At 35.2% G+C, this 55,607-nt stretch overlaps 3 protein-coding genes and 1 long non-coding RNA gene across 4 annotated transcripts; 3 read left to right on the top strand and 1 right to left on the bottom strand.

Annotated features, from left to right (window-relative positions):
* Positions 1 to 236: 236 nt before the first annotated feature.
* On the top strand, positions 237 to 11,730 carry LOC123541026 (glucosidase 2 subunit beta-like). The gene is made up of 8 exons (XM_045326370.2): positions 237 to 367; positions 3,125 to 3,502; positions 4,386 to 4,477; positions 5,116 to 5,255; positions 6,674 to 6,828; positions 7,780 to 7,915; positions 9,005 to 9,108; positions 11,002 to 11,730. The coding sequence occupies exons 2-8, from the start codon at positions 3,158 to 3,160 to the stop codon at positions 11,098 to 11,100; spliced, it is 1,071 nt and encodes a 356-aa protein (XP_045182305.2). The 5' UTR covers positions 237 to 367; positions 3,125 to 3,157; the 3' UTR covers positions 11,101 to 11,730.
* Positions 11,731 to 21,913: 10,183 nt separating this feature from the next.
* Positions 21,914 to 41,855, top strand: LOC123541589 (survival of motor neuron-related-splicing factor 30-like). Its single transcript, XM_045327162.2, has 7 exons — positions 21,914 to 22,072; positions 30,015 to 30,080; positions 31,861 to 32,030; positions 33,522 to 33,609; positions 35,025 to 35,110; positions 36,795 to 36,921; positions 40,417 to 41,855. The coding sequence occupies exons 1-7, from the start codon at positions 22,019 to 22,021 to the stop codon at positions 40,561 to 40,563; spliced, it is 738 nt and encodes a 245-aa protein (XP_045183097.1). The 5' UTR covers positions 21,914 to 22,018; the 3' UTR covers positions 40,564 to 41,855.
* Positions 24,604 to 26,564, top strand: LOC128549631 (uncharacterized). The gene is made up of 3 exons (XR_008367828.1): positions 24,604 to 24,933; positions 25,755 to 25,851; positions 26,386 to 26,564. It is a non-coding gene; the product is annotated as an uncharacterized LOC128549631 (long non-coding RNA).
* Positions 41,856 to 46,956: 5,101 nt separating the features above from the next.
* Positions 46,957 to 52,082, bottom strand: LOC123540315 (39S ribosomal protein L53, mitochondrial-like). Its single transcript, XM_045325232.2, has 3 exons — positions 51,914 to 52,082; positions 48,185 to 48,294; positions 46,957 to 47,473 (listed from the first exon to the last, which is right to left on the bottom strand). Exons 1-3 carry the CDS (start codon positions 52,045 to 52,047, stop codon positions 47,313 to 47,315), a joined length of 405 nt encoding a protein of 134 aa, XP_045181167.1. The 5' UTR covers positions 52,048 to 52,082; the 3' UTR covers positions 46,957 to 47,312.
* Positions 52,083 to 55,607: the final 3,525 nt, after the last annotated feature.

Genomic DNA, 55,607 nt, shown 5'->3' with positions numbered 1-55,607 from the left:
GTAAAAAGCAATTAACACATCTGTTGAACTATTTAAATACCGTATGACAAGTGCCTGTCTAGAAAAATAATCTGATGAATCTATGTGAGTATTTTTAAAAAGTAATCCTTCTGACTGCTGCCAAATAGCTATAAAAATAACTTCTTTGCTACTGCAGACCATTCTGAAATGTTTGCTGTATCAAGCTATAAAATGTGCCGGGTCCGTGATAGCATACCGGTAGGCACGGCTTTTAACTGATTTTACCGATCATGTGACCTACGTGTCTCCAAACAAAATGTCTGCGCCCATGACAATTGTTGCTGTCAACTTAGTTTCTGGCCGCAGGCATGCGGAAAATATCTGCAGATAGCAAGATACTATGCAGGTACGTTATATTTATATTTTTTAGTAAAAAGACATGTTTTGGCCTTGAAACATGTGGAAAAAAACTTAAAAAACTATCTTCGACCTATAAAATATCTGTGATGATTCTCTCTCTGGTGCAAAGTATTTACTCTGACACTTACACTAAAGGCCGGGGAAGAATTATAAAAAGGATTCAAGCAGAGTAATGGTCACTCTTTTTGTGTACAATGACCCAAACAAACAAACAAAGACCCAATAAACACTGTCAATAAACGCCACCAAAACCATGTTCTGCAAGCGAGTTGTTAATAGTTCAATAAACACCATGAAAAACATGTTCAAATTTCACATGCTAATGAGCTAATGGATCGCTAATTAACATAAATGTGTTGTTTAACAACATGCTAAAAGGAGCGCATAATAGATCGCTTAACGGATTGCATAATGGATCACGTGTAAATTTTAAGTATTAAAGCATTTTCACAATAATGTTTATAACATTATGCATGACATGACACAAAATTAGCAATCATTCAAAATTTTCATGATCACAGTGATTCAGGTCTAGACAAATCATTTGATAAATCATGCAGCTAACAAAAATTCAATCTTTATCAAATATGGATAGACAAAGAGAAACATACATTAGCTAGTTTTCACATATTGTATAGTAAGTATGCCATTTGATTTAGCATTTTGAAAACTAATAATAGTATTATATTATATCAAATAAAATCTTGGAATTTAAATCTATCATACATGCACTTAATTATTTTATTGAAATCTTTAAAAATCAGAATATGAAAACATGCATTTATTTATACTGAATTGTATGTATTAAGAAAACACCTTTATTTGTAAATCATAGAAAATGAATGAAATAACAACCACCCGTTCCTCTTCAATAATCCATCCTGTCCATCCTCTATTCTTACTACCTACAAAATGCTCTAATTTATGTCCCTTTATATTATTCCTAAGATGTGATTATACATAACATAACAATGGCAACTAGAAGATAACAATGACAACTAGAAGATATGCTGTGAATTGTAAATTGCAGGGATTAAATATGTTTCCAGATAAAAGAGGTAAAAGCCTTCTGAATGACTCAATAAAGTTAATAACTGGCTTCAAAATCACATTCCATTTAATGGAACATGTTCCGTGAGCGATCCATTACAAGCATTTCTTGATTGTTTCAATGTGTTGCTAATGGAACGCACTAACAAACAACAACAAAAAAGCCTGTTTTGACAATGTTTTTAAGGCATAGCTGTCAAGGCTCCACTAAGGCCACGAGTGTGATCGGGGTTCAAAGGGAAGGTTGTCCCTCGTGGGGGTCTGGAGGGCGATGATCCCTAAAAGCTGGAAACGCCCTCACATGGAAAATTTAGATTTTTAACACAAAATAGATATGGTTTTGAATAGTCTCCCTCCATGTTTACTTTTTATGACATTTATTCATGCGGTAGAAATAACACGTTGCACCGGTGAATGTAAAAGCTGTATTATACGGTATGAAAACACCGTGTCAACGTCGCCTCGCATGTTTGCTTTAGTAATTTTCTACGAAAAAAAACAGTTGATTGCTTTATTGCTTTAAAATGCATGTGACCTTGAAAAGTAGGTATGTGAGCGTGATCTAGGACCAAAATGCGTGTGACACACGCGCAATGCGTGTCTTGACAGGTATGTTAAGGTGTTTTGATAGTGTTTATTAGGAAAAATTTTTGTTTGGGGAGCAAGCAAAATAAGAAGTTTATATTAAAATTTCGAAATTGGAGCACAGATATTGTTGTCAATCTTCTTTTGACCAAAAGGTCATGGCAATGACTGACACCAATCAATGTCAATGAACACATGATGATTGACAATGAGCTAATCACGAAGCAGCACTCTCTATGTACAAATGTATCATTTGACATTAGGCAGGAAATTTTCACATGTTTATGAACATGTATTACTGAAGTCCATAGAAAACTATTGTCCCAAAAATTGTGGCTTTCAGGAATGGAAATTGAACAGCTATTTTCTCATTTATTGATTATACGGCAATGCACTCGTCATTTTTTATTTTGTAGAAAAATTTAAACATAGGAAACCAATTAATAAATTTTGCCTATTCCACCATCACTTGCACACCATTTTTGTCAATTCAATGGCATTTATCAAAATTTAAGGAAATTCCTTTCTGCTGTGTGTCAAGTAAGTTCTGTAAAGGGAGTTACATTGAGTAAAGAGCACAATGCAACATTTTTGCATTTACTTAATTGGTGATGTAAATGGGACTTGTGAGAGCAAGGAAAGAAAAGAACATGAGGTAATAACTACATTATACATGCAGAAAACATTATTTGGAAAAAAAGACATTTAACACATAAATCCAGTGTTTCGTTCTGGTACAAGAAAAAACAAAACTGAACACATGATGAATTAAATGCTTCTGTGTTTACATCATTTATACCATTAGACATTTTTTTATGCCCCCCATACATTTATCTAGGGGGCATGTAGCGTTGCTGCTGTCATTACGTCCATCCATCCATACTTGCCATATGTCTGTCCCTCCAACACTGTTATCCTGATTTGCTTCAAACTTGCACAGAGATGAACAAGCTTGATGTGCAGATGACCATAAAGGAAGGATTTTTTCTGCGAATATTTTTACTGCAGTTATGGCCCTTTGATAGTTTTTTGCTATAATTAAAGACATAATAGAGGATGGACACAATTTCTAGTTATGTTATGTAAATGGTTTGATTTCTGATTTCAGCAATGACGAAAGTTCTACAGTAAACAGTAAACAATGAACCTGCACCTTGTAAGAAGGAAGTACAGAATTCTATCACTGGTTGCAGTGACTGGAACTATATTCTTATGCTTCCAACTACTCTCATTCAAAGTACTCAATTTTACAAGTAGACATGATTCAAAGTATCAGTCTAAACAGAGTGCAAAGGTTTTAGATGAGTTTCCACCAGAGTCTAATGTTGTTTATGTAAAAGATAAACAAAAAGACAAAGTTGATAAACTGGAAGACAAGCATAGAAATAAGAATGAAATTCTAGAACTTGTAAGAGGCACTCACATATCACAAGTTGAGACCTATAAAGCTGATTCGAGTGGAAATTTTCAGTGTGTTCAGTCAAAGGTTAGTATTACTATCTGTTAAACAACATGTGTTAGATATTATAGAAAAATTAAATCTGTAATTCAATTTTTATCATCTTAGCCAGAAATTGTCTTCCTGACATTTTCAAATAATGAAATATTTCAGTGTCTAATGCCATATTAGAAATTGCCAAGACTGGTTTTGACTTTTATGCACTCATCAGAAATGACAGTGTACAATGCAAGCTATGTTACGTCAGTAAGGACGCCAACGTCAGTGTGACAAGAGTGCAAATAAGGAGTATATATTTTTGTAATATTTTACATATAATACCATAAGATAGCAATAATATCAAAATATTGTAATAAGGTATCCTGTTGCAAAGGCAAGAAATAGGAACTGTAATTGTTCCAAGCTATTGATGGTTGAAAAAGATGTATGCTCAGTGGGAAAATGTGCACAGATAAATATTTCTTTAATGTTATTTCAAATATTCATTTTATTTGCTTTATGTGTATTTCTGGATCATTAAATAGTTCCATAAGGCTTTTAATTTTATGTTAAAAACAGATGAAGCAGTTATCGGAAGAGATGTTATGCAAAATTACATGGTTAGAAAATCACAACTTGCATCATTGCACATGAACTAATATGGTTAGGGCCATAAAGGGAAGTAATCATAAAGAATGGATTCAATGATATTTTCTTCTGTGTTAATCAGTATTCAGACCTTTGGCAAATATTTGAGAAAACAATATATTGAAAATAGGGTATAACAAGAAATAGGCATATTTTAGTTTCACAACAAAAATGTGGCAGCCACATTATGCCAGTTAAAAAAAAAAAGTTTTTTTGTGTTTCCTGAAAAAGTTGTATTTCAAAGTTTTGTTGTATTCCAATGGCACTGACATATATTTTACAGAAGGTGATACCGTTCTCCTCAGTTAATGATGATTACTGTGACTGTGATGATGGTAGTGATGAACCTGGGACCTCAGCTTGCCCAGAATCAAGGTATACATGTAGTACTTACTTATTGTCTTCAGTGGACATTAGAACCACAGACATTTCCAAGAATTCCTAGAGCTTTAAATAAAAACAGTATATGTACAATGGTCACTAAAAAGGAAAAATACTTTTCCTCTTAAGCTGGTGCAAGAAGGTGTGAATGGTGCATTACCTTGCATTATGATTACCACTCATCAACAGACTCAGTCAAAAACCTGTAATTCTACTTGGTTATGTTCTGTGCTTACAAATCAGTCAAATGGTTATTTTATAGATTTGCCTGACAAGATAGTCAGATAATTTTCAAAAATTAACATTATTAAGAGTGGTTAACTGCAGCTTTATTTGTAAACATTAGCTGGATAAGTTAGTAAGATACTAATAAACTTTGATAATGTGGCAGTTGACCTCAATACAATCGACACCGTTTATTTTTCAATACAGGTAAATCCAATAATTTCTTTACAATAGATCTGTGATGGATTATCTTTGAACACCCCTGGACTTATTGGACTCAACTGCCACATTATCAAAGCTTATTAGTCTGATGGTTTACTGCTGCTAGATTTCTTCCTTAGGTCTTAACTATGTACCTAACAGTTGTAAATATGCCAACATTATATTGTTACATTTGTTTATTTTAGGTTTTACTGTACATTTCAAAACCCAGATATAGAACCACAGCATATACTAGGGTCAAGGGTCAATGATGGTGTATGTGACTGCTGTGATGGTAGTGATGAATGGGGAGGCATATCAGTATTCTCAGGGGTTCACCTGACAGGTAATCTATGGTTGATAAACATACAGTATCAGTTTTCTCAGGGGTTCACCTGACAGGTAATCTATGGGTGATAAACATACAGTATCAGTATTCTCAGGGGTTCACCTGACAGGTAATTCATGGTTGATAAACATACAGTATCAGTGTTCTCAGGGGTTCATCTGACAGGTAATCTATGGGTGATAAACATACAGTATCAGTGTTCTCAGGTATAACCTATTACAGATAGGTTTCTGGTGATAAACATATAATAGTATGAGTGATCTCAGGTACACCTATTACAGATAAGTTACTGATGATAAACATATAAATGTCAGTGCTCTCAGGTATAACCTATTACAAACAAGTTGCTGGTGATAAACATATAGTATGTATCAGTGTTCTCAGGTTACCTGTTGCAGATAGTTGCTGGTGATAAACATATAGTGTCAGTTTCTCAGGTTTTCTTTTACACATGAGTTGCTGGTGATAAACATATAGTGTCAGTTTCTCAGGTTTTCTTTTACACATGAGTTGCTGGTGATAAACATATAGTGTCAGTTTCTCAGGTTTTCTTTTACACATGAGTTGCTGGTGATAAACATATAGTGTCAGTTTCTCAGGTTTTCTTTTACACATGAGTTGCTGGTGATAAACATATAGTGTCAGTTTCTCAGGTTTTCTTTTACACATGAGTTGCTGGTGATAAACAAATAGTGTCAGTTTCTCAGGTTTTCTTTTACACATGAGTTGCTGGTGATAAAGGTATAATATTGTAGTTTTTAGGGACACAACAGATAAGTTGTTCTGTATAACATACAAAAATATCAATGACCTTAGGGGCAGTTTTACAGGATACATTTTTTGTAGTTGTTTGTGATAAACACAGAGTGTCAGTGTTATCAGAGGAGTACATCTTACATTAGTCCAGATAATAGGATGTTTTGGGACAGGGTGATAACTTTTGACTGTCACTGTCACGTTAGAGGGATGACAACAATAAAATTTCGGATCATAAAACAAGTTATCCCGATAAGCCAAATGAGTAAGGCTAACCTTACGTGTAGTTGGTTGTGATAAACACAGTCACAATGTTAACAGAGGGTAAGTCTGCAAAGATCATAAACATTGAATAACAGTGTTCCCAGAGTTAACTTAATGTTAACTTGCCCATATTGACCCCAGTTTGCCCCATTTAAGTATTACATACAAATTCTTTGAAGTCATACACATTTGAGAATCTCTCAGATATACTAGACATTCAACTCTAAAGTGTTCATTTATCAACAGATTTTCACTTGCATAAGATTTAATGTTATAGAGCAGTGTAATCAGCGTTTGCTAATTTTCAACTTTTCTCATGAGCAAGTAAGTACATGTATATCTATGTTTCTAACACTGTGCTTATCTTAGTACAATGAATCTGTCTTATTTCACAGACAAGAGGATGAAGAGCAGTTTACAGCATGCACCTTGTAAAGATGATTGTCAGGCTGTCCTGAAACTGAGCGAAGAAGATGACAAAATACGAGCACTTGGGAAGAAGCTGAAACTAGCATATATAGAAAAGGGTCGTAGAATCTCAAAGTCTGAGGTATGAATTTGCTCAGCTTTTGTTGACCCAGCAGATAGCTAAATTAATGTTTGTTTTAAATACATATATTGGGACTAGCAGAAATAACATCTGTAACTGTTATTTGATATTCTTTAAACTTTATTTGTCCTTTCTTCAGTTCAGGCCAAAAAGGTAGACACATGCCTTTTTTTCTGGCAAGATTTGCTGTTATATATATGGTTTTTAATATGTTACAACTGATGTGTGAAGTAAATTGGTCAGAGGCGGGCTCTTACAGGCTTTCTCTTAGCACTGTTGAAGTACTCAGAAAATTATATTTTTAAGATATCTGATAAAGGGTATGTTCTGTCACTTCTGTGAACTGTTCACCAAACATTATTTTTTCTTAAAGCAATAGGGTGTTTTCTAGCATGTCCCCTCCTCCCACACTCAAAGTTATATTATTCTTGCAGCAATATGTACGTGTCACAGTGTGTCTTCTAGAAACTTTCCACAAAAGTAACATTATTCTTGCAAATTATGTGCCACACAGTGTTTTTATCAACTGTTCACATAAATTACTCTTGTGGCAATGTGAGCTATGGACTGTCTACCAAATTTGTATTGTTCTTGCAGCAGTATGGACCACTAGGTGTTATCTATAAACCATGCTATGAAGATTGATCTCTTATAGCAACATTTGCCAAAAGATACACTCTATGAACTGCTCACAGAAGTTAAACCTTACATTCAGAAATATGAACTACCAGATGCACTCTAAAAAGTGTTCAGAAAGTTTTTTTCAGCAATTTAATATGGACTACAAGGTGTGATCTGTTAAATGTTCACAGAACTTATAGTTTTCTTTCAGCAATATGGACAAGAATATGTGTCCTACAAAATGTTCACAGAAGTTACATTTTCCTTCAGCAATATGGACCACAAGGTGTGTTCTATAAAATGCTCACAGACTTTATATTTTTTCTTCAGCAATATGGACCACAAGGTGTGTTCTATAAACTGTCAACAGAGTGCTATGAATATGACGCTCATGAATACAAGTACAAACTGTGTCCATTCAAATCTGTTAGTCAACAGGCATTCCCCTCAGCAGCAATAGATCTGGGTTAGTAAATTTTCATTACATTTTTGCTATGATTTGTGTTCCTGCCCATTTTGTTCTGGCTTTTTCTTTAAAGTTTTCATTGGCATTCATTGTAGACATCTTACAAATATACTTTGATTTCACCTGCAAAATTTATGAGAAACAGACATTTTTCACAATAGGGTAATTTTAAAAGACAGATAATTTTGCTTTTTGAGTGTAGCATTTTGTTTATAACTAACTGAAAACAAAGTCTGTCAGATGAGATAGAAATAACAACACTTTAAGTGCTATTTTTAACAATATATGTTGAAACCTGATTGTCTAACTTTTATGAAATTTGATTTTCCAGCTGTAAATTTTACAAGTATAGCCAGAGGGGTATCTTTATACATATTGCAGAAGTCTATTTAATTAATTTAAAAGAAATAATTGATTTTGCTTGTAATTTTATGTAATTTATGTGCAACTCTTAAATGAAAGAACCAGATTGCATTTTAGGGTGAGATAGACATGTCTTACACTTAATAGTGGCTTTGCTCCATGATTTAGACAGAAAATTAATCACACTGTCAGTTCTTCTATTTAACTTTGTTATTCTGGGTTTTCCACAAGCAATTTTTTCTTACCTTTAAAGATTCTAGCATTTTATCCTCCTTATGCTGTCCAAAGGGGAAAGCATATAGTCACTATTTTGTCTGTCCGTCTGTCCATCCATCACACTTCTTGTCTGAGCATAACTCCAAAAGTATTGAAGGTACTAACTTATAACTTATCACACTGATAGAGCTCATTGAGAGGAAGTGCAGTGATAAGGAACTCTAGGTGGTCCCATTTTTAATTACCTCCCTTTTTGTGAAAAGCTTGTCCGGAGCCTAAGTCCAAAACTATGAAAGAGACTGACTTGATACTTTACATATTGATAGAGGTCAGTGAGAGGAAGTGCATTGTCAAAGAACCATAACTCTAGCTGACCCCATTTTTGAATTAGTCAGTCAAACTATTTGAGACACTAAAGACATATTCAATTAAAGAGTTATATTAAATGTATCATGGAAAGAGGATACATAGAGAGTAGAATTGATAGTTGTCATGTTTATGGTATTACAGGAAAAACGCCCGTATGGAAAATAAGATTACCTGGTCATTTTGTGTTGAAGATGGACAAGGGGGACGCATCTAGGTGTCCTATGGGTAAACATAGAAATACTGTGGTAAGCTTTTCAAATATTTACAGAATAATATTAAAGGGTCGGTGTGTTGAGTGGTTCAGGACATTTTCCTCTCATGACTGTTGGTTCAAGTCCTCGCTTAGGGTGTAGAAGTCTTTCATGTGAGGAAGCCATCCATCTGGCTTACGGAAGGTCAGTGGTTCTACCCAGGTGCCCCACTGATACCTGCAATAATGCCTGGAGTGGCACCTAAGGTCCTGTTCCTCTTTTGGTCACCATATGACCTATGATTGTGTATGTGTGATGTTAAACCTAACAACAAACGAAAACACAAACAATATAACTATAATTCTCAAAAGAAAATACATAGACCAGTTTTAAATGTGGTATGAGAATAAACGACTTTTCATTGAGGTTTTGTCTCTCTATTTCTATGGGCAATGGGACTAAGTTTCATGTTATTTAATGGCTATTTTGTTAAAACAGTACCCGCCTGCTTAGCTCAGTAGGTAAGAGTGTTCCAGGTCTATGGATCGCGGGGTCGTGAGTTCAGTCCTCGGGCGGGGCATATGTTCGCTGTGACTATTTGATAAATGACATTGTGTCTGGAAACATTAGTCCTCCACCTCTGATTCATGTGAGGAAGTTGGCAGTTACTTGCAGAAAACAGGTTTGTACTGGTACAGAATCCAGGAACACTGGTTAGGTTAACTGCCCGCTGTTACATGACTGAAATAATGTTGAAAAACGGCGTTAAACCCAAAACAAAAAATTGTTTGTTTTTTAAAACATCAATTAGTTTAGCTTGATTTTTCTCCTGCTTTTTGCACTTATTTTGATATGCGATCCACGTTCATTTTACAAATATTGTTGGATATGAAATTGTGCAAGTTTGTATCTGTAAAACATCTAGTTAATTCTAAACTTTCCTAACACTTCCAAATATGGATAGGAAACAGATTTTCAAAATTACATTACCCTTGATGTGTGATATTGAGTCAGACTTGATGTGATATACTGCCTTGATTGGCATGTTTTTATCATTATAATGTTTTCCTGGACTTGTCCCCAAAAACTGCAGTTGTAATTTTTCATTCAAACAGAACTACTGAAGACAGAATTAATTGTTACATGTAAGCAATTTATCAAATTCATTAAGATATAATTTTCATAAATTTTTTGGTGGACCTAGTCCACAAAATTAAAGCCCAAAGATTAAGTAAAACGTCCATTAATTAAATATCCAAAATTTGAATTCATATACTCATGATATTATGATACAGGCTCACATGTCTTTTTGCCCTACGTAGAGTGCACATGCACCAAATTTTACTTCCATTACTAAGGAAAGGGTCAAGTGTAAATTCATCTATAACTGCTTTGGACCAAACCAAAGAATTTCCTTCCCACAAGTGACAACATCTAATGCTTTCATGGTACTTGCAGTATTACAACATTGTAGTTTTTATTTGAGCCGCGCCATGAGAAAACCAATATAGTGGCTTTGCGACCAGCATGGATCCAGACCAGCCTGCGCATCCGCGCAGTCTGGTCAGGATCCATACTGTTCACTTTCAAAGTCTATTGCAATTAAAGAAATGGTTAGCGAACAGCATGGATCCTGACTGTTTGCCTATTTTGTCAGTAGAGAAACATTTAGCCCTTACCACACTAAATTTCTATAATGAACTTGTAATTGTCAATCTTATAATTTGGACAGTACCATTAGCTGTTAAAAGGGGTGATTACCAGAAAGCTACTGACTGAAAAGCGAATAGTGCAGATCATGATCAGACTGCATGGATGTGCAGTCTGATCATGATCTTCACTGGTCCCAAAGGACCAGAACCAATCGTGTCATGGTAAGGGTTGGACCTGATAGCTGTTACATATATTTATAAATGTTTACCACATGCTGTCTTTGGTATCTTTCAGATTACATTTATATGCGGCCTCACGGACAAAATAGTCAAAGTTTCTGAGGAAGAAAAGTGTACATATTCTATGAAGTTTTCCACACCAGCAGCCTGTTGATGTATCTCAACTTTAGGATAACAAAATGTGTATTTGCTGTTGTGAGAATTTAGTGAATGTAAAAGAATGAGGTATCAGGGACATTTTGTTCAAATATTAAATTGCCAGCGATTTAAAGACAAATCAAAGGCAGATTACATTGGATTTTCTATAATCTGTGATATTGCTACGTTCTACTGATGTTTTGTGTATTGCTGACTCACTGTAAAACTGCTGTCACTGGAAATAAATAAAGAACCAGAAACAGTTATCTCATACTGAGGTGACAACTTAAATATCAGATGAAGTGTAGTTTTACATTATTTGAACAATCGGGAGCATTTGAGTGTGATAGTGAATAATATGAACCCAATAAATGTAATGTCAACCAAGAGCTGACCAAGGTTAACATTTTTGTCTAAAAGTTAACAGTATATCCACTGTTACCTCCAAGGACAAACTTCTTTCCTGTTTACCATTTTGTCCAAGGTTATTCAGCTATTTGAGCATTAACTGGTTTATTGCTTTGTTTCGAGTTGGTCAGTAGCTGTTCATAGCTCATGTTTAATGCATTATTTGTTTCTAACCGACTATAAACTGGTTTATATTTTATATATCTTGTATGGTGGATGTGTTTAAGATTCCTTTTTTTAACAAATTTATATGAGCTGTGCCATGAGAAAACCAACATAGTGGCTTTGCAACCAGCATTGATCCAGACCAGTCTGGTCATGATCCATGCTGTTCACTTTCAAAGCCTATTGCAATTAGAGAAACTGTTAGCGAACAGCTTGGATCCTGACCAGACTGAGCTGATGCGCAGGCTGGTCTGGATGGATCTATGCTGGTTGCAAAACCACTATGTTGATTTTCTCATGGAGCGGCTGATATGTCTTTGAATTTTTTCCCAGGACTTATTTTTGATATATTTTCTGTACCATTGGGATTATGGAGAACATTCAATTTTACTGTAATAGAATTCTGCTTAAACCAGTACAAGGGAGCATGATGGTTGTTGTACATTTCATTACCTCTCATGAACAGACTCGTTCAACCTGAGTCTGGTTTTATGTTGCTTGGTTTCTATACCAATATCATCTTGCGTGTCTATCACCTCATTCATGTTGCTTGGTCTTGATGAAGTAACTCACTGTGTCATTCAGCTGTGTTAAAATTCTTCTTTAAACTTGTTTGAATTATTTTACCAGATTTGTGACAGTTTGTTCCAGTATTTTTCATAAACATAATTATATTATTTTGTCTTTCCATTTTTAGCTTGACAATACATTAAGTGTATTGGGAGCTCTCCTGCTCAAAATTATGTTGATGTTGATGTTGGTATCCTCAACTGTATGCTTGATTGAAGTTTTGATACCTTTTCACTCTGTTTCTGTTATTGCTTGACAGATTTGCTTCAAACTTAAAACAAGTGTTCCTCATCATCACCGACATTGTATGACGCATTAATCACTCCACTGATAGCTCTAGTCACCTCAGATATGCTCTTTTTCTCTATTCAGCATTGAAATAGTAGAGCGAGGTGTTTCCTCGGACATGCCTTGGTTTTAGCTCAAATATACAAAGTATAGATTTAAGGAGAGCTATCCTACTTGACCCGGCATTGGTATCTGTATCTATACCTTTGTTAAAGCTTTGATGCTCTTACTCTATCACCGTTATTTCTTGATAGACTTTGCTTCAAACAGAAAAAAGTTATTCCTGATTATCACCTACATCAGTATGACACAAGGGCCATAACTGTAGCACCAATATTACATGAATTAAACCCTCTCTCAACTTAGAATTATGTCTTACACCACACAGTGGTGTGGGAGACATATTGATTTACTCCTGTCTGTGTGTGTGTCTGTCTGTCTGTCACAAAGCTTGTCCGCACTCTAAGTCGAACATTTCTCATCCGATCTTCACCAAACTTGAACAAAAAGTGTGTGCCAATAAGTCCTCAGCCAAGTTCGATAACTAGCCAAATCGGCCCAGGCACTTCGGAATTATGGCCCTTGAATTACCGAAAAACGCTCAGATTTTAGGCGCATTCATGAAGCCAAAAAGACCCCTATACTACTCATGAGTAGTATAGGGGTCCTTTTGGCTCCGGGAATGTGCATGCAATCTGAGTAGTATAGGAGTCCTTTTGGCTTGATGACTGTGCATGCACTCTAGTAGGGCAAGTTCGATAATGAGCCAAATCAATCCAGGCACTTCGGAGTTATGGCCCTTGAATTACCGAAAATCAGCCTTTTTTATTATTGTCAGTGCTCTAAGTCGAACATTTCTCATCCAATCATCACCAAACTTGAACAAAATGTGTTTGACCATAAGTCCTCGGCCAAGTTCGGTAACTAGCCAAATCGGCCCAGGCACTTTGGAATTATGGCCATTGAATTACCGAAAATCGGTCTTTTTACTCTTGTTCGCGCTCTAAGTCCAACATTTCTCATCCGATCTTCACCAAACTTGAACCAAATGTTTTTGACCATAACTCCTTGGCCAGGTTCATCAACTAGCCAAATCGCCTGAGGCACTCCAGAATTAAGGCCCTTGAATTACCCAAAATCGGCCTTTTTACTCTTCAAAGGTATATTTGTAGTGAGAAAACAGTATATAAAGTCTGACTTGCTATTTAGATGATTAGGCAGTTGTGGGAGACATGCGTTTTTCTCAAAAGCAACTCTAGTTTCAGATTAATTTTGATGCACTTTCACTATATCTCAGCTATTAATGAATGGACTTGTTTCAACCTTAAAATAAATGCATTATCAAACACGTCATATGACACAAGGACCATAACTCTTGCACCAATATTTCATGAATTATCCCACCTTTCTACTAAGAATTTTAGGTTTAAGTTTTGATGCTCTTTCACTCTATTCTTGTTATTACAAAATGGATTTGATTTATACTTCACCCACATCACATGACACCAAGTCTATAATTTTGACATCATTATTTCGTGAATTATGCGTCCATTTTACTTAGCATTTCTGGCTAATTTTGATGCATTTTCACTGTAAATCTGTTACTTCTGAATAAATTTTATTCAGACTTGAAATAGTTATTCCACAACATCACCCATATCATATGATACAAGGGCCTAACATTCAGCTAAAATGTATTATGAATTATGTCCCCTTTTTAGTTAGAATTTCAGGTTTAATTTGAGATGCACCTTCATTCCATAATGAGTTTGATGCAGGCATGAAGTAGTTGTTCTGCATCATCACCAACATCATATGACATAAGTTTCACAACTCTGGCAGGAATATTTCATCAATTATGACACTGTTTATCATAACCGAGTATAAATGTTAGTTAATTTTTGATACACTTTCACTCTATCTCTGTTATTACTCAGTTCCCTTACGGAAATATTATAGTTTGCCGTGAACACTTGCTGCGATCATGCCGCAAATATCCGGCAAACATGCCGTGAACACTTTTGATACAATTGGTATAACTGTTCGCGGGATGTTCGTCTGGTGTTCACTTTTCACCTGCAAATTAGTTTTGCCGCGAACAAGCTGCCGCGAACTTTCCGCGAACAAGTAGCTGTGAACTTCCCATGAACAAGTTGCTGCGAACATCCCGCGAACTAGTTGCTGCGAACATCCCGCAAACTAGCTGAAAACCATCTCTACAGAAATTTTATACAAAAAAGCATGTACAGAAAAAGTGCAAAAACAAATAAATTAGTAGGAATCAAGGATATAAATCAACTGAATAAACTTGAACACTGAGGTTGTAACAAATTCAAATCGTCAATGTCTGAACTTTTTCCTATCATATTTTGAGCATTTTAAACAAAGTTTTAATGATAAAATATGTTTGAATTTATTTCAATAACAGTGTCAGAGTGCATGTATTCATTTCATCCCAATGTTTTTCTTCACACTGCTTATAATTTATATGTATCACTACAAATCTGTCATAGTTTTACATATTAATTATCAGACTTATTAAGCTTAGAAATTGTCAAAATAAGCTAGTTTTATATTTCTTTTTAGATAATCTGATACAGCTCTGCAAAAGGTTAAGCATATCTATTTCATTTTCAAAATTCCTTATGTTTACTGAGATATATGAGTATAGAAATTAAACATAAATTTTCTGACTTACCACAAAAAAGTATATATTCCTATCAGCCTCTAAGAATCACTTATGAAAACTTTCTGTAATGCACACAGATTTCCTTCTTAAACATGTCCAGAATATCTGGTTGTAATTAACTTATCAGACTCATACTGTGACCTTACAGATAATGTTATAAATTAATTGATCTACAATTACCTGCTCTTATAAAAGTTCTTCAGTAACAGTTTACCAAAAGATTATAATCTTCTGAGTTCTTCTCGCGAACATGCCGCGATCATTGGTCTTCCTGCGAATATCCCGCAAACTAGTATCAAACCAATCGCAACATGATCGCGGTAGCAGCGAATATCCTGCGAATAGGTATGTTCGCGTCATGTTCACGGCCGTTCGCGGCATGTTCGCAGCTTTTTGACCATTTCGTAAGGGTTAACTAAAATTTGACTCAACTGATTGTTGTCCAACATCACCATCCACATAGGAGTCATTAAGTTCTTCAGCGAGTTTTCTAGATATGCCCATTTCCAGCATCGAAGTAGTGGAGCACACTGTCTCCTTTGACAGCTCTTGTTTTTGTTGTTTTTCAATTTTTAATCAAATTGTGTGAATATTTGATCACTTGCCATGATTTGAAGTTATGAATGTGGGTCCAAATTTTATGTTTGATTATTTGAGCCAAACCATGTGAAAACCAACATAGTGTGTTTGTGACCAGCATGGATCCAAACCAGCCTGCACATCTGTGCAGTCTGGTCAGGATCCATGCTGTTCACTTTCAAAGCCTATTGCAATTAGAGAAACTGTTAGCGAACAGCATGGATCCTAACCAGACTGCGCGGCTGGTCGCAAACGCACTATGTTGGTTTTCTCATGTGGCGCAGCTCATTTTTCAAGAAGCAAGATGTTTCTGTATAGTTTGTATAGTTTATGACTTTGACCATAAGTATGTATCAGCTTGTGTGTTTTGTGTTCAAGTTATCAAATAATAGAAACCTTTATGTTGTTTATCGTCTAAATTTATCTAGTTCGGATGTGCAGGAATATAATAAATATCACATATTTTGATAAGAATTATGCTAGACTTCTGTTATCCAAGTAGTGATGGAATGGACATCATGCGGCAGTTTGAGATCATAACTGACATAATAAATTAATAATGCTCTTTTACTGGTTCATGCGTCAACCGTTGTTTTTCTCATAAAAGCAGTTTTTGACCTTTTCCTTTTTTTAATTGGTATTCAAATCCAGCCACGTTAGAATGCTTCATGAATTATACATATAATAGTAACACAACAGAATTTTGTTTAGCAAAGTCTATTTAAACATGGTAATGGTCATTTGAAGAGATTTCCATAAATAGGTCAGTCATGTATAGGTAATCTTTGGAGGATGATTTTCATGTATCATTTTACTTTTGGTGTCCTCATTTAAGAAGATACAAGATATCATGTTATTTTTTGATGCAGAAATATGTTATTTAACAGCGAGTTTGTGTGGTTCCATTTCTTTGTTTTACTTTTCTGTGTATATTTAAAGTGTCCACAATAATTTATTTTGACAATAAAACCTTAATTTTAAAAGAGTTGCGTTATTGCAGTAAATAAGTACATTCTCTATCGTAGATGCCTGTTCCATGTTTGTGATATACATGATGTATTAATTCCGGAAAACATAAAATTTGTACAGGTACACTTCCACACAAGGTCAGTGATAGTTAAATTAGCATTTAATACGGACTTATGTTGCTGAGTGGTTAAGGTCGCTGACTTATAATCACTTGCCCCTCACTGCTGTAGGTTCGATCGCTGACCTTGGGTGTAAAATTCTTTCGTTAGAGGATCCGTAAAGTTGACTAACAAAAGGTTGGTGGTTCTTACCAGGTGCCTTCGTCTGTCCATGCCTGAAACAATACCCAGAAAGACACACCTTGTCTCCCTCCGCCATAAAAGACCTGAAATTCACCAAATGATCTATATAATTTGTTGAAGGAGGAACGAAAGGCTGGCTACACTAAGCAGGCTTTCAAGTAGTCCTACTTTTCCTAATTTTTAGGTCTGTTCCTTCTTTTTTCCTACTTTATTTTGAAAAAAAAACTCTTACTATTCCATACCTCATGTTTTTATTTCGATGTAAATGAGATGTGGAACCAAAATTTGTAGTCCTGTTTGGCGCCATATAACCTATACTGTGTTGGTGTGCCGTAAAACCCAAATAAATATTCCTACTTTTTTTATCTAAAGAGCCCCATGTGGTTCTGGGATGATGTGTGTATGAAAATAATTGGAACCACTGCCTTACTCTTGCATGATCATAAGAGGCGAATAATAGGGTCTTAACACTTGGTTTTACTGTAACTCTGTGATTCCGGCAGGTATGCAAATTTTGATACCATATCTCATGTTTTTATTTCGATGTAAATGAGATGTGAAACCAAAATTTGTAGTCCTGTTTGGCGCCATATAACCTATACTGTGTTTGTGCGCCGTAAAACCCAAATAAATAAAATGAATTATCTCATGAAAGAAGAAGAAATATGTTAACAAATGTTGTTGGTCTATTTGTATAATGAATTTTGTTACGTAATATAAGGAGACCTTTGAAATGTTCCTGGTGACCTCTTGTGCATGCAGAAACCTGCTGTCAGTTCGTGATACGAGTTAAATACTGACCTTGATACTGAAGCATAAGAGGTTGTTGGCAGCTGTGTACAGTGGGGACCTCAAAGCATCATGAAAATAGACAGACCTTATATATTGTGATTTAAGTTCATTTGAAGTGTCCTGCTAAGTAACTGTGAGTAAATGTACGAGATTTTGGGGTAAGTTTGTTCTCATAAGTTCCTACTATTTATCATCAGATTCCTACATTTCTTATACTTTGTTTATATCAGAGGCTTCTACTTTTCTCCTAGTTTTTTCTTCAAAGGTCACTTGAAAGCCTGCACTAATAATTAAGTTTCTGTACAACACCACCACCAGCTGACGTTTCTGTACAACAGGGTTGAAGTGTATGTACTTCCTTTGCAACAATAGGATAGAAGGACTAGACTAAACTATGCAAGTGTCTTAAAAGGGACTTGAAATATTTTACTCTCCGAGTATCATTCATATCGAAGTATTCCGAGTTTCCGCGCGAGCCACTGCCACAGTAACTAACGTCACCAAGATTTAAAAGGTTATATTTCATTTCCACTTCCGGTCTTATATGGGTAAAAATACATTTCATCACATTAAAATGTATTAAACTTTAAACGTTAATTTCATATAAGTATCGTCAAAACAATCTATATGAAACCGTTGACGATGATGGTGATGTATATTCTGTTTTAATTAATTACACAATCAGTTGAAAGTTTACAAATCTTCAAGCGCTCTTGAATTTTATGCCAATCAAAACATAGTCGCCGGATTTCCGTACATGCCAAAATCTAGCAAGAGTGACATTTTTGAAGTGTCGGAGCGACTTAAAACCAAGGAAAGGCAAACAAACCATAACAGCAACAACCTTAGAAAGAAGCAGTCCAAGAGAAACTAAGTTTTACCTGATGCTGCAGCTAGTTGTGATGTAGGCGGTGATATAGCTGATGTGAATTTCGACGACAGCGAGGGGCTTGACATTCTGACCGCTTTTTAAAGAAGACGAATTATTACTGATGTGTGTGCAGATGCACGAGAGCCAGTGAGTACGGTAAGTCTCAGATGTGTCGTGTGTGAAAGTAAACTCTGTACCCCTTAGACCACGGCTTACCAGACCCTAGTTCGGCCACAACTAGAACATGTATCTTAGAATATATCAAAGGAAGATCTTTCTGAGTTCAGACGCACATCCAGTGTCGTACAATCATATTTTACAGTACGTCACTGAATTAGCGTCTACTTTATCTTCGTTGTGTTCAATGTAGGCTCTCCTTGATGCATAAGATGCATACTTGTGAACTAATCAGCATTTCCACCCACCCTGCCCACATACCTTCCACTTTAAAAAGGTTACCACACCCTAATTAGGGAGAGTCTCCAAACATGCCCTTGTGTTAAGCTATAGGTTAATCCCAGCCTCCTTAACACTGGACTATGTGTAGCAAATTTACAGTCACCTCTGCTTTGTTTATTACAGACAGAAATTATCTACGGTCTTCAGTATCTCAGGGGTTGTTAGGGTGTTTATGATTAATGTGGGAACTATAAATGCTAAATGATCATTTTCTCGCAAGTTTTGTAAAAAGTAAGATGTTAAACATTAAACATATGAATGGACTTTTCATCAGTTTTGAAGAAAACTGAGCAAGATACGATTGAATTCTTCATTTTTTGTTAATTTAATGTAGTCTGTCACATTTAAGCAACATTTTATTATTTTTCTTTAAAAAGTGCATGCCACAATACTGCTGCATTTGTTTGTTTTGGGGTTTTAAGCCGTCTTTCAACAGTATTTCAGTTTTGTAACGGTCGTCAGTTAACCTAACCAGTGTTCCGGATTCAGCACAAACTTGTTCTCCGCAAGTAACTGCCAACTTCCCCACATAAATCAGAGGTGAAGGACGAATGATTTCACAGTGCCTTCTATCAAATCGGCACAGAGAACATAATCGAACTCGCGACCCCGAGATCCGTAGATCTGCGCTCTCCCTATTGAGCTAAGCGGGCGGGTGTAACTGATATATAATATCTGGTTGAATGTTTGGTCAAATCATTTATAACCTTGTTTTGTAAAACCTGGATTCTTTGTGTTGTGTATAGCACATCGTCTCGTTATGGGAAACATTTGTACTAAAATAAAAGAATCCATTGATGACAGAGTTACTACAGTGGGCCGGACAGGAAAAAAACATTATTGACGTTTGATCTCCAAATGTGACATTGTTCTTGGCGTTGTGCACGACACATTGTCTCATTATTGGAAACATTTGTGCCAAAAATATAAAAATCTCTTGATGGGTGACAGAGTAATGGGCTGGCCAGGAAGAAAAACCCTATTGACATTTGACCTCCAGGTGTAACCTTGAGTTCTGGTGAGTGGCCGAATGCCACTAGAAGATAAGACCATGCAGAAGATAGTGGCCTATCCAACCATAAACTTGGCACACAGGTGACAATAAAGACTGTGCAAAGTTCCCGGTAACTTGGGACTGTCTTTGTTAGAACTACTGACACTGCCAGTGACTCGCACGGAAACTCGTAACTGGTCGGGAAACCAATTTAAACATGAGTCATGTTTTAAACTGGGTGTGAAATGTCAACTTAATAGCTTGAACAGATTTAAGTTTTGTTCCAAACGAGCATAATAAGATGTTATAGCACAGGCGCTTGAAGCTGTATCAATAAATATATAATATCCCGTCCACTTAATATACCATGAAAAAGTACAGAGATCTAACCTGCATATATATTTTATTGACTGCTTCAAACACCTGTGGTTATAGGGACAAAGTTCAAAAGTGGGACTGAGTAAATAAGTGCAGGATATTAAGTTCAAAGATGGAGAAGACTTGTGGACTTTATCCATGTTTGGTGTCGGCCTATTTATTAAGAATTTACTTGTTGTTGTTTTTTTTTTTGTAGCAATAATTCCCATTCAATGTTACTGATTTTTTTTACTATCAACGCATGTACATAACTTGTTATTTGTAGTTGTGGTGTGCAATGATAGTACTCAGGTTAGCGATGTAGGGCCATTATATGGTCCTCTAGTTTAATGTATTTTTTTTCCACAATTTGGTTGACAGAGTGTGCTTGTGGTTAGCATGCCATGCTGTTAATTAAGTGCATGTGTGTCAGTGCCTGCATGTATTCCTGTGTCCTATTTTGTATAACTCTTGACATTTAGCAATTGGCAGAATGTTTGCCTCAGTGAGGCCGAGCGTCGGCTATTACCTATTAAATCACTTAATTTTATGTGTTTTGCTAAACACACATATTGTACGGATATGAACTTGTGGCTTCCAAGTTTTAAAGAGTAAATGGAGTTTTATTTTTCTTAGGAATTTCACTGGTTTAAATTTGCTAATGAAAGAATAGCAACGAGTATTCCGCAATGTTCGGAGCACACATTGGGCCGTATGCCATCCTTGAAATAACAGAAAAAGACAATATCCTTACCTAAAATCACCAAAACCGCTCCATTTGATCCGAAATCATACGTTACTGATCTGGTTTCTCCATGTACGACAATGCTCCAGAGTGAGCCCCGTACATTAACGGAAGAAGAAGAAGAAGAAGTAACGATTAGACGCGGTGATTACTTTGACACTACTGAGTGGATTTTTATAACTTGACACATTGACAGATTGCATTGAGAGGAGAGGTGTTATCCCCATTTTATCTTAAAATTACTTAATTCCTCACGTTAAATTTTAACTCGACTTTTCAAAGAATACGGTAGGCTATTAAACTCGCCCTGCATTCAGGTTTAAGTTTTGTAGCAAGCTTTTCAATTTTCCCAATATATATTCAGTCTAGCCCAGCCTAAATGTCTTCTCTGATAGGCTGACGACAGTCACATACTAGAGCACAGTCACCCATTGTTTTTATCCTTCTTTTAGCACACTGTTCTATATCTTTTAATCCTAACTGTTTTAACTTTGCACATAACCACTGTAAACTAACACACTGTTTTTCCAGACTAGCGCCTCCCAATCATAATCGTGAACGATTGCTCGATGTAGATGTAGATGTGCACTAGAATCGGCACGGTACGGTAAGATACGGAGATTAGACACGGCAAGTAAATATCACGGATAACAGAAAACACGAATTTCCGGACAGGGAAAAACAAGAAATAGTTTTAAAATCTTATTTGATTTTGTTTGTTTTTTGTGAAAATACACGATTTTAGAATGGCAGACGAACTGGAAGAAAACGTGTCCATGTATAAGCTTCAATTACAACAGGTATCCAAACCACTTCTTTGACTTTTACTATGTTTACTTCCTGCATTTCGCTACAAATTTAAATTAACTTTTTATTAAGGAAGGTCAATGTTGCTGTAAGGTGTCACATGGCAGCCGTGTCCCTTTGAAAATATTTTCAATTGTACCGGACAGTTGGAGAGACCTACGGAATAGGGCTTTTTCTGCTGAAAGTACAGATTTCGCAGTCTATTTTTAAATACATAATCGTTCTTGGCAGTGGCTAGTGTCTTAATCATCCAACAGTAACCACAGTACTGAATCGAACAGAGGTGACCGGTTTTCACCAGTACTGACCACCGATCTGGTCAATACTCATATGGAATGGGGTATTTTGCCAACGTTCGCCCATCGTGCCGGCTATTTTTCGTTAGAGTCACTGGACCTATGCTAGTCCAAAATATTAGACGTGTACATGCTCATTTTACCTTCAACATTCATTATTTTATTATTTTACATTTTATTTTCAATCTGCATTGTAACGTCTAAAAGGGTCCTAATCAGTAGAATGTAGCATTTTCTCACACGTGAAATATACGATATACGCAGGTTTAAACAGTCCAGACTACCGTTATTTATCATATTCTAGTAATATATCATTTAAATTAACTTTTAAAATCCCTCATATCCAATATATGTCAATTGTGTACAGTTTTCAATACACATTCCGCCATTTTTCAAGCATATTCAGTCGGTTATAATATATTTAGAATCGACTTAGACGAAAACAATTTTCCACGTGAACTATTTGCCAATTGATCTAGTGGGAAAATATTTCGTCTAAAATTGAGTGTCAAAATGAACTGTGTTTACACAACATTCGGAATAGACCGGCAATGTTGCACACCATAATACAGATTACACAGTGATACATACAGTGGAAAGAAACAACTTGATATTTATATATGAATAGTAACTTTTATTTTGTAATTATTCACATGTGCAGTTGAAAAAAGGATTATTTTCGGTGTAAGTAGTGTTCTTTCACTTCGGATTGGACTATGTTGTTCATAATTTGAAGATTAGAGGCGACATGAAGTGTGTTCGCTTCTCACTACATGTTATAAATGGCGATCCGATAAGACCTGACATATCCGATAGACGTCAAAATGTTAAAATATGTTATGTCAGGTCTTATTGATAGGACTAGACCTATGCTCGCCCAGGCACATGCTCGCCCATTTTTCAATTTGATGCCAGATTGTGTAATAAAGATGCAAACTTTTATCAGATGTGTTGTTTATTTTTTGTACCCTTTGTGTCCCACTTTCTGTCCTCACTTTTGAAGAGTTTCCGGTTCCGGTCAAGGTCGATAACAGACGAAAATAAAAAGGAAAGTGAAACCAAAAGTGAAAGTGGCCAAAAAGAAACATGACTTAAAGTAAATTTTTTTAAAAAACATTGGTTAAAAACTGTTGCAAAACTAAAGGTTAAACATAGTATTAACTTCAAAATTGTTTTCGAAATGCTGCTTCCAGGGCAAAAACAATTACAGACAATTTTACCATCATCTTTCACATCTAGTTTATTTAAATGTAATTAAAAATATGTTGTTTATGCAATTTTGTGATTCGTCTGCACCCTACCCATAACTTCTGGGCAAGAATGCTGCATCATTAGTTTTTACAGTAAATACGTTTTGATAACTTTCATTGTATAACAATCATGCTTTTTGCGAGAGTAATTATGTTGTTGAGAATACTGTTAGATTAGACTAAATGTTTATCTTGTCATTTAATACATAAATGGTTTTCTTTTAAAAATATACCACTGGGCGAGCATGGGTCCTGTCCACCTGGAAAAACGATGGAAACAGTATAGTTGTGTTATGCCCGTTTTCAAAGTTCCGGATGTAAGTGTTTACTAAAAATTTGGGTCATTTGAATGGGGCAATGCCTGGGTAGAACTGACGAGGCAAAGAAGTTGATATATAATATTACAATAAAAATATTGCAATTTTAATGCCTTTTCTGGGCGAGGACTGGTCCAGTCAGTCTATATGCTTGACGGTCGTGCCGATTATTTGCGTAATTCATTTGACGATCATGCATGGAAAGTCATGTCACTTACTTTTGTTATCCATACGACTAAACATACTGTATACAAATGTAAAATTAAGTTAAGCTTTCCTTAAGTTTTTTTCTATCTTATAATAATTATACTTCACATAAAGGCTATATTTTATATATAACAAAAATGAGGGTGCACTAGACCTGATGTCTGCTGCACCAGTGACGGTTCACTAAATTAAGGGTGCGACACCTTATGTACCAGTCACTTTATGTACCAGACACTTTATGTACCACTTTGACACTTAGTGTACCACCTATATATATTATTATTTTATTTTATTTCAGTCTCATCCATTTACATAAATTGTAAAACATATAAATATTTAAAAACATACAGTGTAAATGGCCACTCTCTAAGAGTTACAAGAGACTATAGATAACTACTCATATGAGATTATTACATATATATGTGACGCACCATGACATTTTGGGTCCAAATTCGGCGTTACGTCATTTGAGAAAACATCGATTAAAGTTACGTCACAAAAAAAAATGGTGGACGTTACCACGTGTTCGCGGCAATTTATGCATTTCTTGTTTCCAATAATACTCTACCTTGCCACAAGAAAAAAATGAAGTGACATTTATAAACATTTCCGTGTTTTGCAATTCCGTTTCTTTAAAACATTTAAATGATTGATAATTTATCGCCCTTTGAATCGACACGCCATTTGTAAACATCGAAGGTCGCGGAGAAAATGAAACTACCAAAAACGGTTATTTGATGATTTATTTCGATTGTATAAAGAATGACAGTTAGCGAATCTCTAGGTAAGTAAGTATTTAAGCGATATGTAGTGTTAAAATATTATTTGAGTTCATATCGACAGTTTTGTCCGATATCTTTCCCAAAAATAGCCCGGATTTGACACTAATGACAGATTCGAGGTAGATTTAGCGCAGTTCACATTTTATTTACAAGTGTCAATATATTGTAGACTATATTTTATTTACTGAATCTGCCATGAATTCAACTTTTTTTAAATCGGTTTTGACTCTTACTCAGTAGAATCTGTATGCAAGACAATTACAAGAAGTATTCAATAGAATCAGTATGCAAGACAATTACATGAACACCTTGTGACTCTGGTGCCAGACAAAATTACAACAGTCAGTCATAATGTTTAGTTACATATGAAAGTTAAAGCCCTGATCATTTTATAAATATAGCCATGCCATGAAAGTGACTGATTAAGAATAGTTGAAACACATCTATTGTCAGCTTCAACCACTAATTTCTTACATGTAATGTCAAATCAGTCCATACATAAAACTTCTACAAGGCATAAATATTGTTTTTACTTGGAAAGAGACAGTTTTTTCCAAAGCTTTTAATGTTAAATTTGCATACTGTTCACCTGGCCATTATTTCTGGATTCCTCAACATTTTGTACTGTTCTTGGCAAGTGACTAAAAACCACTTGGTAAAATAAATAAACTTTAGATACATATTGTTTTGAAAGCCTTGCCAGGAATTCAAACATATTACTCTTTTTATAGAAGTCTTTGTGCTAAATAAGTACTGAGCTAACTGCCCAGGGCATTTTTATCTCACATTTCAGCCTTTTTCAGTATTTTTTTTCATTTTACAGATCAACCACTGAGGATTGTTTGGCTTGATGCAATGACCTTAAACAGTGAAATGATTTTCCAGGAAGGTCTATGCACAACAAGCTGGATTTTATGGGGGTTTGTAAATTTCTTCATACATTTTTACACTTACTATACTGCTATTCTAAGAAAGATAAAGACATTAAAGTAGCATAAACATAAATGATCTATTTCATTCATAACATTTTAAGAGAAATGGTTTTGATTATAGACCCATTTTGTTATAGACCCATTCAACAAATATGTGTAATATTTTAAGTAGTGAATAAGTAATGACATACAATAATTGAATATATCATGTATGTATTTTTTCATATTTGCAAAATTATTTTTACAGTATGTGTGTATACATTAAGTTTGATTGCATGAATTGTATGTCTAGTCTGTAGGAATCTTATTTAGCTAGTTTATGTATTCTTGAAAAGCTACTTTTTCTGCATGAATACTGTAAGATTCTTGGATGAGTTTATACTTATCAAATCTGCTTTCAGTCAGCTTTTAACAAAAAGACTCTCTTAAGCTTAAAAAGATGCTTTACAGTCTTATATTCTGTAACCTTATACTAATCTTATTAAAATGAAGTTCTAATGTTGATGAATTTTTGTTTTGCAGAGATGAAAGAACTATGAATATGTAAATGGGAATGAAACAGAAGGAATTAATATGTTCTACTGATCATCCAGCTGAAGTCATGCCTGTGGAATAGAGTGCATGTCACAAATACTGATATGAGCAAATAACTCCATATACCACAAATAATGTCATGTTTCCTGCCCTCATGACCTGAAAAAGTTAAAAATTCTAGTTCAAATTACAAATGTGTTTCAAGAAAAAGTAAAACTTAGTCAACTGTGAGAAATATTGGGTAAAAGTAGTGTTTTGATGTCATGACAGCTGTGAAGTTGTTTGAGAAGCACTATCTTAATTGTTCTAACAATACAGAATTTAACATAAATAAAACTGCATGCATGAAATACTAAGACATGTCTGTTGAATGAATCCTAGTTGTTTCAAAACTACAGCATGTGTGACATTAAAGCACAACCTTTGGAGGAAATATTTTTACAATAAAAACTGCCTTGCCAGTGTGAGTGTAGGAAGGATTTTTCCAGAAATGGCAGAAAACTACCAATATAGCAGAAAATATTTGTTACTGGCTGAATATAATATATTTTATTTCAAGAATTAATCATGTTAATCCATAGTTATAACTGTGTTAAAAGATATTTTTACATGACATGACCTTTGCAGAAATAGCTATTTTTTTGCAAAACATTGTGAGTTGCCATGGTAACACAAATTTGACTTAAATTTAGATTTGTTTGATTATGTAGACAACATGTGTCTTCTTTATATTCTGCTTATCAGACTATGTTCTGCAAGAAAATATCTTTTATGTGTAACCATCAACAAAACATGTCATAACACAAATCTGTCATAAAATGGCAGAGCTGTAATGCAGGTACGCATATCAGGAAAATAGTTCTGAAAGACAAGTTATATTATATAAAATGATGTTTGTTTTTTTATAAATGATCATAATTGATCATTTGTGGTGTAAAACAAATGTATACTGCACAGATGCTAAATGAATGTTCTGATTCTTTCTGGAAAATTTACAAAAAAAATACTATTTTAAGAAAATAGTGTATTGTTGCCATGGTAACATTAATTTAACTTTTAAATTATTTTGGATATCATCATTTGTAAACAACATCTTTCTTGTTTATATGTTAATATATTTGTTAAGCTGTATTATGTAGGTGAATATATTTTCATATGTAATAATTGCATCAACAAAGCACTATGTTATTACACAAGTCTACCTTAAAATGGCAATAGTTGTAACTGAGAGAGGTGTATCTGAAAATTATGTATTTCTCAAACCATATTATATTAATTTTCATGGATTGATGTCTACTCTCTTACTTTTAAATAAGAAAATAGACAGCTTTTGATGTAAATATATGGAAAAACACTTCCAATATTCAATTTATTACAAAGAAATTGCCAAAAATGTTAGTATTTTTGTAAGAAAATACCACATTGTTGCCATGGTAATGTTAGTATTTTTGTAAGAAAATACCACATCGTTGCCATGGTAATGATTCACTGATCAGTAATCTATGTCTTTTGAAATTTTAGCAAACTCATAGTTGATAATAACAGTCTAATAATTATATTTTCTTGCCTGATATTCTTTCTTACTGTTTAATAGATAAGGTGTCTATAAGAATAAGATTAATGTCCTAGTTTGTGGGATGTTGTCTAATTTGATATCAAATAAATTCTGTATCTTGTTCAAAAGAATGTCATAAACAGTTGTTTGTAAACTGTTAGCACACTAGAAAAAGTTAATTGTGTATTTATTTCACATTCTATGTAATTTATTGCCAGATTCATCAAAAGACTGTTAAAAAAGAGGTTAAACAACAGTGTTGCTATAGAAACGATTTTTAGAACATAAATATTTTTATACTACATGAAAGAAAGAGACAAAAAGAAATACATTCCATTAATTGCATGTTGCTTTTGTTATTTTATCATGTATTTTGTCTTGATATTATTTAAATATGGTGTCATTATTAAGATATACTGCCTCAATTTTGATACAATTAGACAAAAACATGGTGTCCGAAAAGTGGTAATATCTCCATGACAACGACTGATTTTTGTTGTCAAATTGAAGATTTTTACTCAGAACGGGTCAGTCTGTCAGATTAGCCCAAAACCCCATTTTTGACCAAAATTGCATTTGGACCCAAAATCTCATGCTCTGTCACATATTATACAAATACAACAATTAGTATGTTGTATAAGGTCATAAGAGGCGCTTCCTGTCAACTGACTAAGTATGGATGAGTGGACAAATGAGAGGGTGGACAGGAATGAGTGAGTGAGAGTGGGTGGGTGAGTGGGTGAGTGAAACAGCAGATTGATCAGTGCATGAGTGGATGAATGAATGCTGCATGTGTGTCTAAGTGTGTGGGCGGATGAATGAACAAGAGCTGTCCATAAGACAGCGCGCTCGACTTTTCTCAGTGCGTGACTCTGAATTAGAGTCTGAATTTTTATAAAGTCAAATATCTCTGTTACTATTAAAGTTTTTGACTTGAAACTCAAAATGGTTTTTTACTATCAAAATCTACACCAGGAGACACAATTCACATAACTCTGGTTTGAATTTTGACAGAATTAGGCCCCTTTTAACTTAGAATGTTTGGTTAAAGTTTTTGACAAAATTAATTATCTCCGTTTCTATCAAAGATTTTGACTTGAAACTTAAAATATTTGTTTACCATCAAAGTCTACACCAGGAGAAACAATCCCCATATATTATACAGTAATTGTACCTCATAGTGTAGCACTGTGAATATGTGATAATTACCTGTGAAAACAACTTTGATTTAATCAGCTTAAGTCCATAGAATGTTGTTAACATTTCTATGGGAAAGAGTTCATTTTACCTTATTAATTATGAAAATTAACTTTTAAATTTAGTAAAAAACATTTCAAGTAACATGAAATGTAACATTTTCATCAAATTAATACAAAAATGATCATCCACTATATATTATATATGTGGTACATAAGGTGTTCAAAGTGGTACATAAAGTGCTGGTTCATAAAGTGTCTGGTACATAAAGTGACACATTCGATGATTAATACTGCCATCGTTTATTCAGCACTTAGATTCACAGATTAGCACAGGCTTAGGAATATAAAAATAATAAAGCAATTTGAATAATATAAAATTTTGTTCATTTGCAAAGTATAGTGGTCAAAACTGGTCAATTCAGTTTTGGTCCTTGGCATCTTTCTCAGTCACGGTGTGCTTTGTACTTTCTCACAATCACATCATTGTTATATATATAACTTACTTTTGCAATTTACTGAAGTGAATTATATTTATAAACCACTAAACACTGTACCAAGCTGTAATTCTTGACTGGCTGTAATGAAATGCTGGACAGAACCCTGTTTCCATCATTTATCTTTAAAAATAATATAACATTATTTGCAACTGATTGGAAACCGTGTAGAAATTTTAGAGATAAATATTGAGCAATCAAGTGACATTCTCTCTTCACTGCCTGTTGCAGAGAAACAACTTCCTATCTGCATGAGGGTAGACATTTTCTGTGTGAACTGTGATTCAGTTTGGCTTTGGTGAATTTCGTAACAAAAAGTTATACTTTCAGTCTGATCAAATTACATGAATTTGAATTTTTTTATTTCAGGTGGAAGACTCACTGTCGTTAGATCCTGAGAATGAAGATTTACAGAAACTTAAAACTGACCTGCAGGTAAGCTGGTAGTCTATCCTATATGTATATCATGTTTCTATTAAAGATAAAAAAAATTCTCTGCTTTTATCAATTGTTCTTAACCAAAAACTTGTACATTTATAGTTTTGAAAATAACATGTCCGTGCATTAACGTTTCGTTAGTAATCGGTTTTTACATTTTTTAAAGTAAGATAAAATGAAGAGTAAAGGTAGTTATGGATGTAAGCTAGCATCAAAGACTGAAAGACAGTTTTATTACATGACTCCTTCTAGAAATCACCGGTCCATAGTTATGACCTGTCCAATGCAATAGTGTTCTATGACCTGTCCAGTGCCATAATTATTTTGTCGGGCTAGAGTCAAAATTTGAAGAAAAAATTACTAATCAAAATTTGTTTCTGAAGTCATGTAATAAAACACTTATTGAATGACTTGCCGATCAATAGTAAAAACTGTTGACCTTGGTTTTGCAGACCACAGCCAGCAGGTATTTCTATTGACTGGCAAGCCATTCAGTAACTGTGTAATATAGTATCATACAGAGGGAGTTATTTATTTGGCAGTAACTAAACTTGTAGAACATTTTTACTGTTGAAACTAGTTTGGTACTAAAAGTAAAAACATAAATCTGAACTAAAAGCAGAGATAAAGTTTGTTTTTGCAAGTGAACATTTTTAATGTGTTATTAGATTGTATTTTATAGATGAGCAAGAAATGTTATTGCTAAAGGTGCAAACAGTTCTCGTTGTGTAAGTATTATGTACAGGATAAGTACACAAACAATCACTCTTACATCATTGTAAGGCCAGAAAATACATTGTTAGATTCTCATCCATGCAAATGCAAGATTTAAAAACTGGATTCTTCAGTGGTTTGTTCATGTGGAAATTCTTGTTTTTATGTACACTGTAAGACAAAGACATTGTGGGCTAAAGGCCCATAAAGTCCAGTCATCATGGACTTTGGGGAAAAACTGTTTAAATGTCAGTAAGAAGATGGCTAGGCTCTGTCAACAATGAAGTGGTTTTTAAATGACTTGCATACAATATTGTACTTGGATTGATGTTTTTTTTGTGCAGGCTAAGCATGGATAGAGTGGTTTCTGTGGCAAAGTGTTGAAGGCCACTGGCTTAGCATACCTTGCTGCACACCAGTGGGTTTGAGGCCTGATGGGCTGTCATCTAAGCTGATACAGAGAGGTCAAAGTTTCTACCAAGGTTCCTTCCAGTATGTGATACAATGTCCAGAGTGACAGATGGTGTCTTTGGCCTCATTTAAAGTTAGAAACTCACCACATGATCTAACAAGTGTGTGACTGAAACTAAAAACCGAACAGAAAAGCATGGATGGGGATCTCACAATGAGTTTTCTGTTTCAAGGGTAACATAGCTGTAAAATTATCTGGCTGTCGGTATTAAAAACTGATAAAATCACGTAGTGTAAGGTGTATATATGCAGTCAAATTTGTTTTAAGCGGCCAGTCCTGGGAGTGACACAGTGTGTCTGTGCAAACTTAAAAATTAGTTTAGGGTGTTAGCTGATTGGCAGCTTGATACAGTTGGCAGCTAAGACAGGTTTGACTGTAATGTAGAATTCAACAAGAAAATTTCAGTGGGCAGATATTATCTTAAGAAAAAAAAGAGAAATTATGCAAAATAAACATGTCTGAATATGATTTATCGGTAATTAGTGAAATTGAAGACATAAATGTTGTTAAATGATAAAAGTAGTGTAGGTAAATGTCAAGTAACATTCTTTTTCTAAAGTCTTGTTTGTTCTGCGTGTTTTTCCTGTGTAGGAGGTGATACAGCTGACATTAGATCTGATTGGTCAGAAACAGACGCCAAGTACCGACACTACAGACACTGAGCCGGGAGGCAGTGAACAGTCTACAAGCTTAAAACGGGCACCAGTGAAACACTGGCAACCAGGAGAGAAATGTTTGGCTATATGGTCAGAGGATAAGAAGTAAGCTCTTTAACCTTTACCCTGCAAAATTTCTAAAATGGACTGATCTGTCATTCAGTTTGGGCTATACCATTTACATGTATTTTTCAAAGGGGTTTTACTGAAAATTTATTGACTGAATAGCGATCTGTACTGTGAAAACATTTAATTTTGTGAGCATGAAATTTCGTGGTTTTGGTCAAAACGGCAATTTCGTGGGGATATGAATTTGTGGATTACAACTTTGGAATATAAAATGAAAGGAGATTTTACTTGTTTGTTGGGGTTAAATTTCGTGGATTGACTCAACCACGAAATCCACAAAAATTAGTCCCTCACGAATATTAATGATTTCACAGTATTTTGCAGTATGATCTTTTTAGCTCATCTGATTTTTAAAAAAAAAATGAGAAGTTATTGTCATCACTTGATCAACGTCGGCGTTGCCTGGTTAAGTTAAGGTATTGCTTTGAAACTTGCAACACTTTTTCACCATCAATAGCTGACCCTGTACAGCAAAAAACATAACTCCATCCTGCTTTTTGCAAGAATTATGGCCCCTTTTGGACTTAGAAAATCAGATTTCTTGGTTAGTTTTGTGTTTAGGTAAAGTTTTCTCCTAAAGTATCAAAGCTATTGCTTTAAAACTTGCAATATTTGTTCACCTTCATAAGCTGACCCTGTACAACAAGAAACATAATTCCATCCTGCTTTTTACAAGATTTATTGCCACTTTTGGACTTAGAAAATCAGATTTCTTGTTTAAGTGTTGTGTTTAGGTCAGCTTTTCTTCTAAACTATCAAAGCTATTGCTTTGAAACTTGCAACAGTTGTTCACCATCATAAGCTGACCCAGTACAGGAATAAACATAACTCAAGCCTGCTTTTTGCAAGAATTATGACCTCTTTGGACTTAGAAAATATCAGATTTATTGGGTAAGTTTTATGTTGAGGTAAATGTTTTCTCCTAAACTATCAAAGCTGTTGCTTTGAAACTTGCAACAGTTGTTCACCATCATAAGCTGACTCTGTACAGCAAGAAACATAACTCCATTCTGCTATTTGCAAAAATTATGGCCCTTTTTGGACTAAGAAAATCATGGCTAGGACAATATTTCTATTATACAGTGACAAAAAAATCAGATGAGCGTCTGCACCTGCAAGGCGGTGCTCTTGTTTTTACAGATCATAACTCTAGTTTACCATGTCAATAGTATTGTATTTGTTTAAATAACTTGAAGAGAGGAGAATCTTGCCATGTATCATTTAGAAGGAACTGCTGTGAATTCATTAAACTTTTCTTGCATCAATTTAATTTTTTAAAAACTCATTTTTCTGGTCAAAATATCCGTTCATTGGGGACATGAGTTTTGGAGGTTTTTTTGTTGTTGTGTGTATATAAATCTCTCAACTTCAATATTTCTCAACTGACAAAATGAAAATGAATCCAAACGAAGAAGAATTTCACCATATATTTCAGTAGTTTAATGTACATTTAAATTTTGTTTGAAGTTACTATGAAGCGACTGTGGATGAGATTCTAGAGGATGGATCATGTACGGTCACATTTGATGAATATGGAAATACTGATGTTACAGAGGTAGGTACCTGTATACTACTTAAAGATAGTACGAAAAACAGTAAAAAATACTAACACTGAGTGTTTACATATAACATTTAGGACCAAATAAACACTAAAGTCTTGATTTGATCATTTTGCAGCATATCGTTTAAGTTTTTCTGAAACTTCTTATTTAATTTCCATATATCTCTGGCAAAATAGTTCTACTTACCAAACCATTGGTGAATATGTAATCCCCAGTTATAACTTATAATTGGACTATTGCTTGAAGAACTTATCTGACTGTGAAATAGTTATCAGATACAGGCATATTGTATGACATCAGAAAATGTTTAAGTCTGATAAGATAAATTCGGATCCTCTATTTCTGCTGAAATTTAGACATGATGTTACATGTATGTGCACCATTTCACACAACATATGTTAAAAACAAAAAAAAATACGTTAATATATACCTTGAAAATTGACATTCAAATGAAATGACTAAAAGCCAAGTTTTTAACCATACAGTTAGTTCACTGTTCCTTTTAACTTGTGTCATACATAGATAAATACCTGGTAAAATTATAATTTGTGTCATTGATTGATCTCTAGTACTATATCTACCCTACTGTAATGTGTTATTTGTATGTGATATTTGTAAAAGAGGTTATAGCTTCTTCACTTGATGCTCAGCATTAAGAGGTAAGTTCTAGGACTGATCAGCCATGTGTGTAATGTGACTGAGTGGGGTATTATGTCAATTGAATATGGCGTGATATTCCAGTGAGTGGACACTGTTGTTTATTTGACTGAAAAAAATTGTTGGAAAAGAGGCTAAATGCACACACACACAGACACACTTATTTTTAAGTAACGATATGAATTGCTGTATAATGTAATGGGCAGGTATATTGTTAATAGTTGATAGAGGATACAGAACACTATGTAGCGGCAAAAGAATTCAGATACTTCCAACACAGTCGTAGAGGATTCATTTCGCGCTGCAATGAATCCTAGTTAACTGCAGGTTATTCTGTATATATAATTACAGTTTAAATTTCTCTATCATTTTGTATGCCTCTTGTTAATGACTGATTGGTATGGCTGTTGCTCTAGCATATGTTTAATTTGCAAAGTATGGACTATTGTGGAAGTAATAAATCTCAGCCACTAGCTTCTGATTTCTTTCATTCTGTGTGAAGAATTGTCAGCTTCTTGGTTTTAGATTGATTTTGAACTGTGAGATAGAGCAAATTATTGAACAAATACCTGTCTGGGAAAAAATAAGAGAGAAAAAATAAGTTGATTAGAAATCAAATTTCAACTGCCAACAAGAAATTGTTACAAACCTCTAATAAACATGTGAGATGATTGAATCATCACCATGAAAATCAGAAGCAGATGTCTTGTGCAGTTTGAGTGTATTAAATTTTTATGTAATGTGTTTGTAGGTCTCACTATTGAAACCAATAGAGACAGAATCAGGGAAACGGAAAGTGGCTGATGGTGCAAGTGAAGCTAAGAAACCTCTCTCAAAGTAAGTACATATGGCATTTTTATGCCTGCATAGTAGCATAGACTATTAGTGTAACCATAGAAATCTCTCCATGGTATAGAAATCTCTCCATGCAAACTACCATGTCCAAATTTGGTTTTGGGTTATGTAAATCAATGCCCATGCTACGTATGTTCTCTGTTAATAAGAACTATAGATGCAGTTTATGATACTGGCATTTATTTTACTTTTAAGTGGTTTTTATTTTTAGCTCGACTATTCGAAGAATAAGTAGAGCTATCCTACTCACCACGGCGTCGGCGTCACACCTTGGTTAAGTTTTTTGTACCAGTCCACATTTTGACAAAGTCTTTTGAGATAAAGCTTTGAAACTTTCAACACTTGTTTACCATCATCATGGCCAGTTATAGGCAAGAGCACATAACTCCATCAGGGATTTTGGCTGAATTATGGCCCCTTTTGACTTAGAAATCATGGTTAAGTTTTTCGTACCAGTTCATATTTTGACAAAGTCTTTTAAGATAAAGCTTTGAAACTTTCAACACTTGTTTACCATCACCATGGCCAGTTATAGGCAAGAGTACATAACTCCATCAGGGATTTTGGCTGAATTATGGCCCCTTTCGACTTAGAAATCTTGGTTAAGTTTTTCGTACCAGTTCATATTTAGACAAAGTCTTTTGAGATAAAGCTTTGAAACTTTCAACACTTGTTTACCATCACCATGTCCAGTTATAAGCAAGAGCACATAACTCCATCAAGGATTTTGGCTGAATTATGGCCCTTTTTGACTTAGAAATCTGGGTTAATATTCCGTACCAGTTCATATTTTGACAAAATCTTTTGAGTTAAAGCTTTGAAACTTTCAACACCTGTTTACCATCACCGTGTCCAGTTATAGGCAAGAGTACATAACTCCATCAAGGATTTTGGATGAATTATGGCCCCTTTTGACTTCGAAATCTTGGTTAAGTTTTTCGTACCAGTTCATATTTTTTGTAAAGTGTTTGACATATGGCTTTGAAACTTTTATCACTTGTTTAGTATAATAGTCTCTATCTGTAGGAAAGAGAACATATTAACACGGTCATCTATTTTGGCTGAATTATGGCCCTTTCTGGACTTTGAAATTGGTTCTGTTTTCATACAAGTCCATGTTTTGTCAAAACTATTTGACATATGGCTTTTAAACTTTGAACACTTGCTTATCATTATGATTTACATCTGTAGGCAAGAGTACATAACTATTTTGACTGAATTATGGCCCTTTTTGGACTTTGAAATTGGCTCATATATTGCAATTTAGTGCAAGACTTATCGAAATCAAAGTAATACAGGAACATTGTTTGTCTAATCTATTTATTTCTTTTGTCTGAATATCTGTGGAAATATTTTGACCCCATTCTTCAAACAATTCTTCGAATAGTTGAGCGCGCTGTCATCAGACAGCTCTTGTTCTCTTCTGCTTTAAAAAAAAGTTGATAATACTGAACAAAGAGAATACGATTCTTTACCAGTGCTGTCATTTATTCTACAAATAAACACAAGATCAAGGGTCAACAGAAAGTTTGAGTAGAGGCAGGTCAACATAAATTTCATTTTGGATGGCTAAAGTAAATGAAATATTAGAAACTTGTGATATATGCTACAATAAATATGGAATTTCTTTTTAAAAAATGTCATATTTCATGAAATATTATTTCAGAAAAGACAAACAGGCTCTAGAAAGAGAATACAAACGTAAAAAGAACCAGAAAAAAGCCCAGAGACAAAAACAATTAGAAGAGGAGAGGGAGACGGAGAAAAACAAATGGCTGGATTTTAATGCTAAGGTAGGTTAATGCAGTAAGGTTTTGGTGGAGAATAAAAGAATGATGTTCAAGTGGATAAAGTTTATGTTTCTCACCAGGAAAGTCGGGGGTTCAGGCGGGGCACAGGTATTGTCCTAACCTCCTTTTCAGCTCACCTGTCAGCTAGTGACAAGGTGAGCCTTTGTGATCACCCTTTGTCCATAAGATTTCGTCCATCCACAATTTCTTGTGAACCCGATAAAGACCACATTTTGTAATTGATTTTAATCAAACTTGCACATAACTGGTATTGGCATCTCGGATCCTTTCTGGAACAGAACCAGGGCTAAGTATATGTGGCGTCTGTCATTCTACATCTGTTGTCAACTTTTTTACTTAAATATCTTCTCCTCTAAACCCTTACTATGCTGGACATGATTGGTTCTGCCTTTGCAACCAGTGCAGATCATGATCAGCCTGCACATCCATGCAGTCTGATCAAGATCTGCACTGTTCATCATTCAGTCAGTATCTTTTTGGTAAGCACCCCTTTTAACAGTTAATGGTACTGTCCAAAATTGAAAGATGGACAAGTTTATTATGGAAACTTAGCAGGGTAAGGGTTAAACTACTGAACAGACTTGCACCAAACTTGGTTCCCTTTCAAGCTGCTCCTTTTGGTGGCCAGTAGAGCTAAAAATAGATCAGTCTTTAAACAACTCCCTTCATGAACAGATGGATGGATCTTCATCAAACTTGGTCTGTAGCATCAGTGTATAGTGTTTTCTCAGGTTTGTTCAAATTGGGATGCTTGGCCCTGTTTAAGGGATGCTAGAACTAACAAGATGGCCAAGATGGCCCTAGGTCGCTCACCTAAGAAACACTCCATAACAGTGTAAAACATGTTTGACCTAGTGATTTCATGGAAACAAATATTCTGACCAATTTTCATTAAGATTGGACCAAAAAATTTGTCTCTTGCGATAAAACAAGCATTTTCTTAGATATGACCTAGTTTTTGACCCTAGATGATCCATGTTCAAACTCGACCTAGATTTTATCAAGGCAATCATTCTGACAAAAATTCATGAAGATCAACTGAAAAATACAGCCTCTATCGCATACAGAAGTTTTTTCTTTGATTTGACCAAGTGACCTAGTTTTTGACCTCAGATGACCCATATTCAAATTCGACCTAGATTTCATTAAGGCAATCAACCTGACCAAATTTCATAAATATCAACTGAAAAAAACAGTCTCTATCGCATACACAAGATTTTTCTTTAATTTGACCTAGTGACCTAGTTTTTGACCTCAGATAACCCATATTCAAAACCGACCTAGTTTTCATCAAGGCAATCACTCTGACCAAATTTCATGAAGATCAAATGAAAAGTACATCCTCTATTGCATACACAATGTTTTTCTTCGATTTGACCTAGTGACCTAGTTTTTGACCCCAGATGACCCATTTTTGAAATCAGCCTAGATTTTATCAAGGTAATCATTCTGGCTAAAATTCATGAAGATCAGTTGAAAAATACAGCCTCTATTGCATACACAAGGTTTTTCTTTGATTTGACCTAGTGACCTAGTTTTTGACCCTAGATGACCAATTTTCGAACTTGGTCTAAATTTTATCAAGGCAATCATTCTGACCAAAATTCATGAAGATCAATTGAAAAATACAGCCTCTATCGCATACACAAGGTTTTTACGTGATATGACCTAGTGACCAAGTTTTTGACCCCAGATGACCCATTTTCGAACTTGGCCTAGATTTCATCAAGGTAATCATTCTGACCAAAATTCATGAAGATCAATTGAAAAATACCGCCTCTATCGCATACACAAGATTTTTCTTTGATTTGACCTAGTGACTTAGTTTTTGACCCGAGATGACCCATTTTCGAACTCAGCCTAGATTTCATCAAGGCAATCATTCTGACCAAAATTCATGAAGATCATTTGAAAAATACAGCCTCTATCGCATACACAAGGTTTTTCTTTGATTTGACCTAGTGACCTAGTTCTTGACCCGAGATGACCCATTTTCGAACTCGGCCTAGATTTCATCAAGGTTATCATTCTGACCAATATTTATAAAGAAGAATTGAAAAATACCGCCTCTATCGCATACACAAGGTTTTTCTTTGATTTGACCTAGTTTTTGACCTGAGATGACCCATTTTCGAACTCGGCTTAGATTTTATCAAGGTTATCATTCTGACCAATATTTATGAAGATTAATTGAAAAATACCACCTCTATCGCATACACAAGGTTTTTCTTTGATTTGACCTAGTGACCTAGTTTTTGACCCGAGATGACCCATTTTCGAACTCGGCCTAGATTTCATCAAAGTTATCATTTTGACCAATATTCATGAAGATTAAATGAAAAATACAGCCTCTATCGCATACACAAGGTTTTTCTTTGATTTGACCTAGTGACCTAGTTTTTGACCCGAGATGACCCATTTTCGAACTCGGCCTAGATTTCATCAAGGTTATCATTCTGACCAATATTCATGAAGATTAATTGAAAAATACAGCCTCTATCGCATACACAAGCTAAATGTTGACAGACGACGGACGACAGACGCCAGACGCCGGACATCGAGCGATCAGAAAAACTCACCTGAGCATTGCTCAGGTGAGCTAAAAACAGAAATACCTAAATTACCTTTAAATGATTTCTTTTATGAACCAGCTGATGGATCTCAATGTAAAGTCCTCTATCAAGTTTGTTTGAATGGGGACACTTTGGCACTATAAGGGGCTGCTAAGGCTAAAAATAGAAATGTATTTAAATGACTTCTTCTCATAAACTGCATGATGGATCTTCATCAAACTTTGACTGTTGCATCATTGTAAGGTCTACTCGCAATTTTGTTCAAATGGGGGCACTTGGGCCCCCTAGATATTAACATAAATAACCTTTAAACAGCTTTTTCTCATGAACAGCTTGATGGAGTATCATCAGATTTGGTCTGTTGCATTATTGTTAGGTCCTCTTTCAATTTTGTTCAAATTTGGGCACTTGGCCCCCACAGATAAACATAAACAGATTCTTATCATGAACCACTTTATGCATCAAGTTTGGTCTGTAGCATAATTGTAACACACTCTCCCAATTTTTTTTTATTTTTTTATTGGGGTTCCATGACCAAGTGGTTATGGTCACTGACTTCAAATCACTTGCCCCGCATTGATGTGGGTTCGAGCCTCACTTGGAGCGTTGAATTCTTCATCCGAGGAAGTCATCCAGCTGCCTTACGGAAGATCGGTGATTCTATCCGGGTGCCCACTCATGATGAAATAATGCACAGAGGGGCACCTGGGGTCTTCCTCCACCACCAAAGCTGAAAGTCACTATTATGTCCGTGCGACATTAAACCCAACAAAATAGATAAATAAATTCTTCTCTATCACTCTGTGTAACTTCCTGGTGATAACTGTGTTCCCAGTTGTATTTGGTTTCTTCATGTACAACTAAGATGGATATTATACACATTTTTTATTGTTTTATTTTTCAGACATTTTCCAAGACAAGTAAAGGCAAAGTGAAGAAGAGTATTTTTGCCACACCAGACACAGTTGGTGGCAAAGTTGGAGTTGGTACTTGTGGGAAGGCAGGGCGACCCATGACACAATATTCACATGCTGATAAATGGAAAAAATAGGATTTGATGAATAAAAGTATACAAACAGTTCATGAAGCATTTAGCCAAATTATTTGGATATTCATCAATAAAAGGAGTTTTAAACATGTAAACTAAGCTGTTGGACAGAGTGATATCCAGTAAATAGACAGTGTCAACTAAATGTTGAAAAAAGTTCATTTATTTCCTAGTACCAATAATACAGTGGATGTAAACTTTGATAAATAACAGATGCTGCTGCATGAAAGATACAATCACACTGTATACTTTGCCTATAACTTTCATCTGCAGCACATAGTAGAAGTTTTGAAGATTTCTAAAAAACCCTTTATGTTAATGTTTTACTGTAAGCCATTCTATATCATTTATGACTACATTTTCTGTATTTGTACCAAGTCTGTCCAGTTGTCAGAAAATCTTGCGCACCGGTATATAAACAATTTTTATATTGACTTGCAACTACTGTTTAACACTAAAGGATTTTTCAAGCTCAAGAGCCATATTCCGAACTCCAAGTTTAGGTTGTTCTATTTAGTATTTAAAATATACAAGTGATACCCTTGTTCACTAAAGAAGCCTTTGGTTGGGTATCCCAGCTCCTGAAAAAGGCAGTTTTAAATAACATTCTATAATAAAGATGTAAAAGGCTTTCACCGCCAAGTACTAACCTTTAGCCTGGTGGTGGCAAATGATTATGCCTTTGACATCAGTGCAGAAAAAGATCAGCCTGCACATCCATGCAGGCTGATCATGGTCTGCACTGATTGCTATTCAGTCAGTAAATTTTCAGTGGACATCCCTTTGAATAGTAAATGGTAATACCCGAATTGAATGATGGACTAGTCCATTATAGAAATTAGCAGGGTGAAGGTTAAAGCCACCTGCTGTAGGATTTATCCTTTTCTGAATATAAATTGGTGAATGCTTTATGATGTACTGAATTCTTGCATAAATACCGGACATAGTGGACTATTTCTGATGCAGCTTTATAGTTTTCAGTAAAGTCTTGCCCTAAATACCAGATTGCCAATACTTGTTGCAACATTTGAAAAAATATTTTAGGTTTGAACTCATTTAATTAGAGGTCTGAAAAATCCTCAAAACAAGCAAAGGGAGCTGTGGAAGACCTCTGGTATTACAGTTGTTTTTTTTTTAAAAAAAACATCAAAGGATACTGGTATTTTGAGTGATCATGAAAATAACATTACATAAAAGGTCAACTAATCATTACATTGAAAATCATTGAGAAAAAAATGTTTCACACATCTTGTAAATAATATTTTTTACATTCAAATAAAGAATGAAAACAAAAATAGTTACCTTTTATGTATCAAACCCAACCCTAACCATTTCAAGAGAGGTAAATTGTCTTGCTTGTAGGTGTACCTGCCAGCTGATAAGAATATTTGGTCTCGAATCAATAAATGAGAATGCTTGGTTTCACAATCGTCAAACTTTGTATCATGCTTGTCTGCAGTCAGCAGATGAACCTTATTGTTTTTGGGGTCAGTTGGTCAAAGGTCTCACAGTAACCTAGAGACTGAAAAAAGTTTCTGCTCGAAAATTAAAGAAAAAGGATGGTATTGAATATACAAACAGTGACATTTCTGACAAATATTTGAATACAAAGTTCAAATATCGTAAAAGGTTTTTTATTCTCATTGTTTTTGGTTTTTGTCCTTTTTCGCAATTGTACTTTTATTAAAACCTACCTGTCAATAAAATTGATTGCTCATTTTTTGTCTGGGATAGTTCAGAAATATATATTTTTTAAATAAAAAAATGTTCTTTATTGTATGCAAATTCATTCCAATAATCTTTACAAATATTTGAATGTTAATTTTAGTATTTTTTTCCCTTATTAAAAACAGCTTTGGCCTATAGTTGTCAAACTTCGTAGAATGATTGCCTTTGGTCATTAGATGACCTCTAATGTTTGGGGGTTAGTAGGTCAAAGGTTAAGATGACCTCGAGACTGAAAATTGTTTCCGCTTCCTTGGAGCTATTGCTTTCAAACTTCAAAGGATGGTTGCCTGAGGTCAGTGAATGACTATGTTTTGGCGGTTAGTAGGTCAAAGATCAATGTCACAAGGACTTTGGCACTAAAAACAGTTTCAACTCAATAGCTAAAGAACATTTTAGCCTACAGTCCACCAACTAGATAGGATGATTTCCTGAGATGATGAGATCAGTGCATGGCCCTTGTGTTGGGGGTCAGTATGTCAAAAGTACAAGGTCATAGTGATCTCAAGACTGAAAATTTGCCATGCCATCATGGAGGACATATATGTTATACAAACAGCTGGCTTCTAAGTTCTAGTGATTGAACTGTCCATTATAACCAAAATTACAGTTTTGCCTACAGCCCACATGAATGACCCGATTTAGTTTGTACCTGCATTCAAAAATCCTTGTGGCAAGACCTACAAACTGACCTATATATAAATGACTTTGGCCTTCCACTTCTAACTTAAAACCTTATGGTCCTACAGTCCACATAAAAGACCAAATTTAGTTCATACTCGCACTCGACAAACCTTGCTGCAGGTTTTACAAGAGGACTGAACCTCACAGGAGGTCATGTTCTTTTACAAGAGGTTTGAACCTCACCAGTTGGTGAAGTTGTTTAACATGGTTTTAAGCTCACAAGGGGTCAATTGTTTTACATGAGGTTTGAACACTCGCCAGACGTCAAGTTGTTTTTATATGAGGTTTGAATCTCACCAACAGTGAAGTTGTTTTACAGAAGGTTTTGAGCTTATCAGGGGTGAGGTGGTTTTACATGAGGTTTGAACCTCACCGCCAGTAAAGTTGTTTCCTAGAAGGTTTTAAGCTTATCAGGGGCGAAATTGTTTTACATGAGGTTTGAACCTCACCAGCAGTGAAATTGTTTTACATGAGGTTTAACCTCACCAGGGGTGAAGTTGTTTTACTTAAGGTTTGAACCTCACCTGGGGTGAAGTTGTTTTACACGAGGTTTGAACCTCACCTGGGGTGAAGTTGTTTTACTTAAGGTTTGAACCTCACCAGGGGTGAAGTTGTTCTACACGAGGTTTGAACCTCACCAGGGGTGAAGTTGTTTTACACGAGGTGTGAACCTCACCAGGGGTGAAGTTGTTTTACACGAGGTGTGAACCTCACCAGGGGTGAAGTTTTACAAGGTTTGATTCAAAAGGGCCATAATCTGAATTAAATGCAAGTAATAGTTACATAATTTGGTTATTTCAGTAGGACTGACACGAGGAAGCACTGTGGTGTTTCAATCCAATCATGTATGTAGTTGTTACTTAGAAACAACTTGATAGTTCCATACAAAACTTAAATCAAATTTTCAAGTAGAAAAAAGGTCACAATTTGACAGAAATTCAACCAAGAGTCATCTTACTTGGTTAAGTTAGTAGGTATGATGCATAAAGTTAAATCCAATACATACTGTTGTTACTGGTCCAAAAAGGGCCATAATTTGAATCATAAAACCAAGAACTAGAAGATGCTTTTGTAGAAAAGCACATGTCTCCCCCAATGCATAGTAGTAATGGGCAAGAGTCGATAGGGGACAGGAACAAAAGTCCAAGAGACACCGCTGGTTGGCTGCAATAGGCAACATCTACTTGGCATGTCCAATCATCCCAAGAAGTTTCAACATTCTGGGCCTAGTGGTTCTCAAGTTGTTGATCAGAAACGATTTTCCATGTTCTGGCCCCTGTGACCTTGACCCTTGATTGTGGGACCCCAAAATCAGTAGGGGTCATCTACTCTGCATGTCCAATCATCCTATGAAGTTTCAACATTCTTGGCCAAGTGGTTCTCAAGTTGTTGATGGGAAAGAGTATTCATGTTCACACCCCAGTGACCTTGACCTTTGCTCAAGTGACCCCAAAATCAATAGGGATTATCCTCTCTGTAAGTCCTACTGTCTTATGACCCTATGAAGTTTGAAGGTTCTGGGTAAAGTGGTCAATTTCTGGCCTCTGTGACCTTGAACTTTGGTAATCAAAGTGACCCAAAAATCAATAGGGGTCATGTACTCTACATTTCCAATCATCCTAGGAAGTTTCAACATTGCGGGTCAAGTGGTCTCAATTATTGATCAGAAATGGATTTCCATGTTCTGATCCCTGTGATCTTGACATTTAATAGTGGCCCCAAAATCAATATGGGTCATCCACTCATCCTATGAAGTTTCAACATTCTGGGTCAAGTGGTTCTCAAGTTATTGATCAGAATGTTGCCCCTGTGACCTTGTTCAAGGTCAAATGGTTTTCCAGTTACTGACCGAACAGACAGGGCAAAAACAATATGAGACCCCCCACCCAGTGGAGGGGGGTGTGGAAGAGACATAATTATCCAACTTGGTTTTGTCAGTAGGTCTGATGACTGGGAAGCACTGTAAGAATTTACAGAAGTTTCAATCTAACACACATTGTTGTTACTGAGATAAAGCTTGATAGTTACTTGCATGCAAAACTAAAACAGGTTTTTCTCAGTTGAACAAGGGTCATCATTTGAATTTAATTCAATGAAAGAGTTACCTAACTTGTTTATTTCGGCAGGTTTGATGACTATGAAATCTTGCATAGTTTCAATCCAATACATGCACTGGTTACTGAGATATAAACCTTCACACAAAACATTAATCAAGGTGGGGTTCCACTGTTGCCTATGTGAGTAGAAAAGCTGTCAATATTCTTAAAATAGTTGAGTTTAATACAGGGGTAAAGTAAGAGTATCGAAACATTAACCAGAATTTAAGCATAAAAGGGACACAATTTATGGAATATTTCTACCACAGTAATGTACCTTGTGTCCTACTATGTGGGTGATGATGTGGAACAACAATATCAGGTTGGAATCAAATCCATCTAGTAATAACAGAGGTAGACTAAAGTGCATCACAACTTGCACCAGAAATTCTAAGTAAAATGTCGCATGATTTATAGAAATATTGGAGTGTGAGTTATGGCCCTTGTGGCAAATGATATTGATGATGATGCGGAACAAAAATTTAAATAACTTTTGAAACAAATCCATCAAGTAATAACAGAAAAATTGAAAGTTAATAAAACACAAGCATAATTCATAAAGACTAACTCAGGTGTTGACATCGCCGCTACTGCAAGTTGGTTAGCTCTCCATATAGTTAGTACAGCAAAGCTAAAAAGAGCTGTCTGAGGAAAGCAACACTTGACTATTCAACAGCCTTGTCAATTGAATGAATATAAATTATCGCTCACCAGAGATGGCCTACTGACCTAGTTTTTTACCCCACATTGCACAAAGACAAACATTCTGACCAAGTTTCATAAAGATTGGGTCTCAACTGTGGCCTCTAGAGTGTTAACAAGCTTTTCCTTTGATTTGACTGGGTGACCTAGTTTTTGAACCTACATGACCCAGATTCAAACTTGACCTAGAGGTCATCAAGACAAATACTGACCTATTCTCATGAGTCATGAGTTTCAAAGTTAAACTGTTGACTCTTAAGAGTGTTAACAAGATTTTCCTTTGATCTGGCCTACTGACCTAGTTTTTGACCCCATATAACCCAGTTTCAAACTTGACCTACAGATCATCTATACAAACATTCTGACTAAGTTTCAAAAGGATTAGGTCACAACTGTGGCCTCGAAAGTGTTAACAAGCTTTTCCTCTGAATTGTTAGGGTGACCTAGTTTTTAATCCTATATGACCCAGATTTGAACTTGACCTAGAGATCATCAAGACAAACATTCTGACTAATTCTCATGAGTTTCAAAATTAAACTGCGGATTCTAAGAGTGTTAACAAGATTTTCCTTTGATCTGGCCTACTGACCTAGTTTTTGACCCCACATGAATCAGTTCCGAACTTGACTTAGAGATCATCAAGACAAACATTCTGACCAAGTTTCATAAAGGGGTCCTCTAGAGTGTTAACAAGGCAAATGTTAATGCACGCCGGGCACTGCCAGACAATGACCGGTCACAGTAGCTCACCTCGAGCGCTTTGTGCTCTGGTGAGCTAAAAAGGGCATAATTTTATGACAAGAGCAATATAGAGTTATGGAACCTGTGCAATGTAAGTCACTTTATCACAGTGAATAAACATGTGACGTTTCAATTCATTCCCACAAGTTGGTACTGAGACACCACTATTACATACAAAAACTTAACCAAACTGTGATGCCTACACAGATGCCAAAGCATGTGCGAGTCCAATAGCTTTACCTATTCTTCAAACAGTAAAGCTTAAAATCAATCCCCAGATTTAGGTATACTATTTCACAATAAAGGTTGAAAAGAAAAGACGGTCTGCTGTGATTCTACAGACAGGTATACTGAACAGTACATGTGCAAGTTTACTAAATTTTCAAAATCTAGTTTAAAAAATTCTTCTGCTGATTTCCCATAATACATTTATATTAGTAGAAAACAGTTTGTATTTTTCTTATACTAATCATTTATTTTGCTACTTGTACCAACATCTGACCTGTGGATGAGCTAAAAGTATTTCTACAATGATTCTTTAACACCCATCTGTGAAATGTTTCAGTTTGGTACAATAGTGTGCATAATTTTTATCAACCATTTAATGTTTACTATACATTGTGAATTTCACTTTTCTTATAAAAAGCACATAAAAATTTAAATATTTAGAGGTGCTAATGCTACTGCCAGTCCAACACTAGACATATTCTGCTCTGTTCTGTACACAACACTGAAATGTAGCTAGTAAAAGAGATAGGATATTTATATCACAGTCCTGCACACAAACACACAGACTTCATTTCCTCATTTTTTCTTCTTTCCCTTAGGCTTCCCTGACATTTTAGTGAGAGCTACATCTGCCTCTGGCTGTGTGGTGTCCTTCTGGTTACAATAAAATAATAACTTTTCTAAAATCTCCGATGCTTTCAGATGCTCCGTTTTAAATATCAACTTATGGCCATCAGCTGCAAGTATACAAGACAAATTGTAAAATATATTACACCACAATCTTGAAAACAAGTATCTGAATTTGAAAACCTGTAATAATCACTACAGATTAACTTCTGTTGTTGAGTTCAAAGTCACTCCAATAACTGTATGTATGTGTATATTTTTATTTTTCAGTTGACAGACCTGCAGTTTTTGCTTGTATTCAATTTCTAACTTCATTGCATACCAAATACAGACAAGAGGGTTTTCATGACCTAAGACTGCTCACCTGGGTTTTACGGCTGGATTGGACAATTTTGGACGAGGGTTACTCAAGGAACGTTACTGTGAAAATTTATTGATTTATTTACTGGTTTCTGAGGTTAAGTAGAAGTTCATCAAAGGAACATTGCTGTGAAATTATTTTTGAAATAAGCCCAGCAGTATCTGATAAGAGTTTTCAAGTTTTTAATTTTGGTTGCCATGGCAACCTGAATTCTTCATAGATGACCTAGATATGAAGGATTCTGAAAGGAGACCACAAACGGAATATTCCTGAGACGTTTATTCAAAATTGACTTAGTGGTGCCATGGTATAGTAGGAGATGTTCTTTAAAGAAACTGTGGTTGACAAGTGGCCTACATTCAACAATCCTGAAAGCTAACCATGAGCACTCTGCGCTCAGGTGAGCTGACAAGTGTTTGTAATTCTTTCGCTAAATTTTCTGATTAAAATGTTTACTTACAAAACTCAACATCAATCTTTGGTTCACATCTATCTGACTGTACATTGATTTTTGATAGTGCCACTGAAGAGCTAAGTACACTTTTGGTGTTCAGACAGTTTATTACTGACCTGAAAAGAAACAAGAAAGTCTGTAACCAAAGTACTTTTTCACTAAATCCCATCATAAAGAAAGCACAGATTAGATATGAATGATCATAAATATTTCCTTTTATAACTGTATGAGATTATTAAAACAAAGGTTTATCATCAGGGTCTCAAATAGGTTGACAGCACTGTAATTACTTTAGACAACACATCAGGGATTTTCTTGTTACATGTCTTCTTGTGTTTTTACACACCATATTCCAAAATGATCTCTGAAAATAACTGATGTGTCAATGATAATGCAAATGAACCACATTTTCAGCAATCATTGCTGCAACCTAGTCTTATATCCATTACCTACTCAGTCAAGTGTGAAATGTTGACCATTTATAAGTGTTCCTTCTCAAGAGAAGGAACAATAATTTAGCAGTGTGTTAAGAACGATAGTTAGCTATTTGAAAGTCATGTCACCTTTCTTTACGTGACTACACAGGTGCATTGTAGATGATAGAGGCAAGTTTTTATGGCCGTTTTCTACAGTATACAATACCAAGTGATGACATTGTCAAATTGTTAAACTTTCCATTGCACTGTGCAGTCTACGTTGCCATGTAAAATTTACTGGCTTATAATATACAGATTCAACAGTGTATCCAGTAATTCAACTTTGGTCACATTCCATATAACTAATTCTTATTGATACAAGAACCAGTACTTGCTTAAGTTTAAGTAAGCACTGGTTCTTGCATCAATGGATACAAGGGTACGTACTGTCAGAGGCATCTCAATGCCATCTTGGCATATTCATTACAAAAAGCCTCTATGCCAATGTGTGTTACTTTGTCAATTTGCAAATGCTAAGTTCAGGTTTGCAAATACTTCTTTTAATTTTTTTAATTTGTCTAGATCCTTTTCTCGCATTTCGTAAATGAATATGTGAAATTTTTTGTGTATATGATATGCAGGTGCTCGTTTGTATAAATCATGTGAAGAAAACATACTGGGGAGTGCTACTTCTGCACAGAATTTCCAAGATTTTAATACTGAACATAAAGTAAACTAACAGACTTTCATCACTGTCATATTAAACATCTGTAGTATGATGCTAAAATAATATTTTCTTAGAAGTCAAATCATTGCATATGGGTGGTTTTCAAAATAATGAAGCTTTTTCTTCTCTCTCACCTTACTTTAATTCAGTTCAGTTTTAGAATGTGTTTTGGAGCAAATTATATCCAAATCAATGTAATCAATAAATGTGTGCAATTTTATCTTGATGGCTCAAGCAGTTTTAAAGTTATATTAAATTATATAGCTAATTTTGTCCCCTGTGCACCCAAAAAAGTGTGACATTTTACATGAAGTATTGTTTTCAACTGTGGTTTACTTTTTAAAATCATGCTTTATTGTTACAGCTTTGACTTTTTTATGCAACTTAAACTCTGCACATTTAAATAAAATAATTCTTTTTCATTACATACATCTTACTGTTACCAATATTTCACATCTTGTGATGGAACCCCTTCACAAAAATAGTGAAAAAAATACTAAATTAAAATGTTGAACACTACAATTTCATAACCCTATTACTTTTTTAAAGTCTTAATGTTTTTCTAAGATGTTTATCCTTTCAGCTGTGAAGACACAGTATGATTTTTTTCTTTAATAAATCGACTTTCTCAGAAACTTGATGAATTTCTATACACCTAAAAATGTCCCCTGTGCACCTTTTCAGTTGTTAAGTGTCAGATTTCTTTATTCTTTAAATAAAATGGGATTTTACTTTATTTTCCTTGAAAGGGAGTTACAACAGATACAAAAGCAGCGTTCAACTTCACATATTACAGACTGTTAAATATTCACAAAGCCAAAAGTGATGTCCCCTGTGCACCCTTTTTTTACATATATCAATTATCATAGCATTCCAGTAATTTGTGGTGGCAGTTCTATATTCTTAGCAATGTGAATGCAAAATTTAGGCATTACTTGATAATTTAGCATTATATAAGAAACCCTGGACAATTTAAAAATTCATTGTTTGCATTTTTTCTGAAGTTGCCAATTTTCAAGTTTGAAAGTGGAAACGTCAATTTTATTGCTTCTTAAGCTCTTAAGTTTACCTACATATGTAAATGTTCACTAGTAAATATTGTGTAGTTAAAAGAATTTTACTTACCATGAACATATTCTATGAATAAATATTTTGACACAATTTGTCCCCTGTGCACCCTTTTTAGTAAAATTATAAAATATGTATGAATTTTACTATTCCGTTTTATCATGCATGGTATTTAGTCATTTTCTTCTCTGAATAAGCAGTTCATGTAAACTAAATGATTTCAATGTGTTAGTTATGTTTAAAGTCACTTATTTTTTATTTAAAGCATTACATTCTGTTGAATTTTCATGTTTTTGTAGTGAAAATTTTCAATTTTGTAGTTATTTTGTGGAATAAACTAATTTTTTAATAGTATTTGTCTAAAGTTGATTACCATTAGTCTTTTTATGAATAGAAAACTAATAATGGATGAATATTACACTGATCTTCAGTATCTGTCCCCTGTGCATCTGTAGAATAGCTCAATTTTGAGTTGACAATTCTAGAAATTAGAATTACTGGACATTCTTGAAATTTGGCATGTGGTTTATAAGCATGCAAAGTGTGAGAAAAAAATAGGTTTTATAATTATATGTTAGTTATATTGCATTCAGCAACAACTTTTCTAGGTAAAGTTTTATTTTCATGTCAGATTTGTGCAGAAATGGTGATTTTAAAAACCAATGTCCACAAACATATGATTAAATAAGTTTCAAACAATACACATACACCCATTACTTATCATTTATGTTGAAAAAAATACTGTTATACATATTTCCTTGTCATAAAACCATGCAACATTTATCACCCATCTTACTGGAAATTCACTGAACTTTCGAATTAAAGGCTGAAATATTTTCTGATTGGCATTTCTCAACACTTTCCTAAAGTTATTTCCTTCAGATCTGAAGTATTTGCTATCATAAAAAATAGGTGATACCATAAGAAATGAGTTTGAATTTTTAACCCCTATGTCACACTTTTGCTTCATTATTTTGAAAACCACCCATATGCGCTATAAGGAACCTCTTGATCACCTTAATCTTGTTGTAGAAGTTACTAAGTCGCCAGTAAACAACAGACATAATACTTCTTATATTCCGTAAAAGTCGCATGACTATGAAAACTGATAAAGAAATGTAGTAATAAAAAACTAGACAAATCTTTGAAAAGGTGAAATGTTGAAACATTACTTCACGCCAGAGCATCTTCCAGAAGTGCTCCGGACGGTACCATAGGCATTGCGCTTTTGTTTTTAGCAAGTCAAGGCAAGAAGCACTGATGTTACCTGGAAAAAGAATTCGTTCATTTGTCTAAAACTGGGTGGACTGCTCAGAAAGTAGTGAATAACTTTGTAGCCTAAAGATAATTTGAAGTGAAATGTTCTATCGACCAACGAAATATCCTTTTGCAAAAAGTACCACAATAATCTTGCTAACTAGCTTTGAGTGTTTGTCTTTTAAGGAGGAAGAATGTCTGTGAAAACGACGAAATCCTAGACCTTGACAGCCTCGCGAAAACGTATTACAATGAGACAAAACTCACCTTATCGATGCTACATTTTCAGTGAATGGATCAAATGTATACTGAATCTTTGCAACTGGTCTTATGTGCAGTTTTTTCAAGAGCATTCCGACTTTGACTCCATCAGAAAAATACTTCGGTCTAAGCGCCGGCATCTCGACGAAGGTTAGGTCACACACCACTATAAAAACTCCAAATAGAGGTTAAAGCCCGCTAATCCCGTAATTCCGTAAGTAGTTAGCACCACTTATTTTCCATAACATTATGGCATGTACGGCCTTCCATAAATCGATACATCCAGTCAAAGTATCGGACGAAAACATATGAATAGTAATATCGGTACTTTATTAAAGTAATTTTCATGAATGAGATACCCTGGTGAGGCGTATATGCTCTCCTTGTAGTCAGTTCAAAGGCTCACATGAGCTTATGCATGTTGTACTTGTTTGCTATCTTGCAGACTTTAAATAAATCTTATTTCATCTGATCTTAGATGACCCATGTTTACACCATTGGCATGGCGGGAGAAATTCGAGTGTTTAAAAGCCCCTTCATTGAAAAAAAGCAGGATGTTACAAAATCCCCGGTTCATACTTTTGCAGGGAGTATCATAATCCCACCTGTGAAAATAGCAGGGGTATCATAATCCCCTTTAGGAAAATGTTAGGGTATCATTTCATGAAAGTTACATGACCAGAAAAGCACAATCATTTACAGGCTACTAGTATTTTGCTGCCACATAGCTTCACATATTTTTATGAAAGAAACGCAAAACATAACTGAAGCAATTTTATTTTTGTAACTGGACACATGTCAGAATACATACAAACATATACAAAGCAGATCGATGACATACTAGTACTAGAAAAATTTTCTTAGCTGTTTCAAGTTTTAACTAAACATAAGAAAAGCCTGAAATGTTAAGCCGCATGAATACGACGATCCAGAATTATCTATCTATCTGCCAATGACGTTAAACTCCTTGCGGGAACGCAGACGTTTTGCGCGTCAAAATCAAGAAGAGAAAGAATATAGTGATAAAAAATTTAGAGTGGAAGAAACTAAATATAAATTTGGTGATGTAAAAAAGATTAAAACTTGAGTTTGCAGGATAACTAGGGCGAGACATGTTCCATGCTCCAAACTGCAGAATTGAACTGCTCTAGGGTAGGGAGGTGGTTCCAATGGTACACTGTTCTCGGAAAATAAGAAAACTTGTAATAGTAAGTGGTTGCAGTAATTAACCTATAACTAAGGGAATAGCTTTCCTTGGTTAGCTTTCCTGGTTGACCTGTTTATGTGATTGTCCCATGCTAGATCATTTGAGATATCCACGCCAAGGTATTTAGCTGAGTTGACCGATTCAAGTTGGACTGCATGTAGGTAATACTGGATAGTGATAGTATGTTTCCATCTAGTGGCGTGGATAACTTTACACTTGGAGGGGTTGAACTCCATATCTCACTTCAACTCCCACTCCCACTCCAACTCCAACTCCAAAGTTTGAGGTCATTTTTGAGTGTGACAGATTGGTCTGCAGATGTCAGAGTTACATATATTGCCGTGTCATCTGCAAACAGACGGACTTTGGAGCTGACGTTTTGTGGGAGGTCATTTATGTTGGCTAGGAAGAGCAGAGGACCAAGTACAGACCCTGTGTGACACCTGATGATACTGGGTTGGCATCAGAGGTAGTGCCATTTAGGACTATTGATTGGATCCTTTTATCTAAGAAGTTTTTGACCCATCTTAATGTGTTACCTCTGACTCCATATTCGTGCATTTTTAGAACTTTCTCACGGCTAACCTTGTCGAAAGCCTTGCTAAAGTCTAGCAGTATAAGATCAACTTGTTTCTTATTGTAGACTGAAGTGACCCGATCATTTACTAACATAACTAACTGAGTAACACATGTTCTTTTTTCCTAAAACCACGCTGCAGGTCATACAGAATACCATGGTTGGTGAAGTGCTTAACAATAGATGAGGAAACAATGTGTTTTAGCACCTTGCACAAGACACATGTTAATGAAATTGGCCTATAATTTACTGGAATTGACCTTTCACCTTTTTTCAAAATGGGGGCAACATATGCGGATTTCCACAGAGATGGAAGTGATCCTTCCTCCAGGGATTTCTGGAATATGACCTCAAGGATGGGGGGTAGTTCTATAAAGAGTGTTTTAAGTATTATAGGCTTGATTTTGTCCGGACCGCTGGCCTTATGTGGGTTCAGGTTGCTGAGAAGTTTCTCAATACCATTGGTGCCTATTCTAATATCTGGCATAGTAGGGACTGATTTACCATCTGGAGTTAATTTCATTTTGCTGAGCGAGGCAAGGTTTAGTGGCCATTTGGGGCTAAAACAGACTGAAACTGTTTGTTCAGTACTGTTGCCTTAGCTTGATCATCCTGGAGGAGTTTATTTTCATACTTTAGGGGAGGGCTAGAGGAAGATCCTGTCTCAAGTGTTTGATAAGCGAGTATAGTTTCTTAATATTTGGTTTAGTTGGGAGTGAGGCATCAGTGTTGTTCAAGTTTAGGATGTGCTCAAGATACTGGCTATGAGCCTCTTTGACCTTTTTCCGCACTAGATGCTTTAGGTCTAGGAATTTCTTACGATCAGGAGATGAGCTAGTTTTCTTAACCTTTTCAAAAGCTCTGTTCCTCCTTCTGATTAATTTCTTAATGTCCTGATTGACCCATGGAAGGTGATTTCTTATAGTTGAGTGTTTGGATGGAATCCATTTTTCTGTAAGGTTGTGAAGAGTATTTGGGAAATTTTCCCATAACTCTTCTGTGTTTAGTGCGGAGTATTTACCTTCATTGGTGATAACCTGGTGGTAGACCATTATAATGACTGTTTTATTTCCTGCCAGTTTGCTTTTTTATACAGGGAAACTTTTCGAGGCTTCTGGTAACATATCCTTGCGGATGTATTGACTTTTACTGTATCTACTACATTATGATCACTGATGCCCGGTATGATGTTGACCTGATTTGCTAGAGTTGGGTTTGTAGTAAGGAATAAGTCTAGAATATTATTTCATCTAGTTGGTAAGTTAACCGTTTGGGTTAGGTTTGTATCATTAAATGTTTCGATAACCTGACGGTAGACGGTGGGATGCTTACATTCGGGGGATGGACTGGTGGTGTCTTTGGAAGGTTAAGATCCCCGGCCACCCAGACATATGAAAACTTTTTATCAACCTTCTCAAGGGATTTAGTAAATTCTGCGGAACTGTCAATGTCTAATTCATGTGGCTTGTAATAAGCACAAATAACTAAAGACTTTTACCTACCAGGTCTAACTTTACACAAAGGTCCTCACACTCGGACTGAAGTTCGGGCATTTCTTGGGCTGTGATACAGTTTCTAATTGCAATGAAGACCCCTCCGCCTGCCTGCTTGATTCGGTCGCAACGAAAGATAGAGTAACCTAGGTCTGAGTCGAATAGCCAGGACTCGTTACATATCACAATATCGGGCTTTGTGGAATTTACTAAATTACTAAACTCAAGCTTTTTGTCTACAACTGATCTATAATTAATTACGTGGACTTTTAGTGACGTTCTTATATTGTTTTTCTTACTTTTTTGGGGGCTTGGCGTTTGTTTGTTGGGTAGGGAAGTGAAGCTTCGGAGTGGATGTGTGGGTCATTGAGAAAGACATATCACTCACGTTTGAGCTGTCAAGAATTACTGCATGGATACATT

Source organism: Mercenaria mercenaria, chromosome 16 (assembly GCF_021730395.1).
Source record: "Mercenaria mercenaria strain notata chromosome 16, MADL_Memer_1, whole genome shotgun sequence".
In the NCBI taxonomy this organism is placed as follows: Eukaryota; Metazoa; Mollusca; class Bivalvia; order Venerida; family Veneridae; genus Mercenaria; species Mercenaria mercenaria.
This window is presented reverse-complemented; position numbering and strand designations above follow the sequence as displayed.

Bases quoted from the DNA above. Each gene is read 5' to 3' on its own strand.
- LOC123540315 (XM_045325232.2), bottom strand. From the start codon at position 52,047: ATGCCGGCGCTTAGACCGAAGTATTTTTCTGATGGAGTCAAAGTCGGA. The intron at 48,295-51,913 runs GTGAGTTTTGTC...GTTTCTTTTCAG, and splicing joins GAAAATGTAGCATCGATAAG to GTCAGTAATAAACTGTCTGA. The intron at 47,474-48,184 runs GTAAGTAAACAT...GTATACTTGCAG, and splicing joins AAAGATTGATGTTGAGTTTT to CTGATGGCCATAAGTTGATA.
- LOC123541026 (XM_045326370.2), top strand. From the start codon at position 3,158: ATGAACCTGCACCTTGTAAGAAGGAAGTACAGAATTCTATCACTGGTT. The intron at 5,256-6,673 runs GTAATCTATGGT...CTTATTTCACAG, and splicing joins CTCAGGGGTTCACCTGACAG to ACAAGAGGATGAAGAGCAGT. The intron at 6,829-7,779 runs GTATGAATTTGC...TTTTTTCTTCAG, and splicing joins GTAGAATCTCAAAGTCTGAG to CAATATGGACCACAAGGTGT.
- LOC123541589 (XM_045327162.2), top strand. From the start codon at position 22,019: ATGGCAGACGAACTGGAAGAAAACGTGTCCATGTATAAGCTTCAATTA. The intron at 35,111-36,794 runs GTAAGTACATAT...ATATTATTTCAG, and splicing joins GCTAAGAAACCTCTCTCAAA to AAAAGACAAACAGGCTCTAG. The intron at 36,922-40,416 runs GTAGGTTAATGC...TTTATTTTTCAG, and splicing joins GGCTGGATTTTAATGCTAAG to ACATTTTCCAAGACAAGTAA.